Source organism: Mus musculus, chromosome 13 (genome assembly GCF_000001635.26).
Source record: "Mus musculus strain C57BL/6J chromosome 13, GRCm38.p6 C57BL/6J".
Taxonomy (NCBI): domain Eukaryota; kingdom Metazoa; phylum Chordata; class Mammalia; order Rodentia; family Muridae; genus Mus; species Mus musculus.
The window spans coordinates 113651151-113723239 of NC_000079.6; the positions used below are offsets into that span (position 1 = coordinate 113651151).

General features: G+C 43.0%; 1 protein-coding gene and 1 long non-coding RNA gene across 5 annotated transcripts; one reads left to right on the top strand and one right to left on the bottom strand.

Moving 5' to 3' along the window:
• The first annotated feature begins 9669 nt into the window (after nucleotides 1-9669).
• Nucleotides 9670-35390, top strand: Gm34586. Of its 4 annotated transcripts, XR_382933.3 has the most exons (6): nucleotides 9670-9734; nucleotides 19971-20104; nucleotides 21016-21222; nucleotides 33766-33883; nucleotides 34644-34757; nucleotides 35022-35384. It is a non-coding gene; the product is annotated as a predicted gene, 34586 (long non-coding RNA). The 4 variants fall into 4 exon arrangements; XR_001781060.2 differs by lacking the exon at nucleotides 9670-9734 and having other exon boundaries at nucleotides 19682-20104; nucleotides 21153-21222; nucleotides 35022-35390; XR_001781059.1 differs by lacking the exon at nucleotides 9670-9734 and having other exon boundaries at nucleotides 19698-20104.
• On the bottom strand, nucleotides 11746-12526 carry Hspb3 (heat shock protein 3). Its single transcript, NM_019960.2, has one exon. The coding sequence runs from the start codon at nucleotides 12340-12342 to the stop codon at nucleotides 11878-11880; it is 465 nt and encodes a 154-aa protein (NP_064344.1). The 5' UTR covers nucleotides 12343-12526; the 3' UTR covers nucleotides 11746-11877.
• Nucleotides 35391-72089: the final 36699 nt, after the last annotated feature.

Here is a 72089-nt window from a genome sequence, read left to right on the forward strand (position 1 = left end):
TGATCACTACACTGAGGTTATCATAGTTCCTTAATCTGTCCTGAAACCGGGAACCTTAACTTATCCCAAAACCAGGAACCTTATCATTACTTTGTGCCTCCTTCCTGGCAACTTTATACTTGCCTCAATTTTATCCGAGGTCCTTCCCAAACTCCTGGGTTACTTTGTGCCTACTTCCTGGCAACTTTATGCTCACCTCTATTTTATCCGAGGTCCTTCCTAAACTCCTGGGGTCGCAAGTTTCACTCACCGTGAACTTACCCTGCCGGCAACCACTGACTGCTGAAAGTTCTGAACTCGGTGGGGGAGTCGGTTCCCCGTACGGGCCACCAATTGTCGCGCCTGCTCTCGACCAGCAAGAACGATGCGACCACCAGTCCTTCTAACAGCAGTTTATTCAGTCTTCATCTTTCTTCTTTCTCTTCATCAGTACCGTTCCCCAGCTGAAGAGTTCTGAATCCACGCCGGATCCTTCTCAACAGTCTGTTTTACGGGAACACTTCATTACCACCGTTCCCCAGCTGAGGAGTTCTGAATCCAGGCTGGATCCTTCTCAACAGTCTGTTTTACGGGAACCTTTATGACCGTGACCCGCAGTTCTGGTTCCGGAATGAGGGATCTTCCTTGCGCCGGTGATGGTAACCGTCCCGGGTTTTCTTGTCCCATGTCTTCTCGCCCCGGGTCTTCTCGTCTCGGGTCTCAGCACCAACTCTTACACGCGTTCTCGCGACCGGCCAGGAAGAACACAACAAACCAGAATCTTCTGCGGCAAAACTTTATTGCTTACATCTTCAGGAGCAAGAGTGCAAGAGAGAGAAAAAACAAGAACAAGAGAGAGAAAAAGAATGGCAAAACCCCGTCCCTTTTAAGGAGAATTATCCTCCGCCTAGGACATATTACTCCCTGATTGGCTGCAGCCCATCGGCCCAGTTGTCATCACGAGAAAGGCAGAACACATGGCGGGAAAACTGCCCCTGCACGTGTGCAGATTATGTTTACCACTTAGAACACAGCTGTCAGCGCCATCTTGTAATGGCAAATGTGAGGGCGGCTCCCAACACACAGATCTTTCACTTCCTTAGTTAAGAGTCACACCATGGTATTTTATATTATTTGTGACTATTGAGAAGGGTATTGTTTCCCTAATTTCTTTCTCAGCCTGTTTATTCTTTGTGTAGAGAAAGGCCATTGACTTGTTTGAGTTAATTTTATATCCAGCTACTTCATTGAAGCTGTTTATCAGGCTTAGGAGTTCTCTGGTGTAATTTTTAGGGTCACTTATATATGCTATCATATCATCTGCAAAAAGTGATATTTTAACTTCTTTTCCAATTTGTATCCCCTTGATCTCCTTTTGTTGTCGAATTGCTCTGGCTAGGACTTCAAGTACAATGTTGAAGAGGTAGGGAGAAAATGGGCAGCCTTGTCTAGTCCCTGATTTTTGTGGGATTGCTTCCAGCTTCTCACCATTTACTTTGATGTTGGCTATTGGTTTGCTGTAGATTGCTTTTATCATGTTTAGGTATGGGCCTTGAATTCCTGATCTTTCCAAGACTTTTATCATGAATGGGTGTTGGATTTTGTCAAATGCTTTCTCCGCATCTATCAAGATGATCATGTGGGTTTTGTCTTTGAGTTTGTTTATATAATGGATTACTTATATATGCTATCATATATAAGATTTTTACACAGTTCAAACCCTTTAATTCTAAAGCAGTTTCTAAATTCAATTGCCCATCCCTCCCCTAAAGTGAAGCCACACACAAGCTTTAGAGGACACGGCACTGTGATTTGTTTGATTTTTTAATACTTACGTAATACTTACTTGATGGATTTCCAGTTCCTCACTTTTATGGTAAGTTTTGGGCAAGAACATGGGTGAGAAGCCCTGAGAGGTCTCCTCTGCAGTAAAAGCCCTCATCCCTGGTCTTAGTTATGGGTTTTATTGCTGGAAAGGGACACCATAGCCAAGGCAATTCTTATAAAGGCGAACATTTAATTGGCGATGGCTTACAGTTTCAGAGGTTCAGTCCATCATCATCCTGGCAGGAAGCATGGCAGCATCCAGGCAGACATGGTGCTGAAGAAGGAGCTGAGAGTCCTGCATTTTCATCCAAAGGCATCAAGAAGGAGACTGGCTGCTGCAGGCAGCTGGAAGGGGCCTCTGTCTTTCTTATTGGGTAGAGATTAAGCATTAAGAGACCTCAAAGCCTGCCTACACAATGACACACTTCCTCCAGCGAGGTCACACTTATTTCAACAAGGCCACGCCTCCTTATAGTGCCAATTCCAATGGGCCAAGCAGCCCTGTAATTCAGAGTGGTAGGATGCGTCCCAGAAGTCTTTCTGTTTTGTCCTCAAGAGCTCCTCTTATTCTGTCAGTTACTCTGCAGTGAACCACGCCATTCACGCAATGATTTTTACACAGTTCAAACCCTTCAATTCTAAATTCAATTGCCCATCCCTCCCCCAAAGTGAAGCCACACACAAGCTTTAGAGGACACGGCACTGTGATTTGTTTGATTTTTAATACTTACGTAATACTTACTTTAAAATTTCATTCACTCTCCTCTTTGCTTCCTCTGATAGTTAGAATCTTGCTAATCAATGATTATCCCATTTGCTTCGCTTGACGTTTTATTCTCCTCCAACCATTGCTAATGAAAAAGCAATAGGAATGCAGCAAGCAGCTACTGACCCTAGGCACTCTTCCCTCTATGTAAGAACCAATAGATTATCTCCCCAGGTTACATGCTAGCTTGAGTGATTAGCTACCCTGACTGTCCTGGGACAAGGCGCTATAGGCTGCCACTAATGGCAGCTGTCTGGGATAACGGGGGACTTTAGAACCGAAAACCAGAGGAGCGAATGCTGGAGAGGAAGTCGAGGAAAGGGAAACAGGTTGGCAAAGACACGGGATAAAAGGAGTCGTTCATTGTAGAAGAAAATACCAGAAAAAAAATCAAAATTAGACAGAAGCCTGGACAAAGGAAGCTTTCAAGACCTAGTTTGAAATACCTGAGAATGGTCTTGGACAGAGTAAAATGCAAGGATAAACAGAAGGGAGAAACCACATGTGCTGAACTGCATAGAGGAGCACAGGAGAGCAATAGGAAACACACCCTTCTGTGTGAGGAGCTCTCTCTTCTTTTAGGAGGTCGCTTCTCTTTCCTGGAGTATGCGTAAAGTGTAGTCTTGGATATTGCTTAGAGAAAAGGACAGGAATAAACCATTTACAGATAATTGCTTGTGTTGAAGTACTCTCCCCTCAGCCCTGTCATCTCTGGAAGATCACTGGGCCACCCAGTATTCAGTCTGGCTCTCAGGAGTAGCTGTTTGCGGTTCATGGCCTGCAGTTAACCTATTGCTAATGAACTGCATAAATAACATACAGAGTCCTATTCAAGTATCATACAGTGACTATCACCCGTGCTTTCCCTCTTCTTCTCTACCTGTCATCAAGGACAGATGTAAGTTATCCTTTGTTCCTCAAAAGATCAGCTGAGTGTCCTTTTTCAGTCAGTGCAGCTATAAGGTATGTAAGTTTAAATATGTTTGCTCCCCTCAGAAATTCATGCTGAAATTTGATTGCCATTGTGGTGGTGGTGGAAGGTGGGACCTTTAAGAGCTGATTACATCATTAGGATGGATTAGGGGCTTGATGGTGGGACTGGGTCCCATAGGATTAGATTAGCAACTGTGAGGCTGGGTTGTTACATCATGACCATGTGTGTCTCTATGGTCCACACACACACACACACATGTCTTTTCACTCATGTGTGCTTCTACTTTTCAAGATGAACTGAAGCAGCAGAAGGTCCCCACTAGCATGCTCTCGGGCATGCTAGTCTCAAGAACCATAAGCCAGAAATAAGCGTCTTTCTGTTGTTAATTACCCAGTCTTAAGAACTCTATGAGAGCAACAGAAAACAGGCTAAGACAGACTCTGTAAGGAATGATGGTTGCGTTCCAGGTTTATGAGTCAGTCCCAGCAATCAAACCCTGTGCTGTTGTAGATCACTGAAGCTTCACACCACTGTAGCCAGTTGGTCCATTATGTCCCCCTGGGCTAGGGCCCTGCCTGATAGCCATCGCCTTTTGAGGGAGAAGATGCTCATTCCCGCTGTATCCCCTATTACCACCCAAGGCTGGCATTCTTTATTACTTTAGTGGAGCCATCTTTTCTCCACCACTGGAGACATAGCTGCTCTCATTTCAATTTTTTCTTGTTTTCATCTTGCATGTATATCACTCCATCACAGCCTCTCTTGTCACACTGTCCCCTTCTCAATGTGACATGAGCATTTTAAGGACCCTGTTTACTCTTGGCTGAGCCGTGTAGAATGTTTAATAGTCCTGGGTCTCACATGCTAAAGACTAAGAAGCCCCTCTCATAGTGGCAGTGCTGATGGAAAACTATTCCAAAACTTGTCCTGTTGCGAATACCATGGGGACATCAATCAAACATAGACTCAAGGGCCTCCCAGCTCTTCTAAAACCCAAATCTAATTATAGGGCCTGAAAATCTTTACATAGCAAATATTCCTTGCCTGAAATGTTTGAATATACATAACAAGATGTACTGGGAACAGGACCTAGTTCTATGAAATTAATTTGCATTTTATATATACTCTAGACACATAGCCTGAAGGTAATTTTATGTGCGGCTTTCAGTGTGCTGATATTCCAACAGCGATTGTCACATCTGGTCAGTTGAAAAAATTTCCACTCGTGATACCACATCAGCACTCCCAGGTGTTCAATTTTTGAGCAATTCAGATTAGCGGTGCTTGATCAGATGGGCCCAGGAAACTATTTTGAGAAGAAAAATCAGAGAGCAGGAACTCTCTCTCCCGCTTTCCCTGATTTGTCAGCTTCTGGTTGTCATCCAGATGTTAGCTACCATGGAGGCCCCAGCGTGAGGCAAGAAATGCAGAAGAAAAACTTATGTCACACAGTTGAGTCTAACTGGAAATGTTCTTCAAAAAAGTAAACATGACTTAAATAATCTTTACCCTTGACACCCCAAAGAATTATCCACCCTTCATTTCTTGTCATGGGAATGCTTATTTCCATAAAGTTGCTTTTTTGAAGAAATCTGTGAAAGCATAATCTCATAGGACAATGTGTAACATTTTTAAAACTGAGAAAATTAGGTGAGCGAACTGTCCAAAATTTTCCAGCCTAGAGAGGGGCAACCTTGGATCACAAACTCCTGCTGATTAATATTCATTTGCTTTCGAAGTCTACATCCCTAATTATTCTGGTCTTGACCATGAAGCCATGGCCTTTGAAGGTTTGTTTGTTTGTTTGTTTGTTTGTTTGTTTGTTTTTTAAATTTGGCTTCATCTCTGGGGTCAAGGTGTTCTATGGACTTCATACCAAAAGAGCTATTTCAAATCTGCTGTCAAGTTAAAAAAAAATAAAATCAATTACACAAGAAACTACTTGTATCTCGTTCAATAGCAACAGAAAATTGAAGGCACATTGAGTTTTCCAGAGCTTTGAAATGTTATTTTGAGAAATGGAGGACGCTGACCTTGGCGAGAAAACACAAGAGCACCGAGGAATCTGAGCCTGTAAGGATTAGTATTAGAGGGACAGGAGATGCCAGCCAGCAGCTCCAAGATCAGCACAGCATGATACAGGGTGTCAGAGGGTACCACCATGGGGATACAGGGTGTCACAGGGCACCACCATGGGGATACAGGGTGTCACAGGGCACCACCATGGGCAGTGCATCTCTCCAAAGCCACAGGGCAGAAAAGGGCCACTCCCATCTCAGTGTATTGGTCCAAGAAAGCACACGCCACTTTGCTCTGGAGGAGCAGATAACTACCTCTCTCTGGAGGATCTGGGGCCTGAGAATCTTTTTGGCATCTTTAATCCACCTCTTTTCTTTACTGCTTTGAACGTAATGAGAGCTGGATTTAGGTTGGTATTTCCAAAGCTCTTTTACATCCGGCCTCACAAGTCTGGAGATGGTTCACCTTGCTATTGTGACTTTCTTCAAATGTGAATGTAATTACAAAAACAGAAAACAAAACAAAAAAAAAGATAAACTATTTTGTCCCAAAGACTTGCTTTAGAAAGGGGGGGGGGTAATAACTCTGAGGGAGGGGAAAGAGAAGTCTTAAATATCTTGCAGGTCCTTCTGCACTCTATTTTAAGAGGTGGCAACTGAGCCGAGGAAGGAGCTACTTTTAGCCTTAGCGGCTACAGCAGCGAATGCAGACTTTTTGAGGAGGGAGGACCCACCACAGCTTCACTTACTGCGAGCTTCTGCTTTCGCTCTGTGAGTTGCTACATCTCACAGGACAGCTCGGCCCTCAGGGAAGAGTCTGCGCTGCTCTGACACTTGGCAAGGATACATCAAACCAGAAGAGAAATAAAAGACACAGATATCTTCAAAAGCCACAGAAAGAACTCAGTAGACCCAAACTAGACAGAAGCAGAAAGCCGCAGGTGGGCTGCGTGGGGCAGTATAGATCGGAAGGTTCGGGAAAGGGCCCATGTGTTAGGGGCCTGGCTCCGGAGCTTGGATGAGCAGGAAGGGAATGAAAGTTTAGGTGGGGCCTCAAGGGAGGTTGTCAGTCACTGGGGCAATTCCTTGGAGAAGATAATGGAATACTCTTTCTCTTTCATGCCTGCCTGTGAGGGGAACAGTTAGCGTCACTGTGTGTTGGAGTCATGGTGTGCGTCTCAGGCCTAAAGCATCGGCACTAACTAGTTATGGAGGGAAACCTCCAAAACTTAAGCCAAGACGAATCTTTCTCTCTTTTTAAACTGATCTGCTCAGGCCTTTTGTTACAGTCAACGAAACCTTAACACACCCCGTGTAACCTGCTGGCTTCTTTCCAAGTAGAAACGGTCAGTGTCAAAAGGAAGTTTGGATTTTTGCCTAAGAAAGAAATACAAAATTCTAGGGACAGGAATTGTGCTTCCTGTGTGAGACAGAAGGTAGTGGTGGTGTGTGGAGCCCTTTTGGCTCAGGGAAGAAAGATATCCCTCTAGGTTCTCTAAGAAGAAAGAAAAGGCCTCTGGGCTCCATGTTTGATTGATGATTGAATCTTGGATGTTGGCAAAGTCACTGAAAAACAGGTTTTCTAAAACCCCTTAAAAATGAGGACAAAGGCAATACAAAGTTTAACCTCAGTGAGGGAAAGCTACTTTGTAGTTGAAAAGGAGACATCAGCTATCCTGCTACACGAAGTAAGCCTAAACCTCAGACTTCCTAAGCAGGCAGAGAGGCTTCTTACTGAGAAAATCAGAAACATACATGCTTGGAACTTGATCATCATCAGTTTGGATTTATGTATGGGGTAGAGTGGGGTATGTCCACTCCATAAGTGGATTGCTGTATAGAGAAAAGAACTCTATTAAAGCCACAGGCATGGCAAGGCACACAACGAAGTGCTACAGGTTTTATCGCAACAGAAGTGAGATCTGGCCACTTTCTGAGCATTATTTCACACAGTGAAAGTGTTTGAAAGTGTCAAGTCCAAAACTCAGTTTCCGACAATGTGATGAAATTAAGGGGGTTGGGGGACTTTTAGGAAGAGACAAGGTCATGATCTGGTTTCTCATACAAGAGCCTGACAGGCGTCTGTTTATCTTTCCCTCCTGCCTGGGAGCGGAAGAAGGAATATTCTGAGTGTATACAAGCCCCTATCCAAAAAAAGAAAAGGCAAGAAAGAGAATTAACTGTAAGTAAACACAGAAAATCAATATTTTAATTCTTCTCTCAACCTTATTATTTAATAGCTTGTAGAAAGAACAATGGCTATTGGTGAAAGGTAGAGTTTGGTTAAGCTGGAAGATTTTTCTTTTAAACCTGAGCTTGTATCTCACTTGTTTTTAATAATAAGTATTGGACACACTAAGTTTAACCAACAGCAGTTTTCAGATAATCACATTAATAAGAATAAATCTGAATCCTGACCCACTGACTTTTAAAAAATCAGTTGTCCTCCCTGGCTGTTTACTTTCAGATTGTCCCATACAGATCCTATTTGCAAATTTTAATGCATAGGTCTTCCACAGGTGAAGCTGCCCGCACCCTGTCCTCACCAGAGAATTTTAAGCAGCGGCAACTGGGCGTTTACAGAAATTCATTTCTGGAACAAGAGGCCATGGCTGTAATAAACACATAAGACTAACATATAAGGAGGAAAAATTAAAACCCCTGACCAAGGTCAAAGTTTTGTAGGAAGGCCAAACTCTTTGTTGAGTACATTCTTGTGAAATAAGACAGTACAGTTCATTTTCTAGTCTAATGATACGTGTAGCAGACCATGCTAAAGGACATCTGGGGCTTGCTTAAGGGGCTGAAGAAGAAGAGTGCTACAAAATGGAGGCCAACCTGAGCTACTGAAACATTGACTCAAAAATCTGAGAGGAATGGAGGTGGGAGAGGGAGAGAGAGCAGGAGAGGGAGAGATATGTGGGCAGACATGATTATTCAGAATGAAAAAAAAAACAAGAAAAACTCAACCAGAAAAGAAAGAAACAAACAAACAAACACCCCTTTCAGGTGACTTTGAGAAGAGCCCTTGTGCTCCTTAAGTGTACTGAATCGCCAGTACGATCAGCACTCTGAAGGCTGACGGTAAGCTTGGGCGAGCTGGACTTCTTTGAACATGCAGGAACAAGGGGTTGGTTTCCTGCTTGCTTCTTAGTACTTTGCTGTCCTCATAGATGAGGAGAGCCAGCTTCAAGGCCTGTGTTCTTTGTTTTGTTGGCAATACAAGGTTTCCAGTGTTATCTCTACCTTAGAGGGCAAGCAGGTAAGATTGAGGTCAAGGACAGATTAAAGGCCTGAGTGTCGTTCATACCCTGGGAGGTGAATGTGAAACTAATTCTTCAAAATGCCAGTCACTTCTAGACTTCCAGGATGCAAGGCCGGCAGCTCAACTACAGACAGAGACGGGCTAACTTTGGTTTACAAATGACAGGGAAACAAAATGTTGGAAACATTTAAGATTGTTTTAGCACCAGAGGGTTAACTTTAGATATAAGAGGGGGCATGGGGGGGGATCGATAAAATTTGAAGGTAGCATTAAGATGCCAAGCAACAGATGTCATAGGTTGTCACATTTGCCGGCCCTTTGCTTCCTGCAGTATTACAGGTGCATTTGGATGCAAGCTCTGTGACCTCCCCACCTTTCTGAATGTGTCACCCGCCTCCCAGATGATGCAGTTGCCTGCATCCTGAGACGCTTCCTGGGTGCAAATCCAATTCTCTGCTCCTCCACCTCTTCCTATCTCACAAAATGGCACGCAGACCAGGTTCCAACCAGAGACAGAATTGTACTTCTCAAGAAATCTTAATGAGCACACCATCTGTGACAGGGTGGCAGAGACAGGGAATTAATGAGGAATGGAGATATGCCAGGGGCAAGAAGGTGAGAAGGCCACATCTTTTACAGAAGGGTCCAATGTTGTAATTCCACATACTCATAAGGACTGGATTATCCCTTAGGGATCTGTCTGCTGGAGGACACTGGCCCTGGAGAAACGTTGGTCAGCTGCACTGTGGAAGTTAAGTAGGAAAAACAAGCCTTGTGTGCTGTGTGGAAATATCACCTGTCAATAAAAAGCTGATGGCCTATTAGCAACAGGCAGGAAGTAGAAGGTGGGAGTTCCAATAGACAGATTGGAACTCTGGGAAATAGGCAGAAGCCGGAAGTTTGTCCTCGCCTCTGAGGAAGTCCGGGGCATGAAACTGAGGAGAGGTAACTAGCCATGCAGAAGGTATAGAATAGTTTAAATGGGCTATATGAGCTATAAGATAGTTGGGGAACAAGCCAAAGCTTAGGGCCTACGCTTATTCATACATAAATGAGCCTCTGAATTCTCATTATTCAAGAACTGTGGGATGGGTAGAAAAGCTCTTGGGGACACCTAAGCTTGTCCCTCCTCTGAGCTGTAATCCCTCTGCTCCTCAGTGGGTGCCTCTCATTGGCTGAAACCAATTGGAGACCAAAACAGTGTAGCCTGTGTCAGACTGGGGCTAGGAGGCACAGAGAATGTTTGGGCTGATGACAATCGGGATGTCAGATTTCATGCAAGGATAATTCTAATTTTGCCCAGACGGATAAGGAAACATGAGCTAGCTATTTAAAGTAACAGGCTCATCGTGGTCGATAATGAATCATTTCATTTTTTATAGTGTTTGAAAAACCTAGAACCTTCTCCTATGCCTTTGAATTTTTAATTTTATCTAGAAACAAAGAAATGCTAACTGGAGATGTGTTGAGTTTTCAGTTTTTGAAAGGAAAAAAAAATCCCCAAGGGTAGAAGGAAGGTGTTGACTAGTGAAAGTCCGGAACCAAATGAGAGAGCCCTTGGAGCTATTTGTTTCTAAAACCACTATTGGCTACATAATTACTCGGATGGCAACAATGTTTGACTGGCGTTGCATTGTATCCCACTTCTCATCCTGTTAGCATCTGGTATCCCACTCACACTGGTTAGCTTTGTTGTGCCCCACTGTTCATGTAAGTTTCAATTTCTCAAACAAAAACATCTCATCCTAGACTTCATACCCCAAACGTCAGCTTTAGACACGAATTTCATATAAACAGATGCTCCAACATCTTTTCGATGTTAGCAAAAAGTAGCAAATGTCACCCCAGACTCTGTTTGATTTCTGGTTTTTACTGACTCCCCAACTTCCCTGTTTTAGCTTGAAGAGAGGAGAGGCAAGATGGAGGAGCACCATGACAGCTGTCTGCCTCCACACAGGTGACAGCCACACTCTGAGATCTTCTTTCTATTCTTAGCACTGGCCTGGCCTCTCTCCCTGTGAGCTCACATTCAGCACCCAGTGAAACAGAAAGCGGCCACTTTCTCCACGGAAGTATTTAGGATGCATAGAATGAGCTAGCACATATTCTAAATGCCTACGAGCAGCTGCTGAAGGCAAGCCTCCCTTTCTTAACCTCTACCAGCTCCATCCAGAGTCAAAGCAGCAGTTTGGGAGAACAGAGGCACTAAGGGAGTCCTGACAAGCATGTGCTGCCCCAGACTATGCACCCAGCTCTCATGGCTGCGTGAGCTCAGGTTCCTCACTGGCCGCAAGGTTATTTAAAACTTTCGACCAGTAGAGACAGCAGACGCTGGCACTGGCCATCCCCCCTTCAAAATAGCGAGCATTAAGATTTCCTGAGCCCAGCAATGCAACGTTTTAGTTTCCCACACCTAGCATACGAGACACTATACACTCTGGGCTAACAAATATAACACCAAAGCAAGTAGTATACATTGTCTAGCAGCAAAACTTCTGGTAGGGTTCAGTTTAGCTTTGAAAACTATATGTGGTCTATATGGGAACTTTTAAAAAACTAAAATACCTGAAGATCCCCACTGATGTTTAAATGAGCAACAACTGTTGTGACTTTTAACTAGATTCAGACCCAGGTCCCGTAAATTATAGTATACAGAAATAAAATTTTCTCTTTGAAGCCCTCCCCCCTCTTTCTAGCAATGCAGAAACTTTTCATACAGTGAGGAAAAATCAGATCTCTTTACTGACAAGGACTGGTTTGCCATGGGTTGTCCAAATGGCCTCTGTGGAATTTTAGACTCATCAAAAACCAGGCTGAGCATTCTCTAGTACCAACCACAGTCTGCTAGCTCTGAGGTGGCTTCATTGTAAAAGCAGCAGCACTCCTAACTGCACAAACACATTTGAAAACCTTCCTTTCTGGCTACCAATAAGAAAGACAACCTCCACATACCAGGAACGGTGGATACATTTGGTTTTTTTTAATCCTCATAAAAGTGACAGCAATCCATCTCAAAAGTTTAAGCATTCCCGGGGTGTCCCTGGCTTTCATCTTCCTTCCTGGGGTATGAAGAGCAACCAAAAGGCTTTCACTTGGTCCCTAGTGAATCTTTGACTTCCACCACCAAGATTCCATCATGACAGAGGATGGCAGACAAATCTTTGGTTTCGACTCCATCTGGCAGTTTGTACTGTCTGGTGAAACTCCGCGATATAAACCCGTGTTCGTCCATTCTGGTTCCGTGCTGTGCCTTGATCAGCAGCCAGCCCTCGAAGGTCTGGATGATGATGTCCTCGGGCAGGAACTGGACCACATCCAGCAGGATCTGGAAACGGGATTTGCCTTCTCCGGGTGGCTTCTCCGTGGAGGCTGAGTCCTCTGCCAGAGCCTGTGGCGTGCCTGCGCCTCTGGCTTTACTCAGGTCCTCGATGGTTGGCCCGGGCAGTGCGTATAGTGTATGATCCAGTCTGCAGTCTTCTAAGCCTCGAGCTTCAAACTCCTCCTGATAACGCACTGGGGTCTCTATGAGGTGCCTCAAAATGATTTTTGCCATAGCAGAGGCGACTCCAGCGTTGAACCACTTCCCTTCCGTGAGTGTCTAGTCTCTGGCGTTGCCTGCGGACTCGATTCTTAGTCCTAGCAGCTCCGTTTACAGTCCTGCCCAGACGGCAGCTTAATTGGGGCTGAATCAGACCGGCACACTGACTCTTGTCTTTTCACACACACTGACAATGAATGGCTATTTATAGCCGCCTCTGCGAGTTGCATTTAGCTCACAGCCTGTACAAGTGGGCCAGGCAGGGATCGCACTTGCACGCTCCCTTAGCCTTGGCAGGCCTGTCTGCCTTGTTCACCCCAAAACACAAAGTAGAAACCAGAAGCAGCGCTTGAAGATCACACCGTGTGACCTGCAAAGTGTGCAATCATCTCAGTACAAGCCTCTCCCTCTGCCTGAAAATTCCATTCGGGGAGAGACGATTCTAACTCTGGTTTATGAGAAATCAATCAATTTCAAACAGCTACTAAACTCCAGCTAAGTTCGGATCCTATTCCGTTCTTTTTACTCTTTTGTGCCTAAAGGACACCTGAACCACATCAGCTGGTGTTTGTACATCTGACTCGGCAAAATGAGATGGGATGACTAAGCGAGAAGACTGTGCAACTTCAGAGGGAGCCTGGGAGCTCAGGACTGACAGAAATAGTCAATAGCAGAGGGCAAAATGCAAAGCGTTCAACTATTTCATATTAAGGTTCAGAAAACAAAGAATGAATCTAATCAACACCATGCTATTGAATGGGCAAAGACACTCACTGCACATCATTTCTCAACTAGAGCACCCTTTCATTGTCCTTCCACTGGCCAAGACTGAGGCAGCTGCCGCGGAACTTCTTCAAGATGTGCTACATAAAAATAGAGTCTGCCAAGGTATTTTATATTATTTGTGACTATTGAGAAGGGTGTTGTTTCCCTAATTTCTTTCTCAGCCTGTTTATCCTTTGTGTACAGAAAGGCCATTGACTTCTTTGAGTTAATTTTATATCCAGCTACTTCATTGAAGCTGTTTATCAGGCTTAGGAGTTCTCTGGTGGAATTTTTAGGGTCACTTATATATACTATCATATCATCTGCAAAAAGTGATATTTTGACTTCTTCCTTTCCAATTTGTATCCCCTTGATCTCCTTTTGTTGTCTAATTGCTCTGGCTAGGACTTCAAGTACAATGTTGAATAGATAGGGAGAAAGTGGGCAGCCTTGTCTAGTCCCTGATTTTAGTGGGATTGCTTCCAGCTTCTCACCATTTACTTTGATGTTGGCTATTGGTTTGCTGTAGATTGCTTTTATCATGTTTAGGTATGGGCTTGAATTCCTGATAAGAACTTCAAGTCTCTAAAGAAAGAAATTAAAGAAGATCTCAGAAGATGGAAAGATCTCCCATGCTCATGGATTGGCAGGATCAACATTGTAAAAATGGCTATCTTGCCAAAAGCAATCTACAGATTCAATGCAATCCCCATCAAAATTCCAACTCAATTCTTCAACGAATTAGAAAGGGCAATCGGCAGATTCATCTGGAATAACAAAAAACCGAGGATAGCAAAAACTCTTCTCAAGGATAAAAGAACCTCTGGTGGAATCACCATGCCGGACCTAAAACTGTACTACAGAGCAATTGTGATCAAAACTGCATGGTACTGGTATAGTGACAGACAAGTAGACCAATGGAACAGAATTGACGACCCAGAGATGAACCCACACACCTATGGTCACTTGATCTTTGACAAGGGAGCTAAAACCATCCAGTGAAAAAAAGACAGCATTTTCAACAAATGGTGCTGGCACAACTGGCGGTTATCATGTAGAAGAATGCGAATTGATCCATTTCTATCTCCTTGTACTAAGGTCAAATCTAAGTGGATTAAGGAACTCCACATAAAACCAGAGACACTGAAACTTATAGAGGAGAAAGTAGGGAAAAGCCTCGAAGATATGGGTACAGGGGGAAAATTCCTGAATAGAACAGCAATGGCTTGTGCTGTAAGATCAAGAATCGATAAATGGGACCTCATAAAATTGCAAAGCTTCTGCAAAGCAAAAGACACCATCAATAAGACAAAAAGGCCACCAACAGATTGGGAAAGGATCTTTACCTATCCCAAATTGGATAGGGGACTAATATCCAATATATATATAAAGAACTCAAGAAGGTGGACTCCAGAAAATCAAATAACCCCATTAAAAAATGGGGCTCAGAGCTGAACAAAGAATTCTCACCTGAGGAATACCAAATGGCAGAGAAGCACCTGAAAAAATGTTCAACATCCTTAATCATCAGGGAAATGCAAATCAAAATAACACTGAGATTCCACTTCACTCCAGTCAGAATGGCAAAGATCAAAAACTCAGGTGACAGCAGATGCTGGCGAGGATGTGGAGAAAGGGAAACACTCCTCCATTGTTGGTGGGACTGCAAGCTTGTACAACCACTCTGGAAATCAGTCTGGCGGTTCCTCAGAAAATTGGACATAGTACTACCAGAGGATCCCGCAATACCTCTCCTGGGCATATATCCAGAAGATGTCACAACCGGTAAGAAGAACACATGCTCCACTATGTTCATAGCAGCCTTGTTTATAATAGCCAGAAGCTGGAAAGAATCCAGATGCCCCTCAACAGAGGAATGGATACAGAAAATGTGGTACATTTACACAATGGAATACTACTCAGCTATTTAAAAAAATGAATTTATGAAATTCCTAGGCAAATGGATGGACCTGGAGGGTATCATCCTGAGTGAAGTAACCCAATCACAAAGGAACTCACACAATATGTACTCACTGATAAGTGGATATTAGCCCAGAAACTTAGGATACCCAAGATATAAGATACAACTTGCCAAACGCATGAAATTCAAGAAGAACAAAGACCAAAGTGCGGACACTTTACCCTTTCTTAGAAATGGGAACAAAACACCCATAGAAGGAGTTACAGAGACAAAATTTGGAGCTGTGACGAAAGGATGGACCATCTAGTGATTGCCATATGCAGGGATCCATCCCATAATCAGCTTCCAAATGCTGACACCATTGCATACACTAGCAAGATTTTGCTGAAAGGACCCAGATATAGCTGTCTCTTGTGAGACTATGCCGGGGCCTAGCAAACACAGAAGTGGATGATCACAGTCAGCTATTGGATGGGTCACACGGCCCCTAATGGAGGAGCTAGAGAAATTACCCAAGGAGCTAAAGGGAACTGCAACCCTATAGGTGGAAGAACAATATGAACTAACCAGTACCCGGGAGCTCTTGTCTTTAGCTGCATATGTATCAAAAGATGGCCTAGTCGGCCATCACTGCAAAGAGAAGCCCATTGGACTTGCAAACTTTATATGCCCCAGTACAGGGGAACGCCAGGGCCAAAAAGGGGAAGTGGGTAGGTAGGGGATTGGGGGGGGTAGGTATGGGGTACCTTTGGGATAGCATTGAAAATGTAAACGAGGAAAATACCTAATTAAAAAAAAACAGAAAAAAAAATAGAGTCTGGGTGCTGGGCAAGTGTTCTGCCACCGAAGTACATCCCTGCCTCATCACCCAGCTCCGGCTACATTCAAGGCTTTACAGGCCTGCAATAGACTACCCATAACTCCACCATCAGCTATGTCAATGACAGTCTAATCATCTTTATTTTCTTCAAGCTGCCCATGTTTGAAAGGAATATATACTAGTTGTTGATTGTTTGTTTCTAATTATCTTAAGGGTACATGTAGGGTAACTTTTCTGAACTTTGCTTCCTTAATTCTCAAAGAAAGCTGTATTACTCTCAGGAAGGCAAAAAAAAAAAAAAAAAAAACCTAGTTTTTATGGAAAGAGAGAGAGAGGATAGGACAGAGATGTACATATAGAGAGAGATTATATAAAACCTCAGATACTGCATAACTGTACAATGGTTTGTGGGGTCTCTATAGTCATAGGTGTGTCTGTGGCCTTACGTATTAATGAGAAAGATAGGCAAGAACTCTAGTGGAAAATAAAAACTATCCCTAGAGATGGGGCAAAGAGACAGTAATGAAAAGATGAGGCACACTACCTAGTCTCCTTTGCTAATTGCTTACTAAGACTTCTGTGACTCAGTGGATCATGTAGGGGATGCTAATTACAGGTACTCGGGGTCCGAGAGAGTTTTCTAGAAAGAGCCATGGAATGTTCTGTCTGGGGTGCTTGAGCCAAAGAGAGCATCGTGATTCCAGAAGACGAAGACACCTGCACCACTGTAATGCAGACTTTAAAATAAGAAGGAGGGCGTTTCGGTTGGAGTGTGAGAGTTCAGAATCAGAGCAGGAAGCCCAATGCTTGGTTAGTTGTTTAAGAAGTTGTCTTAAAGAGAAAATCAATTCTTTATATTTTGATCATCAAAAGGCCAGTTGAGGAATTATTTTTCAAGGGAAAAAATTAGATTCTAGCCTAGAATAAAGGTGTTAACTCAAATCTGTGCCCTCTCTCTCTCTCTCTCTCTCTCTCTCTCTTTCTGGCCACATCTGTAAGAAACATGTTTGCCACCATGAGCCACTGAGGACACAGATGCATACCTGGTGACGGTCATTCAGGTTTATGACACAGAGACCCTCTGACGACGGTGCTCGTAACCCCCTGAACTGATTTCCTAGTCCTAGGTTGACTACAAATGAGAGGCTAAAATATGCCCACTTAAATTTCAACAGTATTGGGCAAAGTAGAGGCCAAATTGTATTGTCTCGGGGTAAATTTACCTTCTGTATAATTTATCCTTTGATTTCTCTGACTTTGACTAGCTGTGTCTGACTTTGAGCAGGTGAGAGGACAGAGTGGGAGAGGCAGACAGAAGCATGGCTCAGCCCATGGATTAAGAGGTGAAGGGTAAGGAGATTAGGCTTAGCAGCAAGAGTCAGTGGCAAGATATCAAATAAGCCATAATTTTTCAGAAACTAATCATGGCCTTCAAGTTACAGTCTCACATAACCTGGGTGAAGAGGAGTAGAACCAGCCAGGGGCTGCCATGGGTTTGAATTCATTTTAGAAAGACAGCTTTTAAAAACCAGACTATTGGCCTGCCTGAAAGAATGGATTGGCAAGAGGTCTTGGTGTACCTTAGTGGATGCAGTCTGATCCCTCTGTGGGCACTAGTCTGTTTCAGATGTTTTCTTTAAAGCCAGTATGCAGTGGGAATGCTAAGGGTTCTTTGGAGAGTCGGTTGTGTTGGGTGGTGTTTTGCTGAGGCAAACACACGAAGGAAAGTTTCACTGAAGCAGACACAGGAGGGAGGATGTTCTGCTAGAGCAAGCACGTGAAAGGACACGTGACGAAGGAGTATTTGCTAACAACACACACGTATTGGTCTGCCTCATACTGTGTAGTTCAGCTCCAGTTGTTGGGACTCCCTGGACTTGGGTTGGTAGGATGCATTTGCTAAAGCAAGACAGGTGTTGAGGCAAGACCTGTGCTGAGGCAAGACATGTGGAGGACACCTGATGTTTGGAGGGTATAAACAGGACTCACTGAATGGTAGAGAGAGGGAGAGCTTAGCTTGCTGGTACAGCTAGCTGTGCAACTCTTATAGATCTTGTGTCTTCACTGATCTTAGCTTCCCTGAGAGAGGCTCGGCTGAGAACCTCTCCTGGTGTCTCTGCAGGTCCCTCCTGCTGACTCAAGCTGAGGCTAGGTTATGTCGCCCCTGTTGCTAACCCATCTCTTCTGAACTGGACTGCTGGTGTATCCTTGAAGTGTTTGTGAATGGATCAAGCTGCTGCTGCCTGCTAACCAATGACCTGAACTGCCAATTTCCAGACAACACATTCGAGAGTTGCTCCAAGAACCTTTCTAAACAGGTCCACTTCCCCCATACCCTTTCTTTCCCACTGCCTCTGGTGGGTGGTGGGCTAACAGGGAGGTTAAAGTATCTAAGAACTGTCCTAGGATTTAAAACCCAATCCCAAGGCTGACCTCGGCCTCCGTACACACTTGCACAGACACATGGGCACACACACACACACACACACACACACGTTCCCTTCAGTCCTTTTCCTTAGCTGTTATCTATGAATCTGGTAAAACTAATTTTCTGGGAGGAACAGCTTGGTGAAATTCAGATGGTACGTAACTGAGTAAACTCTGAATTTCTGGACACAGAAGAGTGCTTTTGACTATGCCACTAAATACTCAATCACCCTGTCTACACTCCTCCAATGAGACCAGTACGTATGCAGCATCTGTCTCGGTCCATTTTAAACACTCCTCTATGAAGAAAGGCTTCTAACATGTCATATGCTCCTTTGAATGTCTATATATTTTTAAATGTAGCAGAATATGTTAATTCAGACGAGAAAGAAGCAGATCTCTTCAAGATGTAAAGTGAACTACGAAACCAAATCCAGATTTAGTGTGATCTGTGGTCTAAAGCGGCTCATTTTTTAAATGTTGTGACTGCCACCTGGTGGCAGAGACTGGAATTTCAGGAGCGGAAGGCTGATTCTTGAGAATTAACTAATTCGGAACAAGCAACTCTTAGACTTTCTGAGTGAGTGGAGAAAAGATGGAACAGGAAAAATTTGAAGGATAGATTTTGAACTCTTGCTTTCTGATCGAAAAGCTACCAAGCTAAGAATATGTGTACCCTGCATAAGTGTGGCCATAAAGATATTAAAGCCGTGTGATCAAAGAAAACACTTAAGCAGCACAGTGGGGTCGTTACTTTGCCCTTTACCACCTGAGCCAATGTCAAGTCACAATCTCTCAGACACTCGTTCTATCCCTCTCTCTCTCTCTGTCTCTCTGTCTCTCTCTCTCTCTCTTTGCTAGTAGAATGGGAAAACACACCTTTCAGATTTGCAAGGAGGTTAGAAAAATAGAACACGGAATGCATAAGATAGAACCTTATGCACAGTAAATGTTCAGTCAGAGCTAGATGATATTTAGAATATAGTATCTTCAAAAAAAGACCAAGGTCCTTTGGAGGAAAGATGATTTCATACAGACCCATTTCAAGCTAATGGGTTGCCCTGCCATGTTTCTTTAAACGTTCATTGGGGTCTTGAAAAAAAACGCTGGCTGTTACTGGATAACACCGTAAGCTCTGGAGCTGGTTTAGACCAGGCCAGACTTAGGAAAGTACTGACTCGATGCTGAAGCCACGGAGCTGTCCTTATCAGCCAGGATCGAATGGTTGTCTAAGTTCCTTCCCACATCTGACCAGAAGCCCTTTGGAGTTGGTAACATGATTCTTGGGCGTCTGGGCCGTTGATCCTGAGAACCTCAAGTCTGCTTTTTCAACCCTGAGGGGAATTCCAAAGAAATACTCAGTACCTGTAGTTCACACGTGGTGGTTTCCAGGGCCTTCTGAGTTCTCTCTTCCACAACAGAGTTCAGCTGAGAGGTCGGGTTAAAGAAAGTGTGGAATTGGAGACAGCGGGGTAGAAGAACCAATGAGTACGGCGAAGAGAGAACCAACGGAGAAAGATTTCAGTGAGCGCGGGAAGAGAAGCAACAGTGTCCGATCCCGGTTCCCAATAAGACACTGCAAAGGAATGCACTGAGTGTATAAGGCTCCTTTGAGGTTCAAAAAATAGAGAAAGAAAAAGCGTTGCCTTTGCAGCCTACCCAGGTGTTCTCTAAACACTGTAATTTCTTCTTTGTGGGTCGGTGGCCCAGCTGCATCTTTCCCACGCACCTCGTGACCATCTCCAGCACTGACCTCCAGCCACTAGGCTCACAAAGAGTTGTTTCAAAAGCACCTTTTTGTGGCAGGATTCTGGGATCGGATCTAAGAAGCCAGTTAACTAAAGGTAAGAAATTTATCCCCAGAACGCTGGAGGAGAGATTTCACACCATTTCTCCTTTCCCAAGCCAGGAATGATGTCCTTATTCAATCCTGATTAGTTGGGTGTGTCCCACCAAGGCTCGGATGCTGGGGCGTGGGTCACAAACTAGTGGCGCTATTTTGAGAGTTCCTGTAAACTTTTGAAGATGGCACATCGCTAGAAAAAGTAGTCCATTGGGGGTAGGTCTTGGGGGGGGGGGTGGAATCCTCTCCCTATCCCTTTATGGTCCACCAAAGAATGAACAGCTTCCTCCTCCACATATTTCTCCTACCTACCATAAAGTTTTGCACCACAATAGGTGCAAAAACAGGGGTCCCTATTGCTGTGGACTGAGTCCTCGGAAGCCATCCCAAAGAAATTGTCCCTCTCTTAACCAGCTTGCCTAGGTAATTTGGAACTGGAATCCCAGGATATTAGGGTTGTTTGTTTGTTTGTTTGTACTTCTTTTGAGGCACACAGTGAATACTTCCCAGCATGCCTTGAGACAGTCGAGATAAAACAGGTGTCTTTGTGTCTCCTTGACCCTTTATTTAGAGGATTCAGACTCATCAAAAAGCATTGCCTTAGAGTTGGGAACTCCCTATAGACAGAATAAAAAATGGCTGAGAATCAACTCCCAAGCTGTTATTGGCTTGCCACTGTGTCTTGGAAAATAACATAGATCGTTTGGATACAGCTTTTTTTTTTTCTTTTTTCTTTTTCCCCCTAAAGCCGGTCTGAGTAGATTTCTGTTAGACTAGAAACACAAACACAGGTGGTCCAGGACTTGCTGCGGTTTGGCTTGATGACGGTGTAAAGGCACTCCCGTTCAGTAGAAATTAGACATCTGTTTTTCCTGCACTGGTGACACACAACATTGTGCTTTCCAATTCCAGGCAGCCATGTGATTACGAGGAGCAGTGCATAGCCTTCCCCTCTGCGAATCAGACAGAGAGAGCCTCACCACCCTCTGAGCTTACAGAAACATCTTGATATTATCCAAAAAGGCATTGGTTCTGTGTTGCTGTTCCAGGTCTCTACAGCTGAGATAAGGATGAAGGACCATCTTGGCACTAACTGAAGTCTGGAAGATCGAAGAGTATGTAAGTTGGGTTCCCAGCAGGAAACAGGGCCTCTTAAAACTGAGAAATTCCAAAAATAAAACATGTATAGTAGCAGGAATAACTTGGGAATGTAGGAACAATGCAGGTTTTAGGGGCAATAAGAGCAGAGAGCCAGCAGCCTTTAGGGTCTGGAGAATACAATCCTTCCAGGGTTAGTAAGAAAGAGAACCCTTACAACCTTGAGGCCTAGACAAACTGAGCAGAGGAGGTGGCTAATGTAATCCAGAGTGAGCACTTTGGAGAAAGGCCAGTGGAGCAGGAGCTGTGACCCTCAGTGGAGAGACAGATAGACAAGCCCCGTGTCCTGTCTGAGATTCAGAGACTAAAGTCTCTAACAACATAGTCTGTCTCTTGCCAATTCCACAAGGAATCCAAGCAAGGGACTCACTGAAACAGTCCATGTGGCCTGAGCCCTGAGCACAAAACACAAAGGTAGCTTTGGAGAGGCAGCAAAAGCTAGAGAAGACATGTGACAAGTCTTCATGCACTACCATAAACACATGCACTACCAACCAACCAACAACCAACCAACCAACAACCAATTAACTAACCAACCAACCAATCAACCAACCAACAACCAATCAACCAACCAACCAACAACCAATTAACTAACCAACAAACCAATCAACCAACCAATCAACCAACCAACAACCAATCAACCAACCAACAACCAACCAACTAACCAACAACCAACCAGTCAACCAACCAACAACCAATCAACCAACCAACAACCAATTAACTAACCAACAAACCAACCAACCAACATCCAACCAATTAAACAAACAACCAACAACCAACCAACCAACAACCAATTAACTAACCAACCAACCAATCAACCAACCAACAACCAATCAACCAACCAACAACCAACCAACTAACCAACAACCAACCAGTCAACCAACCAACAACCAATCAACCAACCAACAACCAATTAACTAACCAACAACCAATCAACCAACCAACAACCAATTAACTAACCAACAAACCAATCAACTAACCAACCAACATCCAACCAATTAAACAAACAACCAAACACCAACCAATCAGGTGAGTTCCCCAGGGAGTATTTCTATGGGCTTTACAGGCTGGGCAGTCAGGTTACTCCCTATGAGAAAGAAAAAAATGAAATGTCCTCCTCAGAGGACTCCAGCTTTGCATCTCAGTAGTGAAATGGAATCAGTGAGGCCCCTTTTTGGTCTAAGAACAAACAGACACCTGGGTTCATGGGCACCTGGGTTAATCAGCTTAAGAACAACCCTGTTTTCCACACTTCCTGGCACAAGTGTGTGGGAATTTATGGCACACTCACTTTCAGCGAGAGCGAGACAATACACATCATGATCTGGGGCCCTTTAAAGGCTACAATAGAGGAAGACCTTGTCCATCTGAAAGTGTGAAATTTGAAATGCCCCCAAATCTGAAACTTTTTCCACCAACACGAGACTAGGAGAAAATCCCACACTACCAATCTTTATTCCATGCAAAAATTGGCTAAAATACTGTGTAAAGTTCTATGGCTATGTGTATAAGGTATAACTAAAAATCTCAAGTTCACACTTGGGTCCTACTCTCAAGATACCTCTATCTATCTACCTGTCTGTCTGTCTGTCTGTCTGTCTATCTGTCTGTCTATCTATCTATTCCAAATGAGGTACAAATAATTTTTGGTTCCAAGCATTTTGAATACAAGATACTCAGCTTGCCTACGAATGAATGGGCTATGTGTCTGTGATTATGAACTCTCAAGAGCTCTGCAATACAGAAATTAAGATTAAAAACACAAACAAAAAAAGTCTATGATGGGCATAATGCCACTTGAAAGGGTCAATAAAACTGCTGAGCCGTTCCCAGTGACCGGTGTGCACAGCAACCCTTCTATCCCCACCTCCAGCAGCATCTGCAGGACCCCTAGGGAACCTGAATGGCAGACCCTTTCTTTCTGCGCAGCACTCCCTTTTATAGGAGCCCGTGAGAGCATCTGACACTGTAACATGCAACATTGTTTCTGATGTGAAGGGGCTGCAGGTGGCAAGGCCTTTCACTGGTTCCTATTCTGTCTCAACTCCCGCTTTTAAACATAACAAGATTTGCTAGGTGGCCTGAGATCTTCAGTGTTCCAAACCTGAAATAATCTACACCCTCTAGTGAGCCCAGCTTCTTATTGATGGGATCAGTATTAAGAGATCTGTGCTCATAGATCAGGAGTCTCATGGCTACTAGGCCTTTTCTACAGACATACCTGGAATAAGAATATACAACCTTAGACCATTTTCTTCTCTTCCCCAAGAAAACTCTACACAAAGCATTCCTCATTAGCCTATTACCCCACTCACATTTTCTAACTATAATTGTATGTATTCGTGGGGGAGACGGGGTGTGTGCACATGCTACTGTGTGCTTATAAGAGGACAACTGTCAGGAGTTGGTTCTCTCCTTGTTCTGTGGGTTCCAGAGATAGAGCCGGGGTCATCAGGTTTGTGTGACAAACTCTCTTACCCACCGAGCCATCTTACTAGCCTCCCACTTAAATTTTTATTTGTTTTGTGTTGTTTTGATTTGTTAGTAGAATGTTTATGTATATAACATAGTTATAGGATTAGCTTACTTTGTGGAAGATTTTAAGGGAACATTAAAGAGGTCACGTGACCATGTATTATTCTTTGCTGCCTGAGGTCATTTCCACTCACTACTCCTCTGCTGCCTTCCCTCTGGAGAACAGACTCCTTGATGAGTGGACATCAGCCTGTGGCCTGTATCTCTGGCTTCTTCCCAGTCCATCTGATCCTCCTGATCCCAGCTAATTCTCAAGCATGGCAGTGAGCCCTCTGGGGCCATTGCATATAGCATGTGACCATGTCCCTGGGGCTCAGCTTATAAGTTTATAGGACCTGGCTGGGATATCCCATCTGGGGTAGATCAGAGCTTTTCTTGGTAATTTGGAGATTCTGAACACTGCGTGTCTTAGTTAGGGTTTAACTGCTGTGAACAGACACCATGACCAAGGCATCTCCTACAAGGACAACATTTAATTGGAGCTGGCTTACAGGTTCAGAGGTTCAGTCTATTATCATCAAGGTGGGAACATAGCAGCATCCAGGCAGGCATGGTACAGGAGGAGCTGAGAGTTCTACATCTTCATCTGAAATCTGCTAGCAGAATACTGACTTCCAGACAGCAAGAATGAGGGTCTCAAAGCCCACACCCACAGTGACACTCCTACTCCAGAAAGGCCACACCTACAAACAGTGCCACTCCCTGGGCCAAGCATATGCAAACCATTATAACACCATGGCAAGTAGAATTCTAAAATAGTTCCCAAGACTTCTCTCCTGGTACATATCCTACACATCCATGTGACCCCTTCTGCTTGACTGTTAGAAGGATCTGAAAATATGGAGTATTACTTACAGAGCATTTAGAGGACAGAGGTCAGCATCAGCTGTCTTTCTTTGTACTCTACACCTTGCCTTTTGCAACAAGGTCTGTCAATGAACCCCTGGTTCGCTGGTTCAATACTCTGGCTAGCCAGAAAGCTCTGAGAAGCCAACTATCTCCAAGCCACCAGCATTCCAGTTACAGGCATGTGGCCCCCACCCCAGGCTCTGATGTGGGTACTGGGGATCCACACTCGGGCCCTCATGATTGTGAGACAGGCTTTTTTACTGACTGAGCCAGTGTTGCGATGTATTACAATAAATATAAAAGGAGTTCGCACTGAGGGAGCTGATTTAGCCAGACAAAATGTCCTTTAAGCAATAGAGAGTTTCTTTTGCCAGTTCAGAAAACAAGCAATAGCCACAGTGGACTGTCTATGGAGAAGGGGCTTAAGGGGCTGAGGTTCCGTCCAACAATCTCAAGGAACCGAATCCTGTCACTGGACAAGTTAAATGAACTTGGAAGAAGTCTCAAGCAGCAATGAGAACCAGCATTGAGATTCTATTTGCCTATACCCAGACCTGGACCCATGGGAGCAGATTACAAATGTGACTTCATTCGGGCTGTGAAGATGGCAGTGGCTAAGATTGATCTTGTAACGGTTCTGAGTTTGGTTCTCAGTAGCCACATGAGGCAGCTCACAACAGCCTGTAACTACAGCTCCAGGGGGCACCCATGCAACCATACAAGCCCCCCTCTCCCTTTCCCATCTCTTTACCCCTCTCTCTCCCCTCCTCCTCCCCATCTCTTCTCCCCTCTCTCTCTTATTTCATCATAGCTCTAGATACCAGAGTAGATAAAATACTGTCTGTATTGTTGTTCTTGGAGACTTCCACCCCACAAACTTTATGCATCATCATTAGGACAATGGCTTTTGGAACAAATGCCAATCCCCTCATCTAAAGCATAGTGGGTGTCTAAGGAGACACTGACATTTTGTAAACCATGAATTCACTCTCTGGGGCCAGAACTCTTACTCAGCCACTAAGGGCCAGGTATACATAGACTCTCCCATGAGCAATTCTTACCTCAAGGGGACTTAGGTATTCCTGGTGGCCTTGATGTCCACAGACTGCAATGCTCAGTGTTTCCTTTGAGCAGAGAATGGAATTAGGAGGATAAACAATGGAGCAGGCCTCCAGCCTCCTGTCATTGTCCTCAGATTCTGTTCAAATAGGAGATGAAGCCACATGTTCTCCACACTGACAGCTAAGCATCACAGAAGTGCTGGGGCCTCAGCCTTTCTCCGCAGCTCTAACAGGTCATATTGATCCCCGTTGGATCATCCTGAATTTCATTACGCATGTATCATGGTCTGATGTGGTCACTCTGCTAATCCCCTCATCCTGTCCATTTTTCTTGAGGAGGCTTCTCATTTGCATCTTGCTATGAAGTTAAGTATTCTCTATCCAACTTAGTTTCCTTTCTTACTTTTCTCTGCCACAGGCATTACCTGGCACATCTCTCATGCTCCTGACTCCGTCTCAATATCTGCTTCACAGAGAGCCTGGCTGAGTGAGCATCTGTAGTCATGTGTGAGATATGAAAAGAAGAGTGGTACAACCTACAGAGAGAGAAGGAAGGAGGTGTTTGTGTGTGCATGTGCACATGTGTGTGCAGTGTGTGTGTGTGTGTGCACTAGCACATGTGCCTGTGTGTGTATTTAAGTGAGTGCACTCATTCATGCTTGTGTGTGTGTGTGTGTGAGAGAGAGAGAGACAGACAGACAGACAGACAGACAGACAGACAGACAGAAACAAAAGATATAGAGAAAGAGAGGTAATTGGATTTTTATCCATGACGTCCATGAATACAATTGTGGGGTCCCTGGAATCACCTCACAAACCACTCAGACACCAATCTCAGTCAAACAGCGATGGTTTATTAAATGCCACACCCAAGACTGATCAATCAGGGCCACAGGTCAGACTCTGGATCTGACTGTGACCTTGAGTCAAGATTCTATAGGACTTTTTAAGCCAGAGATCTGCAAGTATCGGTACCAAGTTATTCAGTCAATCAGGACTTAGGGATAGGGGACTTCCTGGGGAACAGGTCTCTGCTGCATACTTATCCTGAGAGCATTATCCTTGGGGTAGTCAACTGTAGGAGGGGACTTGTAGTGTTTAACATTTATTTCTTGTCAACTAGGACAGGACTTGTCTAACATTCATGTCTTTACTTGCCAGTCAGGATATCAGTTACCCATGTTCATGTCTCTTTCTGTCAAGTAGGATGTCAGTTCCCAGGGAGGTCTTGGGAGCTTAAACTTTACTCAACACCAACTCAAAATGGAAGTCTTATTCTAAATAGTTTCTTATATTGTTGCATGCACCTCTTATGTTGGGGTCCATCCCAAGGGCAGCTTATAAAATCAAAGACCATAGATGCTTATACACAGGTGCAGGAAGTGCTGCTGGGTGGTTGGTTAAGGTCCAAGCTATACAAAGAATTCTATTGACTTCTATCGTGATTGATTTCCAAGGGCACAGAACATAACAGAATCTATAATCAACTTGGGCATGAGAGAGTTTCCTTATAAAATTGGTAACAGCACAAAATGGCAGGCTAGCCAGGTGACAGTTACCTAGGCCTTAACATTCCATCTAGGCCTTAATATTTTACCTAGGCCTTAACACTATTCACAAATCTTTCCTTTCCTTTCCTTTCCTTTCCTTTCCTTTCCTTTCCTTTCCTTTCCTTTCCTTTCCTTTCCTTTCCTTTCCTTTCCTTTCCTTTCCCTTCCCTTCCCTTCCCTTCCCTTCCCTTCCCTTCCCTTCCCTTCCCTTCCCTTCCCTTCCCTTCCCTTCCCTTTCCTTTCCTTTTCTTTCTTTTCCCATTTTTTGTCACAAGGATAAGTTATCTATACTTGACAGCCTCTTTGCAAAGTGTAAGGGATAAATTAGGACCACAAAGTCATCATCCTAATATACCCTATATATAGCTCCACCAACATGCATCCCCAACACAGGAGGATCTACATTAAGTCTAAACGAGCTGGAAAAACACCAAGAAAATTCCCCCAAGGCACGTAGAGGAGACCTGAGGAGGAGAGAGAGTCTGCACTCATTGAGATAATTTTCTTATAGTGTAGAAAAGAAAAACAATTTCAGCTGATAACATTAAAAAGAAATGAAAAGAAAATATCTAATAGCATAGCTCGGAGCTATTAAAAATAAGCTATTTTTAAGAAATGTGATTCACTTGCTCTGTATGTGAGAAGCCGAGAAGCTACAATGGCATTGTCTGTTTGGTGAGCTCTGTCTAGTATTTGAATCTGTTTTAGCAAGATATATTTGTTATTTCTTTACTTATGAGTAAACACGTAACTGAAAATTCTCTATCTAGAAGAAACATCGTAACACAAATCTAAAAGAGTCATATCTTTAAAGAGCTCAGATTAAGTCAAGTGTGGTGGCGTGAGCCTATAATCCCAGGGACTTGGGGTTCTACGATGGGAGGATAATGATACCCAGGCCAGCTTGGGGCTGCACTACAAAACCAAATAAATAAATAAATAAATATATAAATAAATAAATGCAAGCTTAGATTACCACAAGAGTCAAGCAGACAAATAATGCAAAGGTTAGAGACTCACACTCAGGATGAATTCGTTTTTGCTTGAGTTGTGCATTTTTAGTGGAAAAAAAATAGGTATTAGCTAGATATAGGAGAAAACTTTTCAGCCAGTTAGTAAAGCATGAAGCAACAAGAGAACAGATTGTTTTATCAAGAAGAGATGGGTCTGGAAGCATGGTAAACCATTAAGAACTCTTGCTGGACCACTAGATTCCACTAACCTAAAATCCAAGAACAATCAGATAATCCCATCTGAAGCCCATAGAAAACCTTCTCCCTTCTTGCTGTAACCACCTCTCTGATGTACCCAACAGTGTATCTCAAGCTTGCCTTGACTTATGACCTTGTCTTGAAAAACTATAAAACTTCATGGAACTGCTTTCACATTGACCATGGAATTGGGAGTAACTTAAGTCTGTACTCATGGGCCACAGTCACTAAAACTCAGCTCCAGAATAAACTATATATTCCTTTAAAAAAAAAAAAAAAAAAGGCTGAGTTCCATTTCCAGCACCCACATCAGGTGGCTCTCAACCTTCTCTAACTCCAGCTCCAGAGAAGCCAACACTACTTTTTGGCCTCTGTGGGTACTTTTATGCATGTAGTCATACTTAACATGCATGCATGCATGCATGCACGTGTGTGCACACACACACACATATACATACACCTCCATAAATAAGAATTTTTTAAAGAAGCGATTTTTTTTTTAAATAAGGCTCAGTTGGAAATGGAAAGGAACAGCATAGTACCTGTAATAGCCACCAACTGTCAAGAAAGCTACAGTCAGACTTGATGGGATTTGCTTCTACTCCCGACACTGGGAGACTAACAGACTGCTGTGGGGTTGGGGCCACTGGGGGTCCCAATCGAGTCATAGGACAACCTGTCTCAAAATTAAGAAGAGAGAGAGTGCATCTAGCCTCAACATCAACAGGAAAGTAACCGAAGCCGTAATTGTGAAGACTACACATCTGTGAGGTTTGAGTAAGAATGGTCCTCATCGGTTCATATATTCAAGTGCTTACTTAGGGAGTGCCACTATTTGAAAGGATTAGGAGGACGGCCTTGATGGAGGAAGTGTGTCACTGGGGGCTGGCCTTTGAGGTTTCAAAAGCCCAAGCTGGGCTCAGTGGCTCTCTGTCCCTGCTGCCTGTAGATCCGGATGTAGAACTCTCAGCTTCTTCTCTAGCATCAAGTCTACCTGCTTCCAGTCATGCGTCTAAACCATGACTGTAACTGAAAGCCAGTCCCAGTTAAAGGTTTTCCTTTGTCACAGTTGCCATCGCTGTCATTCTCAGGGAGACTGTCCCATTTTTGTGGAGATGCTGATGAGCCTTGTGCAGAGACCCGAAGGGAGGAGAGGTGGACCTTCTGCTGATGAGAAACTGTCTGTTAGGCTGGGCCCCCAGCTCGCCCCTGCACAAGCTGGAAAACCCCATCTGCTCTTTTTCCCTCAGCCCCGCCCACTGGGAGAAAACTCCAGGCTTACGTATCATCTCTCTTGTCTGCGTTTCCAGCAACCCACCCAAAGTGCCCGCCCAGGGGCTCAGTTTTTGACCATGTACAGGCATAATCCCAGCTTCTAGCCCAAGCTCTGTAAATCACCCCCTTGCTGTAGCCCAATGTACAACTCCACTGACCTCCTCCCGTAAGATTGGTGAGCTCACCCGGAGAGCTGTCTCTCAGTCTCTCAATAAGCCTGCCTTTGTATACTTGGTTTGGCTTGAATTGGCCTATTGCTTCAGTGGAGAAGCCTGTTACTGTCTCACGGAAGATTTTCTGCACTAGTGCAGCTTTCGCACAACTGTTGCCCTAGTAACATCTGTGCTGGGTTTCATTCAGGGTTTTTTTTTTTGTTGTTGTTGTTTTCTTTCTGATGTTGGGTATGAACTTAAAACCTCATATGTGCTAAAAACAGTGCTCTATCACTAAGCTACATCCTTGTCCTATATGACGTCTTGACTTTAACTTTCTGAGGGCTCCCAAGCCAGAATCCCATGCGCATGAGCACAAAGCCTCTGCTGAATTTCTGAGGGGCAGAGATTGTGTGACTCGATGTTTCCTATTGTTTTAAGCATCTAACTTTGGGGATGATTTGCTATGAAGCAACAGATAATGAGCACAGATATCGGATCCCTGAAGTATGGAAGGAGCTTTGGAAAAAGGAAAAACACTAGAAGCTGAAAAGATTTTGAGAAGCGAGCTCCTGAAAGCATCGCCTAACAGGTTTTGATCACACAGTAGGCTAGCAGGAAGTAAGAGCCTTTAAGAACTCTTCTTAGTAGGAAGTGAGGAACTCTCTACTTGAAAACACTGATAAGTGGATATTAGCCCAGAAACTTAGGATACCCAAGATATAAGATATAATTTGCTAAACACATTAAACTCAAGAGAACGAAGACCAAAGTGTGGACACTTTGCCCCTTCTTAGAATAGGAAACAAAATACCCATGGAAGGAGTTACAGAGACAAAATTTGGAAGTGTGACGAAAGGATGGACCATCTAGTGATTGCCATATCCAGAGATCCATCCCATGATCAGCTTCCAAACGCTGACACCATTGCATACACTAGCAAGATTTTGCTGAAAGGACCCAGATATAGCTGTCTCTTGTGAGACTATGCCGGGGCCTAGCAAACACAGAAGTGGATGCTCACAGTCAGCTATTGAATGGACCTCAGGACCCCCAATTGAGGAACTAGAGAAAGCACCCAAGGAACTAAAGGGAACTGCAATCCTATAGGTGGAACAACAATATGAACTAAGCAGTACCCCGGAGCTCTTGTCTCTAGCTGCATATTATCAAAAGATGACCTAGTCGGCCATCACTGCAAAGAGAGGCCCATTGGACTTGCAAACTTTATATGCCCCAGTACAGAGGAATGCCAGGGCCAAAAAGGGGGAATGGGTGGGTAGGGGAGTGGGGGGGGGGGTTATGGGGGACTTTTGGTATAGCATTGGAAATGTAAATGAGCTAAATACCTAATAAAAAATGGGAAAAAAAAAGAAAACCCAGGGGAGGTGGGTATTTGTGTTCATACAGCAGAAAATTTTGCATCTCTTTAAGAATGAGAAAGGTAAAAATATTCCTAATTCTCTGGACATTATTTTAGACAACGGAGCCTCTAAACAGGCACCGTAGAGTTTTCCTATCACTGCACGTGGCTTATGAGGCTAACAGTTTGTTCTTCCAATGAGGTGGAAATATATTAAGGAACCAAATTTCAGGAACTATACATGAGGACTGTCATCCCCACCTGAGCTTGGTTCAGGTAACAAAGTGCTGTCCAGCCGGTGCTATGATGGGGAACAATCTGGGGGGCCTTGATGTAGCCAAGATATCAGAGGTTATGTTGCCAAACACTGAGGCACGTAAGCTCGAGACTCGGATTAGCTTGAATTCTGCACACACCACTTACCCAACAAAGCACGTAGCAACGTGAACCTTTACTTCCACCAGGCTGTAGACACGCCTTTCTAAACAAAGCGATTGGCTGCTCTATCCCTAGACACCTCTTAGGAATTTCTCTTCTATGACCAAACTGGAATCAGGGGCAGTGGGCCAATCTAGCCCAGTGTAGTTTGGAATGTGTGCTCGATAAAGCAAACTGTGTCTTCTAAGTAAAGTTTTAGGGGAAATGCCATCTTATGTCTATGCATGAGAGGCTGTTGCTAGGATTAAAAACAGATGAATTGTGGGAAAGAGCATGGGTAATGAACAAAGGCTTACATAACTCCAATTACCATGAAGATGGAAAACCACCCATATTCCACTAACAACCAACTCTCCCTAGACCCATACAAGAAGACCCAGAAGTAAGCGGAGCTCTTGGGTGGGCTCCTACTCAGAGCCTACTGCTTTCTTGCAGTATAACTATTCTGTGCCTTTGCTTTGCTTCTTTATAAAATCTGTTGCTACTTTATCATGCTGTGGGTGGTTCTTCAAGTCTTTGCATGAAGATGCCCAGAGTCTGCAAACACTGGTGCAGTCGGATACCACCAGTAACATTACCACAAACACCAATGAGCAAAGGCAAAACCTGAGTCTTCAAGTTACGCTTCATTTAGAATTTAGGAAAGGAATCTAGTTAACACCCTAGAAAAATTTCCACCTCATTTCTCCGAGAGGCCCATGGGAGGGGACAAAGATATCCAGAGAGAGCTCTGTTTGGCCTCTCCGGTTAAGGAGAGGAGGTCAGCCACATTGTGAGAGTTGTGCTGTCCTGCCTCTGTTATCTGCCTCACCCATCAATGTCTGGACTCAGGCATGCCTCAAAATGCTGCAAGCCTAGTTTGTATCTGCTGATATCAACTGTGAACCCTCCAGGTAGCACCTGGGCTAGAGAGCTAACTTGAAACAAACAGCCCATTAAGAGAGTATATTTACTAAGCCATTAGTGACTTGTTTGGGCAGATTCCTTCTTACAAGATAGAACTTAAAAGTCTCTATCCTATTCCCTACCACATAGAGGAGGTGAAAGCATTCTCTTATGGTTAAAGAGGCGACTCTGAGGACTAGGGAACACTCTGGAAAAAAGTCACCTTTACTTCTTGGTACCCATGTCCTTGTGTCCTGCTCTCCCATGCAGCACAAAGCTGCCTCCAGAGCCATAGGATACCACAGAAACAAACCAGTGGTGCTTCCAAAACAACACAGGACATACTGTAAGTTCTTCCTAGATCTTCCTCTCTCTTAAATCCCTCATTGAAGAAGTCAGGCCGTGCATCGTAGCTCATCATCCTGTGGAGAAACGGCCACAGAGGAACCGAGGCTCCCTTCCCACAACCAGGAGCATGTACACGGAGCACTCTGAAAAGACATGGTCAGGTCTTCAGAGCCCACAGCTCTGGCAGCATCTTAGCTGCTGCCCTCCAAGAGCCCACAACAGAACTCTGCATAAGAGCAGCCCCGAACACCAAGGTAATAAATGTTCATTGCTTTTAACTACCAAATGGTGAAATGACTTGTTCCTTAAAAACTGGTAAATACACTGGGGTGTTTTCAGCTTTGTATGGCTATCATTTCCCTCTCTGTTCACCAAGGATGGACGTCTGAAATCATCACTCATGTGATGATGGAATGAATGGCTCCTCCTCTCCTGTAATCACCGCATACGTTTTCTGTTCTCTTTGCCTTAAAGAGATGTGAGGAGTTTGTAAGGGATCCATCAAGAACGTCTGCCCGGTCACTCATGGGACTCTCCCTAGTCACATGGAGCATCAGCAGGTGCCAATTACAGACAAAATAAGGCTCTATTTCAGAAAATAAGTTCCTGGATTACACTTCCCAGAAAGAACTTTGCTCAAGACTCAGGTTCCATACACATACTGTTAAATTCAGAAAGATGCGGTAGCCAGAGGTCCAGGCCGGGCGCTTCCCAGACGGATTTGTCACCCATTCTTCCAGTGTGACTATGTGGCATATCCAGGGTCTCGGGTTCTTTGTACTTCTATCCTTATACCCGTGGGTTAAACCTCTCCTGGTAATTTTTCTGTCTTCCTAGCCTACTGACATCCTACCCTGTGAAAAAAAGTCCACACTGACAAAGGACGGAGTGTCAATGCTAATTCCCTAGAAGACTTGATTAGATAAACGGATTCACGGATACTTCTGGGCACTCAGTAAGAATGGAATTTAAAGTTTTTGTGGCATAGAAAAATCACCAAATGACTGTTTCTGTATCATTTCTCTTCAGCACCATGATGTCATAAAAGACCCTTGAAGTGATGAGGTGGAGGCAGGAGGATCAGAAGTTCAAGAATGTTCTCGGGAGTTTAAGTCTAGCCTGGGATAAACACATTTCTCAGGGAGGGGGGAGAGAATGGTATTCACCCCCTAGTTCTATGAATATTTCATGTTTATACCCACTTTACTGGAGAGTGGTGACATTGGTGGATATTTTAATTAGCATTTACTTACAATGCTTGAATTAAGCAGAGATGAGCATTCCGTGGTTATGCGTGGTTGCTTACACACACCCTTTCCCTTTGTCTCCTCTCAACTCCTTGACATGGTATCCAAGCTGTCCTTGGCTGAATCTATCACTTAGTAGGACCTTCGGGACACAGCCTGACCACATGTTTTGATACTATCACTCCTGGTTCCTGAACATAAATACAGAGTCAAAACGGCAGCAGTGTGCTAAGGGCCTGTGGTGGTTTGAATACGCTTGGTCCGTGCACATGCATGCAGTGGCCACGGAAGCCAGAAGGAGACATTGGATTCCCTAGAACTGGAGTTACAGGGAGGTGCAGGAACTGGATGGTGGGAATGGGACCTAGGTCCTCACAAGGGTAGGTGCTCTTAATTTCTGTCTCTCCAACATCCATCCCCACCTCCTCTCGACACACCCAGAGATGACTTATGCTTTTATTTTTTCAGGCAAATCATTAGTGGGATCCGGGGCTTTTATACCACTTATAATACAACCAGAAGCTTGGATAACAATGTGTACCTGCCCATGTGACTCAAATACCATTTCTCTCCACAGAAAAGGTAAATCAGTGTTTTTTTGTTTTTTGTTTTGTTTTGTTTTTCTTTCCAAAGGCTCAATGACATTTCCAGTGGCATTGAGAGAGGCATCATTTTATTTATTTATTTATTTATTTAGTGAAAGTAAGATCCTGATACTTATGTTAATGCAATCCTGGTACTGTGTTCTAAATCCTAACACTTAGATTCTGAGCTGGGTGTTTTCTGTGAGGATTATAAACTCGTATATGCCGACAGAAACTCTCTTCTTCTCTTCCTACCTTACAGACCATGAGAAGTGACTTGGTGGAGAAAGTGTTTAATTTTCAAAGCTTCAGAATTTTAACATGTTATATGCTTTCAAGACGCACAACAGTAGAAAACATATCTGAAGTTGGCTGTACAAATTGCCCTAGATTTTTGAAGCTTTCTGCTTCCCTTTCTCAGAGGGGGTACATAGCACTAAGGCATGCAAGAATACTGACACAGTAGATCCATCTGCTACCAGAGAAGAAGGGCAAGGGTGCACAGAAAAACACCCCAACTCTCTCCCTGCCTGGGGGACAGTTCTGAGATGTGCCCTTAAAGGTTTTCAGAGATAAGATCGGAGTTACCCACAGTGTTATCCTGCTCATTAATAAATCTTACGCTGTTTTATTTTTTTTTCCTTTCTTGCCTCACTTACCAGACCCATTACTATATTTCCCGATATTATCTCACAAATAAGTAACCTACATCCAAATCCTTACTTGGAATTAGCTTTGGGGAGCAAATCATAATGGAAAAAAAATCCAAGACTGTATTTCAGAAGTTGTATGTGCATTACTCATAGACCTCCCGTGAGAGTGACCTCTGAAATGTTAAGAATCAGCACTCGACTTTCTGACTGTTTGGAAAATTCCTATGCCATTGCTCCAGGCCTTCCACGGACCAGGAGAAACTGGTCGATTGCCTGGCAGAGAGTAGATTGCAGCAAAGACTTGGAAAAACATGGTAGGGCTTAGAAAACATTGCTGACCGGTGTATGTGTGTGGGGGTGGGGGTGGGGGGGGGTGTTCAATACACCCAGGTTAGACAGTCCATCTCTCTGGGGGCCTAGGTCAGACAAGGAGGTTGGATCTTGCTGCTTTTATGGACAACTTCAACCTGGCTGGCACAAGTGTGTAGCAATTGCTTGAGATCACTGGAGCGTGGAGACAAGGCACGAAGCACAGATAAACGAAGAGGAAAGCAAGAGTTTGCAAAGCTGCTACAGAAAGCTGGAAGAAGCACAGGCTAAGTCGGAGAAACCCAGTCCCTGCTGCTGGATCCAACGCGAAGAAGCCGCTTCCAGCCACTGGAGGACCTCAGGCTGTCCAAGAGAACAGACTGGGAACTCTTACTGGGAAATATAAATTGAAGGAACCAAACTAGGAAGGCAGGCCCACAGGTAGAGCAGTTGGATATTCTCAGCCCAGTGGTTAAAACTAGCAGCGAAAGGAACTGACATGGAGAAGGCTCAGAAAGCTGAGAATACACACAAGTGACTGAGCCCCCTACAGTGGACCAGAAAGCTAAGGGACAACAGGACAGAAACAACCCCAGGGCTCAGTTTTATGGCACTGGGACAGTGAGGATGGTCATGTCAACCACTTTCTGGCTTCAAGGAATCAGAGTAGAGGGAACCGATCTAGGAAAATAAGCAAGGGTTTCCAGTAACCATGGCTGCAGCCCCATTGACAGTGGCTAACAGCTGGCTTCTCCATGGTCCTGGGGCCTGACAGTCCAGGAAGGACAGCATCTTATCTTGGAAGAGGAAAGCACCAGGACACTGGGATTTGGTCCAGTGGAGGCAGCCGTGGTCATTTCTTAATGATCGTAGAAAGGAAGAACTTTAGAAAGGAAAAAATCCTGCTGCTACCCAAGTGGCTAAAATGTTAAGAATCAGTAGGTATGGAGAATCCTGGGGTCACGCTAGCACATAGCCACAGGCTAAGTCGGAGAAACCCAGTCCCCGCTGCTGGATCCAACGTGAAGAAGACGCTTCCAGCCACTGGAGGACCTATTTTAAATGTATTTTAAATGTTTCCCAGATAGAGAGCCTCTGTTTTCTTTGTGGCATTCCAGGGATCCCTGGGTGGGGCAAGGGCCTTCCCTTTGCTTCCCTGATTGTATCAACAGCATTGTAGGTGTTGTGACTTCCAACTGAATCCAGCCAATGTGTGGCCCTAAAAGGAGATCAGGGAAAGGGGGAGATAGGGGCTGAGGTAACTGATTTTCCTGCATTCCTCCATACAAGGCCATTCCAGACCAAGCAAAGATTATTTCTCTTAAAGAAGCTGGAAGGATTCCTGGTTACCTTCTGTCCCCTTGTCTAGTCACCCTTGAAAATCATCTCTTACTGCCAGGCCTGGCAATCCCACCAACAATGGAGGAGTGTTCCTCTTCCTCCACATCCTCGACAACATCTGCTGTCACCTGAGTGTTTGATCTTAGCCATTCTGACTGGTGTGAGGTGGAATCTCAGGTCACTTTGATTTGCATTTCCCTGATGACTAAGGATGTTGAACAATTCTTTAGGCGTTTCTCAGCCATTCGAGACTCCCCAGTTAAGAATTCTTTGTTTAGCTCTGTAGCCCATTTCTTAATTGCTCTTTCTATCTCTGAAGAATTTAGTTGGAATTTTAATGGGGATTGCATTAAATCTGTAGATTGCTTTTGGTAAGATGGCCATTTTTACTATGTTAATTCTACCAATCCGTGAGCATGGGAGATCTTTCCATCTTCTGAGGTCTTCTTTGATTTCTTTCTTCAGAGACTTGAAGTTCTTGTCATAACGATCTTTCACTTGCTTGGTTAGAGTTACACCAAGATATTTTATATTTTTTTGTGACTATTATGCAGGGTGTTGTTTCTTTAATTCCTTTGTCTTTTGTATAGAGAAAGGTTACTGGTTTGTTTAGAGTTAATTTTATATCCAGCCACTTAGCTGAAGTTGTTTATCAGGTGTAGGAGTTCTCTGGTAGAATTTTTGGGGTAACCTATGTATACTATCATACCATCCACAAATAGTGATACCTTGACCTCTTCCTTTCTGATCTGTATCCCTTTGACCTCCTTTTGTTGTCTAATTGCTCTGGCTAGAACTTCAAGTACTATATTGAATAAATAGGGAGAGAGTGGGCAGCCTTATCTCGTCCCTGATTTTAGTAGGATTTCTTCAAGTTTCTCTCCTTTTAATTTGATGTTGGCTATTGGTTTGCTGTATATTGCTTTTATTATGTTTTAGGTATGGACCTTGAATTCCTGATCTTTCCAAGACTTTTAACATGAAGGGGTCTTGTATTTTGTGGAAGGCTTTGTCAGCATCTGAGATGACCACGTCATTTTTTTTCCCTTTGAGTTTGTTTATATAATGTATTACGTTGATAAATATCTGTATATTGAACCATCCCTGCATCCCTGGGATGAAGCCTACTTGATTGTATCTCAGCAGTTAAGAGCACTGACTGCTCTTCCAAAGGTTCTGAGTTCAATTCCCAGCAACCACATGGTGTCTCACAACCATCTGTCTGTCATGGGACTTTGATGACTTCTTCTGGTATGAAGACAGCTACAGTGTACTCACGTACACAAAATAAATCTTGAGAGAGAGAGAAAGAGAGAGAGAGAGAGAGAAAGAGAGATAGAGAAAGAAAGAAGAGAAAAGAAAAGAAAAGAAAAGAAAAGAAAAGAAAAGAAAAGAAAAGAAAAGAAAAGAAAAGAAAACCATGATCAAGATTGTGACACATGGTCACTGGACAAAATGTCCCAAAATGGCATTATTAAGTAAATAAGGCAAAAATAGCTTCCTAGGAAGATGTGGATAAATTAGCCTTGTGGCAGATAAAGTCTCCCCCAAGTAAGTAGGGAAGAGCTATGAACCAACAAACAGGAACACTAACAAAACCTGTTCCCAGAGACTGGGAGGCACATGAGCAAGCACAGAAAATGATTGGGAAGAAAGGCATGATGGGAAAGATATCTCCATAAAGCACTCATTTCAATCTTTTCTAGTAAAATCAAAAGGCTACTCTAGAATGCAGGTCAAAGACAGAGACAAAATGGACAGGGAAGCCCCCTTAGTGATCTGCTCAGGCAGCACCAGGCTTCGTCGGTTTTCATTGGATGAGCCTTATCAAAACCTGCACATGCCCCAAGCTCTAGCTTCCAGGCAGTGAGCTTCTGTGAGCACAGAACGTTGAAAATGAATCGTCCGGTCACTTGTTATCTTGTAACTGCCAGGAGCAAAAGTTGTCTTTGAAAAAGCTTCATTGTTGGTTCTTAACAAGAGCGCTGACCCTCTCGTCAGAAGTAGACCACCTTGCCATCTTTTAATTAGATCTTTTATCACATCTTCTTATCTCCATCACACTTCTGTTGGATGCCTGTGAGGGAAGGATGTCTTCCTAGAGTCTAAAAATAACAGGGCAGTAATAACTGCAGCAAACACTTAGTATGTTCTAGGAAACTAGGAGATGCTGTATCTTTCTCCAGTCTTCACAATGGCCCTGTAAATACTCTGTTTGAGCCCATTTTCCAGCTTTGAAAGCTGAGGATCATAGAGTTTAGGCTGCTGCTTGTAGGGGGAGAAATGGAATATGAAGCATGGAGCCCTAGAGTGCAAGCTTTGAAGCACAGAGCTACACTGTAGAGGTGGCTGTTTACCCTCACACCCCACCCACTCCCTCTAAGACCAGGGGACTGTGCTCCAAAGCCTTACAATGGAGGGAAATGCCAGTCACCGTGCACGTGTATCCCATGGAAACTTTTGGAAATAAAATTAGGGCAAAGTTATGTTTAAAGTGAATGAACAAACCCAGTTTGTATACGCTAAGAGCCGGTGTCGAGTCTCTCAGATGAGCCTTCGTTGTTTCAAACCAGCCTTCACCATAACAAAACTGGTTTCGTCCACACATTTGAAACTAACATTCCCCCATTAAAGATTTCCATGAAACATAGTTCTTGCTATTATCATGATGCTTCCAGAGATGGTCCTCAACCTCCCATAAACTGAGTAATGGTGAGGCAGTCGAATAGCCATATACCAGGAAAAGAGATAGCCTTCCCAGTGCAGACACCATTCATGGTCATTTCATTGGGTCTTGTCTTAAACAAAGTGTATTGATTGCCTCGTTTGGTGCTCAGCGTGGACCCCTGAGTTAGGAGCTCCACTCCGGTGGAGATCGTACAAGGAAACAAGAAACCATGTAATGCTAGGAGGTGGAAATGAGAGTGCTCTAAGGTACAGGAGACAAAAGCCGAACTAACGCTTCTTTTTTTTTCTGTTGCTTTTTGACTCAACAACGACAACAACAAAATGATATTTTAAAAGAGAAAGAAATATATTTTTTCTATAAATTTAAATTCAATAAAACTCACACCTTTATTATGAGTAAGCACGTCCTAGCAACGACACTGATTTTTCAGAAGCAAGGACAAACTTAGAAGCATCTTGTGAGGGAAGAGGACAAGATGCTTGCTGCCAAGTGTCCTGTTTTACATTTCACAAATCCAACCTGACTTCTCCCTCCCCCTCCTTAATCCCCTAACCTGCATTTTCCCTCTCAGAATCCTCTAACCCCCATCCTGTCTGTATCACTCTCCCTGCCTGGGGGAGGTCAGAAAGAACTGGGGAAATGTCAAAGTCTCCACATCTTTCCATCTTTCCATGTCATACACAGTAATCAACATACAACAAGTCACGTCTAAGGAACAAGAGGTCGCATTGATAGCACTTTAACCAGAAATCTTAATCAGATTGCTAACTTGCAGCAAGAACAGACGATGTCTGGTGATGTGAGCAAAGCCATAGTGTGTGCCCAGCCACTCACATAGGAGCAATGAGGCAGTCTTCGCTTTGCTCCTCTGGAAGCTGAGAAGGAGCCTCGGGTAGACTTTAGCAATAATGAGTTACTATCCGGAGGCTCAGCCTGTCAGCACAACAGAAGCGCTTCCTGGCACCAGATTGCATCGTGCTACCTGCAGGAAGCAACCTCTTCCTGCTCTTGAGGTCCCTATATTGAACAGTGTTTGGCGACAGTAGTTACTTGCGGAACAAACTGTCCTGTCCATGAGAGGAGAGCCAGAAGGACAGTGTGAGGAGGAGCACCACGGATCTACAGCTGAGACTTGGTCATTGCTGACTTCCGGAATGCCTGAGTGCTCCTTCGGCACCTATGCAGCCAAGAAAAGGATTTTGGTATCTGCAAGATGAACACAAGGCCAGTACTTTAAGACAAAAGGTTTGTAAGGACAATGGTGATAGGTTTTCAAAGCCAGCACATGTTATATCTTCACACACACACACCCATCCCAAAATTATATATATATATATTACATAGCACAATCTTGAGGCTTGGCACATATGCTACACCAAAAATGTTCTGAGCATATAATAAGGTTGTGCCAGTACTATATGATGACCAGCAGCAAGAGGGCTCAGGGAGAGGACTCAGCCAGTGATGTCAGTGACATGCTGGCTACAAACATGAGAGCTGGAGTTCAGATCTCTAAAACCCATGTAAAAGTTGGGGATAGTGGCATATCTGTAGTTGTGGTACCAGGGGAGTGACATAGAGTCAGGCTTGTCTAATCAATTAGCGAGCTCCTGATTCCATGTGAAACTATACCTCAAAAAATACAAAGGGGAGGGGTGACAGAGGAAGACAACTGTTGTCAACCACACACACATGCACACATACACACACATGCACACATATATACACATATACACACACTCACACATACACATATACACACACTCATACATACACATATACACATATATACACACATAAACACACACTCACACATACATACATATATACACACATATACACACACTCACACATACATACATATATACACACATATACACACACATACATACACATATATACACACATACATACACATATATGCATATATATACACACACATACACATACTCACATACACACATATACACACATACACACATATATACATACACACATACACACATATATACATACACACATATACACATACTCACATACACATATACACATATACATATGTACACACATACATCTACTGAAGCAAGTCTTGGGTGAGCCCTAAATAGCTACATATTATAATTCTTTACATTAATAGGTTAAGTATGTACCCCCCAGTTAATAACCACTGTCCGAGAAGGTATTAAGGTCAGAGGAGATTAAGACCAAGCTTTAAAGAAAAGAAACAATGAGGGAGAATCTGGGTATAGGTTGACTACCTATACCACAATTCTGATTAATATAGGAAGTACCACAATTCTGATTAATATAGGATCAGAACCAATTCATATTATTTCAGTGTTTCCCCGCGCACTGAAGAATCTCCAAGGAATTCTCATGAAGTATGGCATTTCTGGAGTATTATATTGATAACATTTTTCTTGTACAGATTTAACCTACCATTTCAGTAGAATGTATCTACACAATGCGACACATTTAAAAGGAAAGAACACACTCTTTGTCTTGCAGAAGGCGAATGAACATAAAACTGAAGCTCCAAGCACTGTGGATATTCCTTAATTATGAAAACGGAGTTGAACTCATGTTTGTTTTTATGTTCTAAAATAAATACAAATTAGCTGTCATCCCGGGTGCCACTTTAGCGCTCTGCTGAGCTACCACTAGAGGGCACTATAAACAGACCACAGCACAAAGAAATCCCCTAGACCTTGACTTCCTAGTACTGGCCTTGTCTACGGTTGCCTTACTGAGTTTTAAACAGTTAATGACAGGAGTAAGAAGATATTCAACTTTGAAAGCCAGTTGACTTCTTCCCCCATATCTAGTTTCCCCAACATCTTCATGAATATGACCTCTGGAATTTTCGCCATGATGTGCAAAGAAACATTAGGCGGCTCTTCCTGAGAGAGAGAGTTCAGAACCAGATAGTTCCCCTCGGGTTTTGTTTACTCTGAGACTTTTCAAATGTTTTATGATGCATCAACAAATTATAGAACGATGCACATCTATGTGCTTACCCTGAGATTTAACTAGGAGATACATATATTTATTCTAATCTTTTAAGAAAGACATTACGGAGGCTGAGAAAATGGTTCAGTGGGTTAGCGTTTCTATTCTATAAGCATGAAGACTTGAATTTGAATCCCCAACACCCTTATTAAAAAAAACAAACCAACTGGCAGGGCTATACATACAACCACAACATTGGGGGAGGAGGGAGCAGAACGGCAGATCCCAGAAGCTTTCTGCCTAGCAGCCTCGCTGGAACACCAGGCTTCGAGTTTAGCGTGAGACCTTGCTTTAAATGAACCGGGTAAAGTGTGACAGGGAGACAGATAATGGCCTTTGGCCTCTGAGCAGGAATGCGATCGATAGATAGATAGATAGATAGATAGATAGATAGATAGATAGATAGATAGATAGAATCATAGAGAGGGTTTAAGTCTTTTGAAACTATGTAACCTAGGTCCACTGTTTCTCTGAGTGGACCACTACTGAGAATTGATAGGTGTCCTCATCCTTACATGGAACAGGCCTCCATTCTTATTACAGTCATCTTTATCTGTGGAATTAGCATCATGGATTCAAGTAATAATAGATAAAAAATTGCTGGGCAGTGATGGCGCACGCCTTTGATCCCAGCACTGGGGAGGCAGAGGCAGGTGGATTTCTGAGTTTGAGGCCAGCCTGGTCTACAGAGTGAGTTCCAGGACAGCCAGAGAAACCCTGACTCAGAAAAAAAAAAGAAAGAAAGAAAAAAGAAAAAAAAAAAAAAGAAACCTAGAGATAGTCTAAAATACATGGGAGGAAATGTGTGGGTTATATGCAAATTGTATATGTAGATTAAATGCAAGTCTATTTTATAAGAAGAGACTTGAGCATCCACAAGGGGTAACTGCCAAAGGTCCTAGATCCAATTCCCCATGGGTACTGAGAGATAAACAGTACCCATTGTTACAGTCTGATAGGTACCGTTTCTTTCATTCTGTTTGAATTGTTTTTGTCCTCCGGCTGGATTGGAAATCACATTTTCTTTCTATTCTTTTAGAACTTTATTTTCAGGTCAATAAAAAAAATGATATGTGTGTGTGTATATACATATACTGTATTTAAATCCCTCAGAGTACTTTAGTATGACCCCCATGTTCTCTTTGCTTGTACGTAGATTCCATTGCCCCCACCTCTGTTCCCTTTAACATCATTATTACCCAGCACTCAAATAATTTCATTCCAAATTTTTGAGTGTTGGTAGTGGAAGGAGCATTTCTCTTGATCAGCTCCACCCCCCAACCCCCCCACGAAGTTGCTGGAAATTAATAAATAACCTAATGATCTTTCTTCCGATCTATCTGAGTATCATTATCCCTTTCATTTTTGGGAGACATGTTTAGTGGTTTGTAATTTCATTATGTCTTTCTGGGTACTGTTAACACTGGGTATATTCTGCCTTCACTGCCTTGGAAACAACAATACACCTGTGGTGGCTTGAATAAGAATGGCCCATACAGACTCATTTATTTCAACACTTGGTCCCTATGTGGTGGAAAGGGTTGGGAAGGATTTGGAGGTGTGGCTTTGTTGGAGGAGGTGTGTCACAAGGGGGTGGGCTTTGACGTTTCAAAAGCCAATTCCAGACTCAGATTCATATTCTCTCCTCCCCCGCCCCCACCTCCAACTTTTGTAAGATGTAAAGCTCCCAGCTACTGCTTCAGTGCCATGTCTGCCTGCCTGCTGCCAGGTCCCTACCAAGCTGGTCATGGACTCACTCTCTGAAACTGTCCACAAGCCCCAATTAAATACTTTCCTTTAAAGGTTGCCTTGGTCATAGTGTCTTACCACAGCCAAGAAGTGTAACCAAGACAATGTTCCAATCATACGTCTGATTTCTCATTCTTTCCAACCTTGCATCCTCTACTATAGAACAAATTTCTTCTCCATCTGTCCGTCAAATCCTCTGTGTTTATTTCTTTGTTGTGATTTTTATTACACCTGTGGGCAACTTTTTCTCTTCTTTCCTTCTAACCAAATACTGTTCTTCATAGTCTATTAAAGAATTAACTGTAAGAGCCTCATGCCAGCTATTCCATATCCATCACTATCTCTTGAAGTCTGTCACACAATTTAACATTGGTCATGTGCTCTGTTAAGCCTTGTCTTATTTAAGGATTACTTTTCCTATATCGGAAAGCAGGATGTGGCATCTATTGGCTCTCTCATTTAACTGACAGACATAATAAGTTTTGAATTTTAGTTCATGTACAAAACACTTCAGCAGCTATTTACAAAGCCCCTGTGATGTTTATAGAAATTTCTCTGGGCTGGCTTTGCGAGTGGCTTCCAGGTTTCTCTTCTACGTCTTCTTATCATGTTTGCAGTCATTCACATATCCAGTGACGATGAATGTGCAGGTCTCTGTGTGCCATACATTGTGAAAAAATGCAAAGATTCGGGGTTAAGGGGTACAAAAGCTACCCAACCCACTCACACTCACACCTCAGGTGTGGTAAAATTTAGACCCAGCTGTCTGAATATGTATATTACTTACTGGCCCTGTGGCTATGTGATCTCCAAGCTTTAGTTTGGTATTTACATAATGGCAAGTGGAGCAGCACTCATTGATAAGTTTCACTGGAGAAGAGCAAAAACAGAGATGTGTGGATCTCCAGTTACCCGACTTGAGACAGCATATGGCAGTCTGTTGACCTGCATATCATACTTCCAAAGGGAGACACATACTTGCCACACAATTGGTAAATTGTAAATTTCAAGGATGGAAAAGTCCTGGCTCCATCTTGGCATGATCAGCACCTGGAATTCGATGACAGTAAGATGGACGGGATGGCTTTGCTTTTGCCTACAACACTACCCAGCATAGCACTGGGGGCCGAGGATAGCAGTGCCTGCTGATCTGTTTGCAAGATCAGGAAGCTGAAAATAAAAGCCGTGGTAGAGCTCAGCTCAGCTTTTATGCCTGGGAAAGCCCAAGGTTTTATGAAAGGACTCAGGCTATCTGGGCTTGAATCTCAGTTCAGCCATCTGCGAGTAGGCAATAAGGCAAGCCTGGCTTTGGGTTTTTTTGTTTTGTTTTGTTTTTTTTCCATGAAACTTGGCAGTCAGCCAGCTCTTCTTTTCTGGGAGGTCAGCAATCATTTTTAAACCAATTAACGCTCTCTTAACTTTCATCATCTGTGACACAGGGATGAAAATAGTTTGGGTGGCATGAGTTTTAATTGTTTGTATAGAATATGCATGACAGAGAGGCTGAACGAGGCCCATATGGACTGCTTGCTTCCTGGCTTGCTTGTTTTCTGTACTGTTACCCAGCTCAAGCCTGAAGCTACAGAATAGTCTCTCCCTGGGTTGGCTGGCTGGGTCTTCCTACATAGATTAACAACCAAGACAATTCCCCACAGACCTACCCACCATCCAATTGGATCTAGAAAATCCTCCATGAAGACTGTCCTCCCAGGTGATTCCAGGCTGTGTCAACTTGGCAGTTAAAGCTAACCAGTGTACTTTATCTGCTGTTGCTCTACACATTGCCTCTCCTATAAAAGAACCATTTGAAAACCTGAGTTCCCAAAGATGGTCTTTTTCAGGGGGGAGTAGCTGAAGACAACACCATCTTTGCAGAGAGCTAGCCAGCATTTGAATAAATCTAAGATCTTCCCCATTAACCCCCATTTCTCATGTTTTCATTTTCCATGTATTGACTCTTGAGTGATGAGGAGTTGGATTTAGGTCTAGTAACAAAACCGAAGCCAAATCACAGCATACCTTATGAGCCGTGGTGAGGCACATAGAATAAGACAAAAAGGAATTTATAGCATATAGATATTGAGGTTTGGTCTGTTGCTATGTATTGTAATGCTAAATTCTATACCAGAAGGTCTAGGCCTATGAGTGACTTCTCATATTTAAAAGATTTTGTTGTGCAAACCTTGTTCCTTGACTTAAAAGTTAAATAAAATTGGATATAGCCAATTACTGGAGGGATTAGGGTTTGGAGTGACCTAGTTGGAGGAGAGACCAGGGGAAAAGGAGGAAGAACAAGAAGAGAGAGGAAGCCACTATGAGGGGAGACAGACCAGAACCATGAGCACGTGGTCAGGAGAAACAGCAAGTATCTGGGGTATACCACTGGGGAAGTAGCAAGGTGGGGAGTTAGAAGAATACATTAGGGGTTACATCCCAGTAATTGTCAAAGCCAAATAAAATAACCAAAGTCTGACTCTCATTTACTTGTAAGCTAGTCAGGGATAAGCTTAAATTGGTTATGCTACATTTTGGCACCCAATGTGGGGCAGGAACCCACGACCTTGAGGTTAAAAGTCCTATGCTGTACTGATTGAGCTAGCCGGGCTTTTCACCACACCAAGCAGCCCACCTCAACAGGATTGCGAAAGACCAAAGGGTGGGTCTAGGTTCAGTGACGACTATCACCCTGCACCACCCGAGTGTATTGTTTAGAGACATAGGAAGTAATAAAGATTACACAGGTATATATTTATCTTAATAACATGAGGGTTAAAGGCTCGAAAGACAATAATTCTCAAGAGGTTCATCAATAAGAGACCAAAATATGGGTGGATAGACTTGGCAACAGATGCTTTTAATAAGGATGGCAACCTGATGATCCACAATCTTCCTAACTACCCCTCTTTTTTGTGTCAGAGAGAAAGGAAAAGTATAAAATGGGGGGGGGGTTGTTAACGACAGGAAGGGTGAACAGTGGACCTTAAACCAAAGCACCCCCTCTACCGACTTCCTGTTTTCCATTATCATCTCTCTCCTCTTTTGAAAGCGACTTCCTTTCTGTTACTCGCTTGGAACTTGTTTTTTTCTTTTTTTTTTTTTTCACTTTTACGGATGGATATGAATTATTCACCTTACTAAGGCTCAGACTGATGTTTCTACACATCCATATGGTCTGTAATAACCTCATTTTTCATTCCCCAGCTACCCACCCCCTTCCCAATCTCCAGCCATGGCTACTCTACATTTAGCTGACTTTTAAAGCTTCCATATATGAAATACACATGGTACTTTAAATTCAAAGCTCTTTTAGTTTTCTTGGATTGACTACTGTACTATATTAGTTGATAGCCCTCTTACCCCTTACAGCTGTCCTTGTTCTTAAAACAAAAAAAAAAATCATGTAATAAATTTCTTTATGATAGAAGGTTATTTCAAACATCCAGGATATATGAACATCCATGAGAGAGGGGTGTGTGAACAAGACAAACACAAATGCCGTGTTTGAGCATCTATTGCATGCCAGGTGCTGGTTTAGGAGAAAGGGGCAAGAACCACTTCTTCATGTGTGACATAACTGGAGCCCGAATGTGTAAAGCTGGCATTGGCGAAGGAAAAAAGTCCAATATACCGGTTCCTATACTTGTTTCGTATCTATCACTTCATTAAACTGGCATGTCCTGCTGAACCATTTCAAAACAAATGTGAAACATCGTGCATTTTATCCTTTAATACTCTAGCATGCATTTTTTAAAAAACACCTAAAGCCGTTCAGTCTCTGATAATTACAACACCGTTATCACACCTAACAATTAGTGATAATTCTCTAATCCACTGTGAACACCCAGCTGTGCTTTAGACTCCCCCGGCGTTTGATCCTCAGATGGCTTATCTACTCAGCTCTGATCCGGGAGAGGCTGGCTTCTACAGCCAATCAACATCAACCAATGGGAGGTGCCCATAGACAGGCGAGGCAATGAGGCACACTAAGCAAGAACCAGAAAGTGGGGTCAGAGCCGGGGAGGAGCCAGGTTGCTTTTTCTCTTCCTCTCCCCACCAAGTCAGTGCCATGGCGTTGGCTGCATCTGCCACTCTCTCGTTAGGCAGCTACTCTGAGCTCATCACTCTCCCTAGGCTCGCTCCTTCTGCTCTCAGAAGGGCAGGCATTGGCTTCTCTGCCAAGCCACGATGTATCAGCAACATACTGCTTCCTTCACCCTGCCCATACATCTCTGCAGTCTCTTCATCAAATGAGTTATGACTGAGTTCTTTTTACTTTGCTGTGTCTTTCCTGTGAAGACCCCCCGCCTCGTATTTGAACAATAATAGTCACATTCACCCAATGTGTGCTTTTTTAACCAAAATCCAATCAAAGACCTTGTGTTGGATTTGTTTCTGCCCCTTTAGTGTCTGCAGAGTCTTCCTTTCTATTCTGAAGCCCATTCCAATCCTGTTACAGAAGGCACGCGTGCCTACGCATGCGCAATGTGTCCAGTTGCTTTCTCACAGTGTCACTTAGCTCTTTTTGTGTCAGCGTTAACTTGAATCTAGTCGAATCTCTAGATCCAACTTCCATTTTAACCATGTTAACCAGAAGACAGGTCATTTCATATAATTTATGAAGTGTTAGCACAAGAGTCACATGTGCTAGTAATAGTGGAATCATTAGACAGTAATTTCAGTTACCAAAAGAGAAAAGGCCATATTTTTCCATTGTGATTGTTAAAAAGAGCCCCATCATGCTATTTACAAGTAATCTGTTAAGCCAATACATTGTGATAGGGTTTTTTTGTTTTTTGTTTTGTTTTGTTTTGTTTTGTTTTGTTTTGTTTTGTTTTTTTATCCCACGGTGACACAGACATAGGCCAGATTAGACCGGGTTAAAAGTAGATAATGCAGGCTTATTAGAAGGCAGCTCTCAGGTGGGTGCACCAATCTCACAGGTGGAGGTCTGTGAAGTCACAAATCCAGGCTAAAGCAAGGGGGTTTTATGGGTCTTTGGTGTAGGCTGATGACTCGAGAGCTAGGAGCTGGGATTATGTCTATACATGGTCAGAAAATGAGCCCCTGAGCGGGCACTCTTGGGTGGGTTGCTGGAAACACAGAGACAAGGGTGATGATGTGTTTGAGCGAGGGAGTTTTCTCTAGACAGAGTTGGGAGAGGCAGACAGGGTTTCCCAGCTTGTGCAGGAGATGAGCAGGGGTTCCAGCCTGACACAGTGATGTGATGCGAATCTCTGTCCTCTGCCTGACCGTTTTAACAGCCGTTATCCATCCTGCGCCTCTATGACTGTCTCGTTACATCTTGCAAATGTATTTTGTTTCTCTCATTACTTCTCATAGTAGACAGCATCCCTTTGTATTGTGTCTTATTTATTTTTCCCGATTAGAGTTGTTACAGTAAAAGCAGGCTAAAAACCACATCTCTCCCCCTGTATTCAATTTCTCACTTTGAAACCAGGTGATCATTGCAATGCTAGAAACTATCTATACAGAATTTCATTAATGAGGTCTGACAATTCAATACAATTAGCTTAATTGGTTGCCAAGGAAATTGAGTGTTGTACCTTCTGATATGAAATGAATTCAGCAGATCTGCCCTTTTTTTTTTTACTTCTGATTATTGCTGCTGTGGTGTCCTGGGCCACCCTAGTCACCTATTCAGCTTCAGCCCTAATAGAAGCACAAACCCTAGACAGCACAAACTGTAGGAAGAAAAAACATTATCAGCAGCTGGCAATTACACCGCAATTAGATTGTGATCTCATAGGAGTACTCAAAAATGCATCCTAAGGGCTACATCTTCTTTGTGTGGTAGCTGTTAGTTTCACAAATCTTTGATCATGAGGTTCTGGGCGCTAAGCTCCAGTGTCCTGTGCTTTCTCAGTGTGTATTCTGAAATAAGCCGTTCTGATCCCCTAAGTGCTGCTGTCTGGAAGAAATAATGGATTTCTAAAAGCTAAGTGATTAGACTTTCTGGATTCTGTTCGGGTTTTTATATGCAATCATTGGGGACTAGCCATTTGTTATCCTTAAGCGCCCTTTTGAATGTCTTGGTCACTTGATATTTGCCATCATGGGTGTATGCCATAGGTAGCTACAGCCATTTGCCAAGTGTCCTGTGGAGAATATGACCTGCTAGTCAGGATGTCAAACCTCCTCTGGATGGCCCAGCTCTTCTCTACAATTACACTTTAGTAGCTACTCCTCAGTTGCAAACACTTGCCAGACAGAAAACCCATCTGGAAGAAAAAAAGGGGGGGGGGCAGTCGGTACAGCCACTCAGCAATTAACTAAATCATTCTCCAACAAGATCAACAATAATTACCTGAAATTCCTAACATCCCTTCATCATTACAAATAAAACCTCCCTCTCCAGGTGATGAAACATTTATGGCCATTGAGAATAGATACAATGAATCATAGCTGCCCAGCGCCTCTAGGCTATAGGGTGTATAAACAATTGCACTACGGTCTGTCTGGTTATTGGACTTCGTTTCTCAGAACACCCCTTGTCCTGCCATTGTCTGCTCCTCCACATTTGCAGGAACTGTCCCCTGCAAACCACAATTCGCAGTTTGTTCATTTTCTATTGAGGCATAGCAAATTACCACAGACTTAGTGGCTTAAGATACCACCCGTTTATGATCTCAGAGTTTTGTAGTTCAGAAACTGGAGTTCAGTGTGCCGCACGTCTGCCTACAACCTCACAAAGCCCATACCAACCGTCAGCTAGCATCTTGTTTGAAGGTTTGAGGTGAATATCCACCTCCTAACTCGTTTACATCAATGGCATAACTGAGTTCCTGACAGCTCAAGGACTCAAGTCCCCATTCCCTTGCTAACCAACGGTGGAGTGACTAGGCTTTTCTCAGTTGCTCAGGGGAGCATTTTCTGCAGGAAACACACAACCCAAGCTGGGTTGAATAGAGGTGAGAGAACATAGGAGAAGCTAAGTACTTTGGGCCACTAGGTAACACCATGGCTGAACAGCCAATCCTTTTTCTTGTACTAAGAACTGAACCCAGAGCACCAACCACACTGAGCATATCTGTCAGCCCTGAGCTCTTCACTGTGACAGGATCTAAGCAACAGAATAGCAAATTGTGGCTCATGGACCAAGTGTGGCAGGTAACAACAATGCCATAAGTGGAAGAGTTTTAAACATTTCTCTTTTTTAAAGATTTACTGTTAATTACTGGTGTGTGCATATGTGTGCGTGTAGGCATGAGTGCTGTTGGAGACCAGAGGTGTTGTAGTCCCCTGGAGATAGTGTTCCAGGTAATTGTGAACTCCCTGGTATGGCTGCTGTGAGTCAAACTCCAGTTCCCTGTGAAAGTAATCAGCTCCCAGACAGCTCTCTAGCCCCAGGGTTGTAACATTTCCAATGGCTACATTTTAAATGGCTTCAGCGCCTTTATAATACTGTGCTTTGAGGCTTAGGCAACACAGGCTAAATATGTACAACCTGGTTCTCTACAAGGAAAAAAAATGGTGGAACTTTGAATTCTATGCAGAGCAGCTTCTCATCAGCTCAGTCGGAAGAGAGGTTTAAAAATTAAATTGTTTTAATTTTCATATCATTTGGTTACTAATAAAGTTGGATTTCTTTTCATATGCTAGTTTGAAGAATTGCAAATGAACGCTACAAATGAAGTGAACAGATTTCCAAACCAAGGAAGAAGCAAAAATAGTTAATAGCCATAAACCTAGGTATCTACAAAACAGAAAAATATTAAAAGTCTCAATTTAAAAATGAGCAAACATTTACTTTTAAATTAATTGGTAATATCCAAGGCATATTTGAAATACTACTTCTGAGTCCAAGGCTTCATGGACAGGCGTTCTCAAATATCAAGGGCAATTTCCAGTTCCAGTGAATCAATTTCCAGTGAGTGGGACCAGTTCACTCACTGCTATCTTAGTCAGATTCTATAGTTGTATCTTCAAGGAAACACAAAAAGAACATATTTCCACAAAGGGAAAATGAAGGGTATAAAACTAAGCTTTAAATTTTCTAAATAAGCTGGGCGTGGCGGCACATGCCTTTAATCCCAGCACTTGGGAGGCAGAGGCAGACGGATTTCTGAGTTCGAGGCCAGCCTGGTCTACAAAATGAGTTCCAGGAAAGCCAGGGCTATACAGAGAAATCCTGTCTCAAAAAACAAAACAAAACAAAACAAAACAAAACAAAACAAAACAAAACAATTCTAAATAAATATTCTACCCTCAGACAAGAGTGAAGCTCTCTGTGATGGTTTGAATGAGATTAGCCCTCATAGGCTCACATACTTAAATAACTGGTCCCCTGTTGGTGGAACTGTTTAGGAAGGATTGGGAGGTGTGGCCTGGTAGGAGGAGGTGCACTGCAGGTGGGCTTTGAGGTTGCAAAAATCTATGCCATTCCCACTTAGCTCCCTTTGTCTTGTGTTTGTGGGTGAAGATGTAAGCTCTCAGCTACTGCTCTGGTGCCAGGCCTGCCCACTGCCATGTTCCCAGTTATGATGGTCACAGACTCAAACCAACCCTCTAAAACTGTAAATCCCAAAGAAAGCCTTCCTACTAAGAGTTGCCTTGGTCATGGTGTCTTATCACAGCAGTGCAAAAGTAACCAAGACATCCTCTTTAGGATTAAGTTAGAATCTCTCCATGTTCTCCTCTAAGAGATACTCCTTTGTACAACATTGGCTGGCTGACTTCTACATCGGGACTTTGACAAAGTAGCTGGAAGCTTTTGTTCCTGAAAGCAAGAAAATAGTCACAATGTAAAGAGCTCATCTAAAAGCATACTGGCCCTACATTGAGAAGGCTCCTCTTGCCACAGTGGAAGACTGTGTAAAAATCCACGTAGCAAGAAATCAGTGCCCAGCACAGAGACACACAGGAAGTCCATAGCTCACAACCATACGCAGAACAATTCACGCCCCCACCTAAGTCACCTACTATACATTTTTTAAACTACCAAAATAGATAAAAGGATAAAGGCTTTAACTTCTCTGAAGAATCTATGTTTCAACTCACTCAAAATCTGAACAATCTCAAAAATTTCCACCCAACACACGCTAATGACAAACTTAGAAGAGTCATTCATTGTGAGGCAATGGAACATGCCAGAAAACTTGGTAAGGTTGAAGGGATTCAGAAACTTCAGTACCCTCATACCTGAGGACAGTAGGTGTTTCATCTACTCCTGACCAGGTTCCTGTCCTGGAACATGTGACCACGGCACACCTAGGGCCTGAAACCCTTCTGCATGCAGATGAGGCACCGCTAACATCTTGGACCAAGCCAATAGAAAGCATCTGTCTCTAGATTCCCAACCCACCCCAAAATGTATCTAAGACCCTGCCCACAAGAAATGAAGTGAGAGAGTTGTTTCATCAAAGATCATCTGAGAGCATCTGTCACATAGAGCTGTAAAACTTTGGGGAAGAGAAATTTTTCTCCTGAAGCTTTCGCTGCTGGAAGCTGCTTAAGCCTCTTGCAGTCACTTCCTGCTTGGTGACCCTGACCTTGGCTCCTAGCCTCTGCACCACACCAACTCCAGAGCAGTAGCGGCTTACCTAGATTCAATTCTCCCTCCCCACTGAAGAACACAATTCTTTGGCTGCTCCAGCCAGGCCAGAGCCCCGCAGATATCCACAGATAGTGTCCGGTACACAGACCGGCAGCTCATCTCAATGAAACAGACCTAGCACACAGCAAATGCTTGATAAATCATTATAGTATCTACTACTGTTGTATGGAGTCACTTCCTAATACATTCATCAGTCTTAACATCACTAAAATTGATAGGCTTTGGCTTTGTACTTCATGACATAGTGCCGTAGGGATGGTAAAGTTCCAGTTATCAATCATTCTTACCAATTCAATTGACAGACTTAGACAAGTCTGAGCTCTCGCAACCGGTTTATAGGAAATGTTGAGCGAGAGGAACTCTTTAAAAAGCCACATAAGAAGCAAGTAACCAAACTTCCAGTGTATCCTCTGGATAGAAATTCTCTGGGATAGAAAGGAGAAATACTTGTACTTTGAAACAGGAGTGGGTATAGAATAAAAGATACAGAAGCTATAAAAAACAAATTTGTGTCCAGCCCTTATTTGGGTCTCAGTTTGAAAGACAAATGCAGGTTTAAAAAGCATTTGGGGCGATGATAAGTTTTAACATAGAGTTAGGGATCATAGGAAATGAAGAATCTATTATGAATTCTGTTAGACACAGTCCTAGCTTTGTGATGCGGTAGAGGTGTGGGCATGATCCTTCCCGTCTATAATGTTCTACTTGATTTCCCTTGGTCCTCTTTAGAAGACACGTGGGCTTCAAAACAAGCCGAACTAATCTAAACCAGCCTTTGTTCCCCCTTGATGGGGTAAACAACGGTGACAGATACATGGGGGAGTGAAAATTGAGTTGTAAATTTGCCTTGGTGCCTACATGGATTTTGACAACATGTTGTTTGAGGTAGTCTCTGGATAAGCTTTCTTGTACGTAAGGAAAGGCTTACAAATACATTTGGACTTTATCAGGAAATTACATCTCTACAATGAAGAAGCAGTTCTTGAAACCAGGAAGCCAGTCACCACATTCTCCATGGTATTAAACTATCTGGTAAAACTGTGTGCAGATGGAAATGCTTTGAGAAATATCTGACTGTGTGTTCAGAGTCTGGATCAGATTTGTCACACCGAAGCACATGGTCTCTATTGACAGTGAATGCCTAAGAGACGCTAGAGCCCCTCCCCCACGTAAGGCTGTAGGAGACCAGCTGTCATGCTGATGGAGATTCAGCTAGACTATTGTTTTCCCTGTTAGTTATATAATGGGGCGTTTTAGTCCCCAGTGGCAAAGTTTAGAACACCAACTCTAACTCCACTTCTTTCATAAACCCTATGAAATGCACAGCATTGTCAATTCCAAGATTTGTTCTTATTGTTATTATTCGTTTGATTTCTAGAAATGTGTATGTCATTGTAAAATTAAGTGTGCATCAAGGTCAAGGTTTTTTGTTTTTTGTTTTTTGTTTTTTTTCGACTTACCAGAAACCTGTTAGAGAACTAATTACTAAAATTCCTCTGGGGCTGGGGAAATGGTTCAGTTGGTAAAGTGTCTGCAATACAAGCAAGAAGATCTGAGATTGGATTCAACAGAACTCACATTTAAAAAAGAAAAAAAATCTGATGTGAAGCCTTCATGTATAATCCCAGTTCTGGGAGGTGGTAACTGGGGATCCCTGAAGTTCATTGGCCAGTTGGTCTTACCAATGAGGTTCAAGTTCAGTAAGAGACCCTGCCTTTCAAAAATAAAGGTGGAGAGAAACTTAGGAAAGACATTTGATATCCATTGTGATCTCTGCTCACAGAGTTCATACACAACACACACACACACACAAACACATCACACTTTCTAAATACATTAATAAACACATTTCTCTGTAATATGTTGCTTTTTAATTTTGAAAAATAGCATTATCGCCTATCTCAAGGATTTCTAAAGCTGTGTATATAAAACACTCAATATGCTAACGCATGGGAGGGGTTGAATAAATAGTAGCTATTCTTATCCACAGACAAGCTTCTGTTGTCTACCCATTGCTGTCGAGCCAGACAATCACAAAGAAACCAGGCCAACCAGTCTGCAGGTATTTTGACACTAACACTCAGTGGCTCTCCTACCCTCATTTCTGTACTGCCAAGCCTCAAAGACACAAGTCTCTTTGTTCCCTCCCCTTAGTCTGTAGGCTGCAGCCCAAGTGAGAAGCGAGAAGCTACACCTCAAACCATGTGCCTTGTAGTTATAGAAGCCTCAGAAAACTATGAGACCCTTGCAACAAGGTCAGTTATGGTCTGGTAGACGGCAACGAGGTCCTGTGAGACTTGCCCTGGCTTTCCAGGCACCCTACTGCCAATTTGTGATCAACCATGGCCTGATAGCTCTTCTCCGAGGAACTTAGAACTTCAGAGCCTCATTCAGGGACTCCATCACAACTCACATCACCCCGGTGCCTCCTTGTCTGCTTCTGGCTGCAAACGTTGGGTTGAAGGAAATCTTGCAAAGAATTCTGTCCCCAGCAAAGTCTTTATTCAGGGATAACGGATGCAAAGGGAATTTGGCCGGGGCTCTAACAGACAGTTGGTCTGTGTTCATCATGGCTGCCCCATGTAGAACTTAAGAGGAGTTTGAAAGCACAGCACTGAACTAAAAGCAGAGCTCTAGCCTCATGGGAGATCTTCTGAGGGTTGTCCACTTAATGTAAAGAGAGACAGTCCAAACAACCAGAAACGTTTACTGCAATAGGAATATGCTTTAATCTGGCTGCATTCAGGAGGCTGACACCAGGAGAAACATTTTAAAAGCAATAAAGGAGAAATGTACACAAGCTACTTGGATACAAAGTTCTTTGATCATGGAGGCTATGCCTGGCAACTCTCTGAAATGTTGCAAACTTAAAGAATATTAAAGACAGCCAGGCAGTGGTGGCGCATGCCTTTAATCCCAGCATTTGGGAGGCAGAGGCAGGTGAATTTCTGAGTTTGAGGCCAGCCTGGTCTACAGAGTGAGTTCCAGGACAGCCAGAGAAATACAGAGAAACCCTGTCTCAGAAAAACAAAACAAAAAACAAAAAAAAACAAACAAAAAAAGTTAAAGACATACATTATTACACAAATAGAAGCAAGATTTCAAAACACAGTGTGTGTAGGGGGAGAAATCTCTGTTGGTCCTTGAGAAAGCCCTGAAGAAAGTCATTGTCTCAAACAGACCTGGACAATTTCCAGGGTTTTTTTTTTTTTTTTTTTACAATTTGTATCTACCAGATGATCCTGGGAAAAATCCTCTTTTCGGGGCTTATTAATTTCTTTGTTTTATTAATAAAAGAATATAAAAATAGATTCAAGCAGATGATTGAATTTTATTAGAGTTTAAAAGAACACTCCGGGGTTGAAAAACTATAGACTCTCAGTAGCTGCCCAAGGGAGGAGGAGATGGGGTGGGAGGTAAGGGCACCATTGCATTGTTGCCAGCACAAAGGTCACTACTGGGCTTCCTCTCTGCTTTAGTGACACAGATGAAGGCCAGATTAGACCAGATTAAAAATAAGTAAAGACAGGCAGGTTTATTCGAAGACAGCTCTCTGATGGAAAGTGGTGGCCCATGCCTTTAATCCCAGCACTTGGGAGGCAGAGGCAGGCAGATTTCTGAATTTGAGGCCAGCCTGGTCTACAAAGTGAGTTCCAGGATAGCCAGGGCTACACAGAGAAACCCTGTCTCAAAAAAGAAGAAGAAGGAGGAGGAGGAGGAGGAGGAGGAGGAGGAGGAGGAGGAGGAGCAGGAAGAGGAGGAAAGACAGCTCTCTGGTGTGTTCACTGATCCCACAGGTGGAAATCAGTGAAGTCACCCATCCAAGGAGGTTTTATGGATTGGGGGCTTGGGAGGATGACACGTGAGCTAAGAACTAGAATTGTGTCCATACATGGTCAGAAACCGAACCCCTGGGCGGGCACTCTTGGGTGGTTTGCCGGAAACACTCAGATGAGGAGTGATGACATGTTGGCCGGAAGCTTTCTCCAAGTGGAGGGAGGGGATGGGAAGATGGGGTTTCCCAGCTTGTGCGGGGTATGGGGCATGAGCAGGGCTTCCAGCCTAATAATGACATGGTAGTAAATGGTGTGGGAGGAGCTTTAGAGAAAGGTACGGAAGCCCAAGGAGCCAAGAAAAGCATAGTTAGGTTCTGGTTCTCATCTAAACGAAAGAGATGGGGCGGGGTGGGGGGCGCGGAGGTAGGAGGGGTGTGTGTGTGGGGGGTTGGGGGGAGATAAAACCAGTCCTGACTCAGAGAGGTGGACAGATCCATCCTACCTCATGGTGGCTCGACCTGCAAAGATTAGGCTATCAGGTGGGGATTCTGGGAAAGAAAATGTCTTAGAGTTTCTATTCCTGAACAAACATCATGACTCAGAAGCAAGTTGGGGAGGAAAGGGTTTATTCAGCTTACACTTCCCACATTGCTGTTCATCACTAAAGGAAGTCAGGACTGGAACCCAAGCAGGTCAGGAAGCAGGAGCTGATGCAGAGGCCATGGAGGGATGTTCCTTACTGGCTTGCTTCCCCTGGCTTGCTCAGCCTGCTCTCTTATAGAACCCAAGACTACCAGCCCTGGAATGGTACCACCTACAAGGGGCCCTCCCCACTTGATCACTAAATGAGAAAATGCCTTACATCTGGATCTCATGGAGGCGTTTTTTTCAACTGAAGCTCCTTTCTCTGTGATAACTCCAGCCTGTGTCAAGTTGACACAAAACCAGCCAGTACAGAAAAGTACATTAAATATTTCCTTAAAAGAAATACGGTATTTCTGTCTTCCTAGAGATGATCCTTTGACCTGGTGATTGGCATGGCACTACTGGAACGTTAGGTCTCCACCCAGCCCAGAGATTCTGTTTTCCTCACCAGAAGTCCTTTTCTCTTATTGGAACTCTATTGCTGATCTAACACTGGCTCCAGGTTGTCCAAATCCCTACACAAAACTACTGCATTTTGATGTTACCCATTTTCACAGGGAAGCCGGTCTGGGTTCCTCTGAGATGCTCCTGGGACACTGCTCTCCTCGCTGGCTGCTGAGGATCTGACTAGCCTGCTTGCTGTGCACACTGCCTCATTCAGTCTCCTCTGAGTCAAGGTATCCCCAGATTGCACCTAGGACCAGACTGGTACGCCATCCCACTGAGGTCCGGCTCTGGGCAGTGACATGATTTAGGGAGAAGGAAAGGAGAAATAAGCAGTGGCTTCTAAAGTCAGAGATAGAAATAAAGGGAGGCATGACACTCAACGTAGGAAGAAATTGCAACCCACGCTTACAGTATCATGGGCTGATGTGACTGTCACATATTCCTCAACTTTACAAAGATCTAGAGGCTCTTTAAAAAGATCCTGAAAGGGTTCCATTTTGGAGAAGCTGTGACCTTCTGGGACATTTGTTTCCCAACCTGGCCAGTCTTATGTGTTATCTACATTTCCGTCAACTTGCTTCCATCTGTTCATATTTTTTTAAGCACAGGTGATCATGGAGATAGATATATAACTGTTAAGGAGATGCCTAGTGCTAAGGGATGTGTGTGTGCTGTCCATGCAGTGCCTGCTGCCTGAAGAGCTTTCTCCCCAGACAGTGTAGCATGCCCATGGAATGTGCTAACAGGGAAGACAGACCTCCAATTGTTTCCTACAAAGTGCTTCTAGACTTGAGGTCACAGTGCCTTGCTCATGAGCTAGAGAACAAGCTCTTACAGGTTCTAGAAAAGAAGGTTCCAGAAGCTTAGGGGCAGCCTGTTTTCAGAAAAGGAAAGGAAAGGAAAGGAAAGGAAAGGAAAGGAAAGGAAAGGAAAGGAAAGGAAAGGAAAGGAAAGGAAAGGAAAGGAAAGGAAAGGAAAGGAGGAAGGGAGAGAGAGAAAGAAAGGAAGAAAGAAAGAAAGAAAGAAAGAAAGAAAGAAAGAAAGAAAGAAAGAAAGAAAGAAAGAAAGAAAGGAAAAGCAGATGTTGGTTTGAAATTGAATTCTAAGACTGAATCGTAAACAACTGGCAGTGAGCAGCTGCTCCTTCACTGGAGTGATGGAGAGAAAGGTTGGTCAATTCTAACCAAGCCCTGTGTGCATGCACTGTTAGGAGAGCATAGAGCTGATCAGTTAAAAACCCATGGGCATTCACCATTCAAAACAAGAGTAAGAGGCAAAGCAGTGTCAAAACTGACACAAGAGACTTGGGACAGATAGAAGTTATACATGTCACTTGCTATTCTAAAGTTCTAGGGAGGTCTGGATGTCTTAAAAACATTTTCATACAAAAAAGTGAACTGTAAAAGAATTGCCACCAACTTCCCAGGTTCCTCAGTCTAAACAAATTAGTAATAAATCGAGTAAAGGACCTTGACTTGAAATTTAGAGAAAGACTAAAAATATTCTTAAAGCCAGCCCGGTTTAACAGTTTTATAGGACATTTAACTGGGGTTGCTTCTAGGTTAGATCCAAGAAAACGTTTTCAGGTTTATTTGCCTAAAGTGTGCTAAAGACGAGTGTGAATATTCTCCATCTGGAAAGTTGCTGCACTTAGTATTACTTCAAGCAGAAAGATTACCCCAAAGGGAAAAAGAAAGTTCCCTTGAGGGTGTGTCCCGAAAACATGGGCATCAGCTATTTACCCAAACAAGTTCTGTAGAGTGTGTGGTATAAGTACTATAAATTCGTTGGAAGTGTATACTAATTGTCTGTGGTTGTATTAAAAACTTACTCCCAAATTTAAGAGCTTAAAACAGCCATTATCTTAAAGGTCAGGAACCCAGGAGTAGCTCAGATGGATGCAAGTGATTCAGGAGACCATTGTCAAACTGTCACCTGAGGCTGGAGTCATTTGAAGGGTTGGCAGAGGTTCCCCAGCTTGCTCACATGGCCCTTGACAGAATGACCGAAAAGAGATGGAAACTACAGTGTCTCAGAAACAACATAACATCTCTTCCTGTCTTACTTTAATGCAGATGAGTTTGCACACAGTGTGTGTCTTAGCTAGGGTTTTACTGATGTGAAGAGATACCATGACCAAGGCAACTCTTATATGGACAACATTTAATTGGGTCTGGCTTACAGGTTCAGAAGTTCAGTCCATTATCATCATCAAGGCAGGAGGATGGGAGTGTCCAAGCAAGCATGGTGCAGGAGTTGCTGAGAGTTCTACATCTTCATTTGAAGGCCGCTAGGAGAAGACTGGCTTCCAGGCAGTGAGGAGGAGAGTCTTAAAGCCCACACCCACAGTTACACACCTACTCCAACAGGGCCACACCTACTCTAATCTTCTAATAGTGCCACTCCCTGGGCCAAGCATATTCAAACCACCACAGTGTGGGAGGGAACAAAACAGTGTGTAAGCACCAAGAGAAGGCCATGTTATATAGACTGGTAGTCAGGGTCTGTCCTCAGGCCCTTAGCAGTCATGTCTCTCCCACATATAAAATGCATTCACTCTGCTCAGAGAGAGATGAATGCTGATGGTCAGCTCAATTTCCCATTTTTGTCTAGTCTCGAACCCAAGGCCTTGGAATGTTCCAACCTCCATTATCCTAATCTAGAAACTTCTTCACAGTTGTGCCCACAGGTTTGTCTCCTGGGAGATTCCAGATATTGTTCTATGGACAACCCATCACAAACCATCACAAGTGCAGTTCTCTCCAGACAAAAAAAACCCTGCAAACTCAGACCATACAGTATTAGATCAGGAGTAGAATAAACATCACATGTATTCATGTTCTAAAGGAGATAAATTGAAGCAGCTCACAGATCCATCCAAGGTATGCTGAATTGCAGTAAGGCTCAGTCCTATCCTGGGAGTATTCTGTGCTTCTTGACTATACCTTCTGAGTTACACTTTCTTTTTCATAAAGTGTAGTATATGGACACCAGTTTTTCCTGAGCTTTCAGTACAATAGGAATAGGGTGGATATAAAGGCCTTTGGCTGTCTCTATCCCTTTGGGTTCTTATTAGAAAGATGTCTGCTGATTTAATATTTTTTCAAAACTTCCATGAATCTCCTGGGACTTGTATCAGGTGGATTCTACTAGACAAAAGTCAAGAAAATATGTCTGCAAGATATTTAATCCCTTTTTCATCTTGTGATTCTGTGAAGAGCAAAGTTCTTAAGCTTCGTAGAAGCCCTATTTTGAGAGGATCGATGAGTCATAGCCTTAATTGGTTTAAGGCTTAATTGATTCTCCCACAAAGGTTCATATATTAAAGACTTAGTCTCCAGAGTGGTATGATTAGAAGGTAGCAGAGCCTTTATAAACTGGGGATTAGTAAGAGATCTTTACACTCTTGGAGGCATCCGTGTTTTTAATTCTCTGGGTATCCACTCATCTGTCTGCTTCTAACACATGCCTGCCATAGCCATCTACCATGAAGTGAGGTAGTAAATGAGTTTTTCTGAGCCTGCCCTCTTTACCTTATTTGGGATCTAAGCCTTTGAAACTGTAAGCTAAACATACTATTTTCTTTTTATATGTTAGTTGCCTCAATTATTTCTCTGTAGTAACGCAAACCCGACTAATACAATGGTCTTTTGTGTGGCTGATGTGGTTGCTCCTTAGGTAGTCTCTTGATGACTTTGAGATCATAGCAGAGAATTTATAGTCCCTCCCTCAGCTTCAACTTTTGGCCGAGTTACCATGACAGTGCCCTGAGTTTAAACTTTGCTTTTAAGGCATTTCTTAATTTTTAAAATCATTTGCCATCCCTAGAGGCTGGGCTTCTTTGAGTCCTGGCTCCTACCTAGCGGTCGTTCCTTTAACTTATCTCTCTCCACTTGTGTCTTACAAAGGGCTAAGGGAAACCATATGGTGCCTTTAACAGGCTGTCTTGAAATCCCCTCAGCTGGATCATCCAGTTCTTTGTTTACATGTTCTGCTTTGCACATCACTGCACATAACACTGTTTTTAAGATTTCTGGCTCTACCTCAACAGGCAGACCTGTTTTCAACACAGTTTTTCTCACTTTCTTTTAGATCTCAACCATAACATGGCTATGATTCTTCAGTTCTTTCCACCCGCCTTCTTTGCCTAACTCCAAAGCCAGGCCTGCGCTGTGGCTATTCTTTGTGGTTGTCTATTGCAATATTACAAATCACCCCAGAGTCTAGAATATTAAAATAATAAACACTTATTGTCTCACACAATTTCAGAGGACCAGGAATCCAGGAATGGTTTGGTGGTGATTTGGGGGCTCAGGGTATTGCATGAGGCTTCAGCCATTGTATACTCGAGGGCTTTTTTTTTTTTTTTTTTTTTTTTTGTCCTCTTCTTGAGTGCAGCTGAAAGTTCCGTTTCTAGTCTTACTTATAGGGATGTTGGAAAAATGACTTCTGCATAGGAATGCACAATACATGGCAATTAGCTGGGGGGACAGACAACAGAATATCTTTTTTTTTTTTTTTTTTTTTGTGGTTTTTTCGAGACAGGGTTTCTCTATAGCCCTGGCTGTCCTGGAACTCACTTTGTAGACCAGGCTGGCCTCGAACTCAGAAATCCACCTGCCTCTGCCTCCCGAGTGCTGGGATTAAAGGCGTGCGCCACCACACCCGGCTCAGAATATCTTTATAAACTCAGAAGAGGTTGTGTGGCGTTAACTTACAATATTGTACTAGTCATACAGATATTTAAAAAATGGGGAAGGTGTGACTACCTGAAGTTGAGATTATTAGGGGGATAATTTTGGAAGATACCACCAGGTAAAATGTCTCTCTTCCCAGGGTCCATTGAAAAGTAGCGGCAATGCAAGAATGAAGCAGAGAAGCCGACATTCTAACTTTATTACTGAGAAAGCTGATTGGAGGAGGCTTAGAAGTGTGGATGCAAATGTAATTGAGGAAAATATGTAATTAAAAAAAAAAGTGTGGATGCAAAGCACACCAATACTTGTCCTCAGAATTAGAATTAGCTATGAAGTAAGGAAGTACGAGACATTTTTTTTGTGCCTTCTCCAGAGTTTCTCACATAGATAGCAAGACAAAATGTATCTTTGATGTGATTAGGAGCAATCTCCACGGGTAGGGATAAGTCAGAAAGAGGACTGGGAGAGGGCAATATTGTGCCTCTCTCCTCCTACAAGAACAGGAATCTGGAAGTGGAAAAAAAAAATCTGTTCCTCCAGCAGATCACAGAAGGTATAACTTGGTTCTCACGGATGATCATGTCCAATGCTGGGCCCCACCCCTCAGGGATTTGCATACCTTTACAAGGTCACAGGAAATGCTGACCTAGCTGGTCTGAGAACCCTAGTTTAAAATTAGCCAAACACCTACAGTGCATGGGTGTTTTTAATGGCTGCCATTTCTTACTTGCAATCCCATTAGTTTTCATAGCGATATAGGACTGGCCTCACCAACCTCTCTTCTGTATTAGACAGAAGAGGAGGCCAGAGTGCAGAAGCGAAGCAGTGGGCCAAGTTTCCTCCCTCCTTGCCATGCAGAACCAATTTTCCAACCAGGTCTGGCTCCAAAGTCTGTGTTCTTTCTTCTGCATCAACTTGTCTTCAGTTACTAAGAACAGAGTATTAATAGGAGCCAGAGACTAAACAATAATTTCCTAGATCTATTTTCTTTTTTTTTAATATTTTTTTATTACGTATTTTCCTCAATTACATTTCCAATGCTATCCCAAAAGTCCCCCATACCCTCCCCCCCACTTCCCTACCCACCCATTCCCATTTTTTTTTGGCCCTGGTGTTCCCCTGTACTGGGGCATATACAGTTTGCGTGTCCAATGGGCCTCTCTTTCCAGTGATGGCCAACTAGGCCATCTTTTGATACATATGCAGCTAGAGTCAAGAGCTCTGGGGTACTGGTTAGTTCATAATGTTGTTCCACCTATAGGGTTGCAGATCCCTTTAGCTCCTTGGGTACTTTCTCTAGCTCCTCCATTGGGAGCCCTGTGATCCATCCAATAGCTGACTGTGAGCATCCACTACCCATGAACAAAACAGACCATGGTGGCTGGTGCCTCTAATCCCACCACTGAGGAGACAGAGAAAGATGGAGCTCTAGAGCTCGCTGGCCAGTCAGCCTAGGCAAAGTTGGGAGACCAAGACCCCAAAGAGAGACCCTGTCTCAGTTATTAACTCTAATGAATAATACCTAAGGCTGCCCTCTGGCCTCTACAAGTACACACAGACACACATACACATACACACACACACACACACACACACACAAAGAGTATATTCCACACAACATAGTCAAATTGATCTCACATCCATTCTTGGCAGAAGTAAATGAATGTGTTTATTGCTTCTCACTGCCCAGAAGGTGACTCTGCTACATTGACAGCCTGCTTTGCCTTCTGACACCATTAGGTTTTATTTTCCCTAGTAGTAAGCAGAGAATGAAAGAGTCTTCAATTCCCTCCCTGAAGGCTCAGCTCAGACTGAATGCCTCCCTCCACAAAGGACTCAAACCCTCCAAGAGCCACTGCTCTTAAGTTCTCTGAAACTAAACTCCTTCTGTCTCTGTCTGATGGGACTTGTGAACTATCCATGTGGGTTTGTCCCCCCTCTGTGCTTACACTTTAGTGAATAACACTCCCCTCTTGCATATCCCCACCTGGATTCACTATTCCCTCAAGCCCCTCCATGAGTATCTCCCTGAATACAGGTAAGAGTGCTACTTTCCTGAATCCAGCCCAGGTGACTTAGTTTCAGGTTCCTACCTTCCTCGTGGAACTAGGTAAGTCCACAGAATCCTGCTGCTGTCCAGATGGTCAGACTCCCACCAGCACTCTTGGTTTAAAGGTGCAAAACACCTGCTTCTGGCGTGTGTTTACTTTGAAGGTAGACCAGATGGCAGGAGAACTTGGAAGGTTCTGCTGGCAGAAATTCTATCATCAAAATTCCTGCTGTGTTTTAGAACTCTACAGTTTTCTCCCTTACACCAGCCATTTATTCTAACAACAGGTAAATTATCCCCAAAAGCAAAACAGAGATAAAATTGTCAGTCAAAGATTTTTGTGCTAAATGAGTTTCAGCTGTTTCCTATTTTGGCAGCCAGCTGCAAGCTGGATTTGACAAAAAGAACTGGGAAATCTATCTAGATTTCGAACAATGGTGCTCTAGATGTGTGGGGAAGGTAGTCTTCTCAAAGCCATCTTTGAGGGAGGGGTTAGACCTTGAACTGTAGATCAAGGGCCAGGGATCCTTATCTGCCTGCTATAAAAAAAAAAAGATGACCCCCAAACAACAGAGAATAACCCTGCAGGAACTTTAATGTTCCAAAAAATATTTATGTTGCTAAAAAACCTGTATATAATTATCTAAGCAATTGTATTTTGTTTTATAGAAGGTAGAGAGAGGCAGGCAAGGAGGTGGTGAACATTTGTGTATGTGCAACTTTAATGTTTACTGAAATTCCCATGAAATTCAAGTGCCACATAAATTGATGCAATTGCAGCATATGTCCTGATGTTTTGTTTAAACTTTACCAAGTTGGACATGAATTGTGGAAGGTAGAGCTACTCTCAGTCTATATGAATAAATGTAACATTTAAGACAATTCTATAAAAGTATTTAGTGCCTGACAGTCAACTTTATTGTATGTTGGTACCATAATGTTGTAATCTCTTGTGATGATGGTGATGGATTTTATGACATGGTTTCATGTATCCTAGGATGCTGGTCTTGAACGTATACCTCCACTTCCAAGTGCTGAGATTACAGGCATGTACCACCATTACCCTGTGGAGTTGCATTCTACTGTACATAATGAGATCTATAAAAAAAAATCCCTGCATGTAATATTAAAAATCAACAATAAACTAATGAGAATATATATGTACATATATGCAGGTATATGCAAATAAAACAGTTGAAATATTTCTTTTCAGAGCCTAGAAAGATGGTTCAGTTGCTAAAGTACTTGACATGCAAGTGTAAGGACCTGAGTCTGGCTCCCCGGGACACATGTAAGAAGCTGGGCACAGTGGTGTACACCCGTTATTCCAACACTGGGGAGGCAGAGCCAGGAGCATCCCTGAAGCTTCCTAACTCAGGTTCAGATAAAGGCCCTGTGTCAAAGGAAAAAGGGAAGGAAATAAAAGAAAAAGTGGAGACAGAGAAAGACAATTGACAAACTGACATTTCCCTCCAGTCTCCAAACTCCCCCCCCCCACATATATGTTTACCCACATATAAGCTTATACCACATACATACATACACACATACACACATGCATACATGTAGTCTCCCCTCCCCCAGCCTGAAACCTGCTTGCTCGGGGTGGAGCTTCCTGCTCATTCGTTCTGCCACGCCCACTGCTGGAACCTGAGGAGCCACACACGTGCACCTTTCTACTGGACCAGAGATTATTCGGCGGGAATCGGGTCCCCTCCCCCTTCCTTCATAACTGGTGTCACAACAATAAAATTTGAGCCTTGATCAGAGTAACTGTCTTGGCTACATTTCTTCTTTTGCCCCGTCTAGATTCCTCTCTTACAGCTCGAGCGGCCTTCTCAGTCGAACCGTTCACGTTGCGAGCTGCTGGCGGCCGCAACATTTTGGCGCCAGAACTGGGACCTGAAGAATGGCAGAGAGATGCTAAGAGGAACGCTGCATTGGAGCTCCACAGGAAAGGATCTTCGTATCGGACATCGGAGCAACGGACAGGTACACATGCTAGCGCTAGCTTAAAATTTCAGTTTTGTAAAGTGTTGCTGAGGATGCGGTAGGATACGAATTAAGCTTGAATCAGTGCTAACCCAACGCTGGTTCTGCTTGGGTCAGCAGCGTGTTAATCGGAACTAGAAACGGAAACAGGCAGGTTAGCCGCAGCTTTTTAGGAAGCTGCTTAGGTGGAAGAAGAAAGGGTTTAAAGTCATGGATCAGGCGGTAGGCCGTAGCTCTCCGAAGCTACATGAGGTGTGAGAAAAGAAAGGGTTTATTAAAAGGAATAGGCGTATTGCCCCAGTTAATAAAAAATGCATCATAAGGGAGGAAAATGTCCCAAAAAGCAGAGAGAAATATCTCTCTGGGCCTTATAGCAGGAGTACTCTGTTACCTTTTGTGTCTTGTCTAATGTCCGGTGCACCAATCTGTTCTCGTGTTCGATTCATGTATGTTCGTGTCCAGTCTGTATGAATGAATGTTCTATGTTTTGTGTTGGATAATAAAGATGGTATAAAAAACTTTATCTGCAAAGCCGAGAGCTGCCACGTGTTTCAGCCAGGAATCAGACACGTGGCGAGAGGGCCCCTGCTGGAAAAACTGTTCGTTTTAGGAAATAAGGGCGAGTGCACAGCCTCTAAGTTTCAGAGTAAAAAAGCTAATAAATGGTTCATGATTAATGTGTTTGACAATGGTAAAGTGTTTTTTATTTTATGATTGTAGCTACAAAAATTATTATTCTCTGATTGGTCTAAATGTAACTGCTTCATTTGGTTCTTTTTTATTGGTAATGTGCTCTAAGTGTTTTCACAATCAGCTCATAAGTTGTTGGTTAAGATTAATAATTGTTACATTGCTACAGATGGTTAGTGTTAAATTTGATAACTCAAGTTTAGAGTCCTTCCGACACATGGCATAAGGCAGCCCAAGAGGCTGGGTCTCTAAAGATATTTCTAGTTTAGGTAATAATTAATATGGTTCGTATCCTAAATAGTAAAATTTAAAATAAGATTTAAAGCAATGTCTCTTTATTAAAGCATTAAAGCTTGTTTTAATAGGTATTCATAGGTATTAATTGACATCCAAACTTCGTAATATGATAGTAATGCTTCTAATATTGATTTTAAAGATAATAAATTGTTTTAAACTTGGGTTTTACTTTCCCAAGGTTATAGGTATTATCCTAACCTTGCACAAAAAACTTAAAAATTATGGTTAAAACTGCTATTGTTCCATTGACTGCAGCTTGCAGTTTGATTTCAAATTTAAGATCTTTAATTCACCTGTATACTGTAATTAAGATAATTACAAGAGTAATCATCTTATGAGAGCGCTCATACAGCTCACTTCATACAAAACTGTGACAGAGTTATCTAGTTATGTTTGTCTTTGTGAATAGATTAGACAAACAGTTTGGTTATAGTTGCTGCCTGGCAGGAAACTGTAGTACAGGCAATTTTTTCACAACACTAAAGTTGTGAAGAACGTTTTAACTGTAAGTCATCTTAAGAAAGAGTATCAAAATTTAGAGGCGTAGACAGTTATATTGTTTCTCTAAAATCGGTCCTTATTACAGGAGGGCCAGGATGCTCAGATTAAAAAGTATTTTACGTTTGAGTCAATGCAGGGCTCTGGGCAGCCCCAGAGCGGCTTGTGGCCTTTCTTTTGTTTTGCAAACAGTGCCTGAGAAAGATTTTTTCCCTGTGTTCAAGAGAAATTCTTTTTAACAGTGTTACAGATCTATTCAGATGTTTAAAATAATGCTTAAATTCAAAGAGTTTTGCTTCTAGTGAACTGTAATCACTAGAAAATTTTGCCTCTAGGTATAGCTAATGTAACTTTACCTTACGTAAGAAAAATTTTATTGTTTCTGCTTCTATACAAGAAGCCAAGAGTTTTAATCTTTCAGTGTATATTGTTTCCTAAGTGAAAAGTATTTTATTAACTAATGCTTCTTAAAGTTTACCTTAAATCCTTGCTCTCACCCAAAAGATTCAGAGACAATATCCTTTTATTACTTAGGGTTTTAGTTTACTACAAAAGTTTCTACAAAAAATAAAGCTTTTATAATTGTTATTAATTGGTAATTAAAAATTGGTTGTGCCCAAAACAATTCTTTGGCCAAAAAGAAAACATTATTGTAAAGTCATTTTTCTCATCCTCCCAGCCAATCGTTGGCCCATGTGGGCCCAACTAGCTTCTGTGGGGCGGAGTCTTAAGACACAGTTTCCCCTGTTCCAGCACAGATGATCTAGTTGTGTGCTGTAGATGGTGTTTTAAAATGCTGAACAATCAAACCTTAATTTGTATATTAATACTCAATGCCATATCTCTGAGCTCGCAATTGCTTAAATTGTTCATCCCTCAGATACTATTAATTCTCAAATTTACAATTGCTTATGCATATTTCTAGTTAATAAATAAATTATGAACATGTGACTCTTAATAACTTTGCAAGCCTTCTAGTTACAACTGCTCCTTAAGAAAATTGATTAAAAGTGCAATTAGTCACTGCCCCTTTACAGCCAAGTATTTAAAATGTTTTGTCAACTAGTTATTAATTCAAAAGTTTAGGTATTGTAAAATTTTAAAACTTTAACTTCTTAAAAGACAAAAAAGAGAGAAATTGTATCCCCGTGCATGCTATTTAGTGCATTCCCATGCACACTATTAAAGTCTTACCTTTATTTTCAAAATCTAATATTTTAATGTCAAAGAGTTTAATAAATGCTTTATAGTATCTTAAAGGGATCTACTTATTGGCTTATAGATTAATCCTAAAACAGCTACCTTATTAGAAAAGGGAAAAACAGGTTTTCTCCACAGAACGCTGCAGAAGCATATTAGTAAATTCGTGTGACGAGCTGGTAGGTAAGTTGACTCATGTCCTGATTAAATTGACTAAAAAACTAAATTAAATTCATGTTTTAGATCCATCCTTACTTGTCATTTTTCCAGTTTAGACTAGCTTCTAGCCTTTTAACTTTATGACAATAGTACATCAGAGACTGTATATTCAGACTTAGTAAAATTAGTCATTTAATAGAGTCATAATGATTTTTCTCCTTTCTTCAGTGTGACCAGCCATTCTAACTCAATCTTAGACTGGTCCTAATATTCAGTCCAATGTTAGAGATTCCTATATTCTAAATTACCTAGCAAGTTAATTAAAGAGCAATTGGTCACTTAATACCCCCTGACTAACAAATGGAAGGGTCCAGATCCAGTTCTAATTTGGGGTAGGGACTCAGTTTGTGTTTTTTCACGAGATGAAGATGGAGCGCGGTGGCTGCCAGAGAGATTAATTCGTCAGATGAACACAGATTCTGACTCTTCTGGTAAGTATCATTCTAAAGACTAAAATTCCTTTTGTGCTTAAAATTCAGCTGAGAGCAACAGCTCTCAAAGCTGTTTGTGTTCTCCAGCTACTCTCTGAACCAGCTCCCGACAGGAGGCCGGAGACTAGCCTCAGCTTTACAATTTGCATTTAAATAAAGTACCTAGACTTCCCCGAAAGAAGTTCTGCTTTCCTACTTTCTCACTGTCTTTCAAGATTTTGTCTTTCAAGCAGGTAAATCAACATTCCCGAGGCGGACCAGCGGATGTGCATCCCCGCCCCCCTAGAGCACACAGGCGGCAGCTGTTACCCCCAGTCTCAGGACATTTCCAGCATGTGGCTTTCAGTCTGAGTTAAAAATTTAGGTTTACCTAGAGGGCTAGAAGAGTAGATTTTTCTATATCAATAAAGATTGGTTTTTATTTTGGTAGACAGGCTTAGCCCCTTAGCTGACCTCTGGCTTTTCACCCTTGCTGTTACCGCAAGGTGTCCTTAGCTCAGTAGGCTGTGGAAAAAACAGGGATGAGGAGGATCGACTTCCAGCTCCTATTTTACCCACAAATCGTGGTGTTATTAACGACATAATTCTTGCTTAGGCTTTGCTAATTCTGAGGTTGATAATTCTCCTTTAGGAGCTGCACAGCACTCAGAACTGTGCATACTGGTTTGTGATTGTACAAATTCAGTATGGGCACCGCTTGGTGCAGAGATACTTACTGCAAGGGAAGGTCCAGCTTGACCATTTCTGAGTTTCCTGTGAGATAAACCCGGTTTAAAAGAGGTTGGTATCATATTTTGGTTAAAAATAAAAAATATTCTCCGGCTCTACCTTGCCTCCCCAAAAGATACCGAGAGCCACATGTGTGGGTTTTACCCACGGGAGGAATCGGGTCCATGTCCACCCAAGCCAAGGTTAAAAGCCCACTCATCTACGGATGAGAAAATCATTTGATCACCTCAGTTAAGCGTTGCCTTATTTAACTTAATTAATAGGGGGGAGAGAGATTGGAGACGTACTATTGAAAGGGCAAGCCCTTCACTGCCTCCCACCCAAATAAAAAAGCC

Coding starts and splice junctions, on each gene's coding strand:
- Hspb3 (NM_019960.2), bottom strand. CDS start 12,342: ATGGCAAAAATCATTTTGAGGCACCTCATAGAGACCCCAGTGCGTTAT.